General features: G+C 31.9%; 6 protein-coding genes and 1 long non-coding RNA gene across 12 annotated transcripts in view; 3 read left to right on the forward strand and 4 right to left on the reverse strand.

Annotated features, from left to right (window-relative positions):
• Window positions 1–1,871, reverse strand: part of LOC100817981 (heavy metal-associated isoprenylated plant protein 16) — a 2,744-nt gene extending 873 nt beyond the window's left edge. The window contains exons 1-3 of one of the 3 annotated variants that reach the window (XM_014762242.2): window positions 1,655–1,802; window positions 1,442–1,520; window positions 205–492 (exon numbers count right to left, since the gene is read on the reverse strand). In XM_014762242.2, the coding sequence (XP_014617728.1) occupies window positions 205–492; window positions 1,442–1,520; window positions 1,655–1,660 (373 nt within the window). In that variant the 5' untranslated portion in view covers window positions 1,661–1,802. Of the gene's footprint in view, window positions 493–1,441; window positions 1,521–1,654 lie in introns of all 3 variants that reach the window. The other 2 variants (XM_006587423.3, XM_041005009.1) reach the window with 2 other exon arrangements.
• Window positions 1,872–14,630: 12,759 nt separating this feature from the next.
• On the reverse strand, window positions 14,631–15,786 carry LOC112997787 (uncharacterized). Its single transcript, XR_003262869.2, has 2 exons — window positions 15,399–15,786; window positions 14,631–14,836 (listed from the first exon to the last, which is right to left on the reverse strand). It is a non-coding gene; the product is annotated as an uncharacterized lncRNA (long non-coding RNA).
• Window positions 15,787–25,253: 9,467 nt separating this feature from the next.
• Window positions 25,254–28,205, forward strand: LOC100797907 (uncharacterized). Its single transcript, XM_003533305.5, has 2 exons — window positions 25,254–26,747; window positions 27,031–28,205. The coding sequence occupies exons 1-2, from the start codon at window positions 25,615–25,617 to the stop codon at window positions 27,905–27,907; spliced, it is 2,010 nt and encodes a 669-aa protein (XP_003533353.1). The 5' UTR covers window positions 25,254–25,614; the 3' UTR covers window positions 27,908–28,205.
• Window positions 28,206–32,857: 4,652 nt separating this feature from the next.
• LOC100798430 (uncharacterized) lies at window positions 32,858–38,238 on the forward strand. 4 transcript variants are annotated; one of them, XM_041005010.1, is made up of 10 exons: window positions 32,858–33,345; window positions 33,723–33,800; window positions 34,165–34,474; window positions 34,554–34,774; window positions 34,958–35,060; window positions 35,844–35,944; window positions 36,065–36,239; window positions 37,261–37,431; window positions 37,738–37,841; window positions 37,964–38,238. In XM_041005010.1, the coding sequence occupies exons 1-10, from the start codon at window positions 33,076–33,078 to the stop codon at window positions 38,021–38,023; spliced, it is 1,593 nt and encodes a 530-aa protein (XP_040860944.1). In that variant the 5' UTR covers window positions 32,858–33,075; the 3' UTR covers window positions 38,024–38,238. The 4 variants fall into 4 exon arrangements, with proteins under 4 accessions (XP_040860944.1, XP_006587487.1, XP_040860945.1 ...); XM_006587424.4 differs by having other exon boundaries at window positions 32,881–33,345; window positions 35,835–35,944; XM_041005011.1 differs by having other exon boundaries at window positions 32,884–33,345; window positions 37,741–37,841.
• Window positions 38,239–40,051: 1,813 nt separating this feature from the next.
• LOC100818517 (uncharacterized) lies at window positions 40,052–45,458 on the reverse strand. Its single transcript, XM_014762244.3, has 5 exons — window positions 44,687–45,458; window positions 43,234–43,392; window positions 41,211–41,309; window positions 40,949–41,095; window positions 40,052–40,368 (listed from the first exon to the last, which is right to left on the reverse strand). Exons 1-5 carry the CDS (start codon window positions 45,254–45,256, stop codon window positions 40,234–40,236), a joined length of 1,110 nt encoding a protein of 369 aa, XP_014617730.1. The 5' UTR covers window positions 45,257–45,458; the 3' UTR covers window positions 40,052–40,233.
• Window positions 45,459–53,917: 8,459 nt separating this feature from the next.
• Window positions 53,918–55,714, forward strand: LOC100819052 (kinesin-like protein KIF21A). Its single transcript, XM_003534109.5, has 2 exons — window positions 53,918–54,205; window positions 55,201–55,714. The coding sequence occupies exons 1-2, from the start codon at window positions 54,040–54,042 to the stop codon at window positions 55,479–55,481; spliced, it is 447 nt and encodes a 148-aa protein (XP_003534157.1). The 5' UTR covers window positions 53,918–54,039; the 3' UTR covers window positions 55,482–55,714.
• LOC100798961 (pentatricopeptide repeat-containing protein At5g66520) lies at window positions 55,448–58,323 on the reverse strand. The gene has a single exon (XM_003533307.5). The coding sequence runs from the start codon at window positions 58,001–58,003 to the stop codon at window positions 56,381–56,383; it is 1,623 nt and encodes a 540-aa protein (XP_003533355.1). The 5' UTR covers window positions 58,004–58,323; the 3' UTR covers window positions 55,448–56,380.
• Between the last annotated feature and the right edge of the window lie 13,766 nt (window positions 58,324–72,089).

A 72,089-nucleotide genomic window follows, 5' to 3' on the forward strand; every position in this document is an offset into this window, starting at 1 on the left:
TATGACAGTTGCACCATTTAGGGCAGGGTGAAGGAGGCTTAGGGCATGGCTCACACTCACACTCACACTTAGAGCTGAGGCAATTGATACATGGCTTACAGTCACCCTCACACTTGGGGCTATCACAATTAACACAAACGATGAAACAGTCTCCACCACAGTGGATGCTTTCACACTTTGTGCAGCATGCAGTGTCACACTTACCATGGCAACTGGAGCTTTTACACTTTTTGCAAAGAACAGAACGCAGCATCTTCTTCAACCTTTCTTCCTCTTCCTTCCTCTTCTTCTCGGCCTCTTCCTTCTTCTTCTTCTCCTCCTCGTCCTTCTTCTTCTTCGCCTCCTCCTCTTTAACTAGGTCTACCACGGTGAGAATCGTCACGGAGCTGAACTTCTTCTTCAGCTGGTTGGCCAAGCAAACCATGTCCACATTCACACCGCTCACCGCCACGCGATCATTGTCGTCCCCTTCCAGGGACACCGTAGTTACACCTGTAATTAATTTGGTTTGATTTGGTCATGACTCAAATTAACAAAAGTTAATAAGAGATGCATATATTGAATTTGAACCCAGATTTTTGGACAACAACGCACACCCTAAACACTCCCTTGACACTCATAATCAAGGTTTTTAAAAACAGCAACAACAAGTGTTTGGCCGGAACTTAAGGTATTTTTAGTGTTCACAATCAAAATTGTTCGTTTGCAATATAAAGAAACGCAATGAAATTTTGACCGCTACCACAATTTAAAAACCTTGTTCATATCCATATTTCTATTTCACTATTTTTTTAATCATATTGTCACTAATTATTATTATTATTATTATCATTTATATTTTTTTTCATTTTTTTCTAATTTTTCCATTGATTAGAAAATCAGTTTACTGAGATTTTAACATTTTATAATTTATACATATGGGCAAAGCTTAGCTGAAGTTTTTTTAAGGTGTTTTTATTGTTGTTCCTTAATTAGAATTGAAGTTTTATTCCATTAAATCGTGAAAAAAAAAAACCTTTGTATTAAAAGTTATAGTATAGATTGTTGAGATGAAATTTTAATTATAATCAACACCAAAAATACATAACAAACTACTTCTAAGTTTTTTCCTTCGTATACAACCAACTGAAATGCACTTTTCTAATTAAGTACTAGTGTATTTTCTCCGGTTAGAATTTAAATTTTGCATAGGTAAAGCACAAAATAAAAGTTTATATTAAAATTTTGTTAAGTTACCAAATAAAACTCTAATTCTAATTAGACAAAGGTAAAAAAAATTACCTAAAATCATATATATATATATATATATATCAAAGTTTTGTCATTTAATAATATGTGTTTTATCATTTATCCTCTAAGTTAAGCAACTTTTTTGCATTAGAGGAGTTTAAAGTATGTCCAGATACATAAAGCGTGAAAGGGATTGGCGTGTGACGTTCACCTCGTACTTCTGCTGCAATTTTTAGGGCTTTGTTTCTGCATTTGTCGCAGTCCATTTGCAGCTTGATAACTATTTTTTGCTGTATTGTTAGACATGCATGTTAATTATGTATATATAGCATCATGAGAAATGACCAAAAACAAAAGAAGGGACCGAAAAACAAAACTGAAACCATTATTGGTTAATTAGCGTATTTAAGTTAACGGATCATACCTTCATGTTTGCTTAATTGAAGGTAAGGAAAAGGCCACTTCTTGCTCTTGCAATAATTGGAAACAAACTCAAAGGGACCGGTGTGCATGTATTGCTGTTTGTCTTGTGCTTGAGAGATTGGCACCTATTTGTTTATATAATAAAATATGGACTATGGTATGGTGTCTATACTATAAAGTCTTGGTTGACTTGAGTGAGGTGCTGGCTAGCTGAGAATGACATATTAGCTAACTGGGATTAGGATTGGTTTTTGACCACTAAAAGTCTGAGAATGACATATTAACTAACTGGGATTAGGATTAATTAGTTTTTGTCCACTACTAAAAGCTACCTTCAAACAACGAAAGTTCAGAGCATGATTTTATTTTTATGTATAATCACAAGTTGTTTTCGATTTTAATGTATACTCACAAGTTGTTTTCAATTTCTTCCTCCGTAATCAGGCCAATAGAAGCCTGTGCAGGATAGGATTTTCAGAGGCTCCTATTGAAGGACGCCATTGGATTAGATTTTTAAGGCTGTAATTTGGTTTTTTTTTTTTTTAGAAAATGAAAAATTATGGAAAATAGATAGTTGAAAAATCGTTATATAATCATTCGAAGATTGCAAATTAAAGAAAAAATAATCCAAAAAATACAATGAAAAAGAAAGAGAGGTTTGAAATGATTTTTCAATCTTTTATACTAGATAATTTAATATTTTTAAGCATGAAGATAATTAATTTGATAATTTTAGTTTAACTCTAATGGATTTCTAATCAGATTTTTTTATAGGCTCCCTTATCTTTCCTTCTTTGAGGTAAAGCTTGTGGAAGAAGGAAATTAATTAAAGGTTGACGATGTGAGTTTTATTTCTTTTAATAAAGTCTTTTTCTCATAGACGATAAAAAAAATATATCGAATATTTGTCAGTATGCTTAAAGCATATAATTATTAACCAACTATATATGTTAAATTTTATTGATAATTTGAGTTGTTTTTTATTTCACTCCATATATATAAAAAAGTTTGGTTCGCGTATGTGGTCAGAATTGTTTTTCCATTATAACCATTGAAATTCTTTATACATATGTAATGTAAATACTATAAATTATTAGCTTAAATATATATTTAGTTGTTATAAAATAAGTGACGTTTGAGTTTTGATTTTGGTCCCTTTAAAAAATTATTTATTTTTTATCATTTTAAATTTGAAATCACTATTTTTAGTTTTTGTAAAATGAGTGAAGTTTAATTTTAGTTCCTATAAAATAGGAATGAGTGGTTTTCACTTTGGGTGATCTCGTAACCTTTCATCAAACATATATGCAGTTAACAAGTATAAAAGGGACCAATTGCAAAAAGCAATGATTTCATGTTTTTAGGGATTAAAATAAATAAAAATTATAAGAATCAAAATCAAAGTTTGGTCATTTTATATATAAATTAAAAATATATTTGACTCTATTATTATTTTAATTAAAATTCACTTTTAAACCAAAAATTATTAAATAAAAAATTTAATATGCACTTAAGTACAGACTTAGTGGTTTTAGGTTCAGAGGTTCAACAAATGGTACTCCATGGGAAGAAAATGGAAAACCAAATGTTTTTTTTTATTTTAAATAAATCAAATGTTAAATAAACGAAAATTGCATTAGGTAATGCAATTGCTTAAAGTCATGAGGTGCATGTAGCTAGGTAGTAATTAAGTGTAGTAACTTATTACTTTCTATGTGGTAAGCAATAACAAGTAGGTTTGACTTTTGAGTTCTGAATCTTCAATATGCACTTGTATTATGTAGTCAAATAAGAAAGAGTTTATAACCTATAAAAATCTTGGTTGATCTGGTAATTGAAAATTTAATTACGATGTAAGAGCTTAATAAAATTATTTTATGATTTGGAGCTACGAGGTTTGATGATATTTCCTTTTATTTGTGTTTTAAGTTAGAGTAGAATGCATGACGTCATAAATTTAAACGTGATGAGTGCGATCATTATATAACAAAAAAAGTTAGATAACTTGTCCCAAACACCGTCTTTCTGATTTTTGTCAACAAAGCTGAGTTTTTGGTTAGGAAAAAAATTAATAATAATAATAATAATAATATGGTTTCTTATAAAAATAATAATACAGTTAATAATATGCTATATTACAGTGACATTAAATCTCCATTAAGTTTCAGAACACATTCTTTCATTACTTCTTGTTTTTCAAATAATTATAAAAATATTATACTATTTTTTATGTTTAAATATTTATATAGAAAATAATTAATTAATTAATTTAAGAAATTTATTTTCTTTATTTTTTACATAAGTATATTAAAATAAAAATGATAAAAAAAACACGATGATATTTTTGTAGTTATTTATAAAAACAGTTAGAAAATGCAATTACAAGATGGTTTCTCAAAAGTAAGCAAGCAGTAAGTCGCTTGCAAGCTCAATGTTTTTGTTCCAACTGGTTATATTGTGTTTGACTTATTGTTTTGGAAATGCAATAAAAACTTGTCCTGCATTTAACCAGTTGAAAGTATATTAACTTGCACCATCGTCTCTTTGTTTTTGTTTTTTTTTTCTGATAATGACCTTTTTTATTGATGAATATTTATACTAAGAGTACATATTTGTATAAAATCATTAAAAAAGTAAGATTTATTATTTATTATGTAACATATAAAATTAATTTAAAATATACTAACATGAAAGTACCATCAATTAATCAATGCTAGTCAATGACACCAACAAGAGTTGGATTCCTACCACTGATGTACAAATAATTAGAAGACAGATAGAGATGGATTTGTAATCGATTTATTGCTTAATAATGCATGTATTTTCGATGTTAGTCAATGATATATGTATTGACTGCCGTCGAACAATCTCAATTATACAAGATTATTTATTCATATAAACCGAACCGTGCGACCACATTTTTTTTTAACCATAATTGTTTTGGTAATTTTTACAAAGAAAATAATATATGACAGTGTAAAAATTTTTGCATTGACACCCAATTATATATATATGACAGTGTAACTTCATCCTTTATATATATATATATATATATATATATATATATATATATATATCAACTGTAATTTACTACCAACGTACATGATTCATTCTTTTAAGATTAATTAGGGTTTACTGTCACAAATATATTCATAAAAATAATTTTCATGTTCCGTAAATGAAAGAAATTATGTGTAATCAAGTCAATGCTAGCTAATTAAGAATGTTATTAGTAGCTTAATTGGAAGCCTCTTCTCACTCAACAATCTATTAAAATTTGAAAGAAAGAAAGTTCATTAACAAATAAAAACCACATATCCATTCATTAGGAGAAAGTCGTTGTTGACTAACATAAGCAATTTGCGTAAGGTTCTAAATATAAATATTTTTTTATTGTACCAAAGACTAACAACTCTATATATTGATAGATAAAAGTTCTAGTAGTGAAATAAATAAACATAAAAATATTGGTACAATATTGTGATTAATTTAGAAACATTTCTCACATTTTTTTATCAACATGTCTTCAAATTAAACGTTTCTTTTTTATCTTTCTCTATCCCATCACTCATTTGATCTTTCCCGTCATTAGGCTTCACGCGTGCAAACATGATGGTACTCATGTATCGTCACGTTGAGACCCATCTCCTTTTATGATATTGTAACCTGGGTAAAGATGTTGATCAAGCTTCTTTTCCCTAATCAACACCAATCCCTCTTTTTGTGCCAATTTCGTGATATTCCACAAATTGAAAGATTGCATTGTTTTATAGTACGTAATATATGAATTTCCCCATCAGAAGTAAGCACGTGTTAAGCATATTGTTCAGAAAACCTTTCACTAGTCACTTGTGAGACCTGCATTTAATTGTAATATATATAAATATATATATATATATATATATATAGAGAGAGAGAGAGAGAGAGAGAGAGAGATAAACGATCAGAGTTATCTTCATCGTTATTATTCATTTTCTTTAAATTAAATTATTATAATAAATAATTAATTTTAACATTAGATTTTTTTTAAAAAAAAAAACTCAGCAAATTTTGTATTCATCACTTTCGCGACGAATGAAACTAGCAGGAGAAAATTATAAATTATGCGTTCAAAATTCTTTTTTTTTATCAGCAAATAAATACTTCATCAGATAATAATATAATAGGTAAAGTGGTACTTCAACTATCAGCAATTATTACAAGCCATTTAAGACCATCTACCAGTAACATGCCTATATTAATGTGCTGTCCCCTGTATGCATCACAAAATTCGTGAATATGCAGTCCCCTCCCTTTCCCACTGCGGCACATGCAAGTGAACAATTCAATAATTATTTAAATAAAAATTATTTAAATATATCTTTTAATAAAGAAAAAATAGATTAAATTATTTTAATATATTGCATTGTTATAATTTTTGAAAAATATAATATAATAATATATTAGATTTGTTAAAGATAATAATAATAATAGGAGTAAAAAAAAAAGAAATTGGCTTTAGCGAATTCTGAAATGCTTGTACGCGAACAATATATTCACGTAAAACATTATAAAAAAAAAAAAAGCAAAAACGAAAGAGAAACGGTCATCGGTTATATTTTAAATAACAATAAATAAAGATAATAAAAATAAAAGATAAAAAAATATTAATTAAACAAATTTCAAATTACGTATCATATTTATAGGAGAATAGAAATTTTTTTTTCTTTTAAATCACACAAATAAATAATCTCTTGATATTATGGGTTGCTCAAAAAAAAGAAAATTGTAGAACTAAAATTAATTAAGAACTCAAATTATTTAATTTAAGAGGTGATTAAAACAACCTATGCTTTTAAAAGGAACTGTTTTGCATTCTTGATGTAAAGAATTTGGACCAATGAAATTTGGATTATTCTGGTAGACTTCTTCGAGAAATCATTAGGCATGATTTTCAATGACCGAATTATTTTCACTAAACAAAGGGTTGTGGTAGTGATATTTATATTTTTTAGCACTCTAACAAATTATGTTGATGCATTTATTGTTTCTTATTCGTGTATCGGATTGATAAACAGGAAGAGAATTACGAATTAGGAGTGTTTCTAGTTATTTAGAATGATGAAAGAAAATTTACTTGATATCAATTCCATTAAAATTGTTAAAGGAGTTTTCAATTGTAAACTTACGTGAATGGGAGTCATTTTCCTTTAAATCAAGTGTTGCTCATAAAAAACATAAACATATATGCTTTTGGCCTAATATAATAATATACTAGTTAATGTTAATTTATATTGAATATACTCTCAATGTGTTATGTTTTGTATTTGAATGGTTACATTGATATTTGTTTATATTTGTGTGTAGACATGAATAATGATTGTTCATATCATAAATTGATAATTTTAAATTATATGATAGATATATGAGAATGAAATTATTATAGATACATTTATCTTGGATGGAAAAAGATTCTAAATACCTTCATCTATGATGAGAAAGATAGTAAAACGTTATTGTATAAAATATGAACTCATATACTTTTTGAAGAATTTGAGATCCACAATGATTTTGAGAATCAAAGAATTGAGTTTAAGTTTTGTTTGTTATATTTATTTGAATGGGTTGAGGTGTTATTATTTATTTAAATATTGTATTTATTCAGAATGTCATGAATTATGCTTATTTTAATATGATTTTTATTGGAGTATATATATATATATATATACACATAATCTTATTTTCAATTCATTATGAATACTATGACTAATTTTCTAGATTACCACACTGATCAAGAACAATACCATTTATAAACTCTCTAGAATTGTTTTATTCACTAAGATTATCATATCATTAAAAGTATTATTTTCATAGCACGAGAAAAAATTTGCTGAAATTGAGGAGGCTTGAAGATTTAGTTATCTTTAGATACATTTTTAGCTTTGTTAGTACTCAGAATAATATGCTAAATGTGGTTGATTATGTTATATTTTTAACGTTGATTATTTTTATATGCCCTTAATTTAGAATAATATTTTTATTTATGTAAAATCTTATGTATTTGACTTTATTTATTATAACGAGATATTTTTAGAATAATAAATTTTGAGATCATATTTTTTTTAGTTTCTCGGGGTTTTATTTTAATGAAGGGTGTTACAACACACATCAATAACTCATAGTCTGAGAACTCCTCCACTCAAATAAATTCATAATTACATCACATTGGTTATACAATAGCTTGGATTCATATATCACTCATAATAGGAGAATGAGAAATTTTTTACCTTTGCCTTCAACCATGACCAACACCTTAACCAAATTTGCTCAATTATAGTATCAAAATCTAGTTTTCCCCCCTTGAAAACCATTCCATTCCAGTGGCACCAAATAATCCAAACTGTTGAGCAATAAACCACTCTCCAAAGATTATATTTCTTCTTCCCTAACCAAAAACAAGTGTGCATCACGAAATGTGCTTTAGGATCACAGTGTTGTACCTATTGAGTCCCAAGCCAATTGTAACATTTTCGCCACTCTTTATAAGCAAATTTACACATTAAGATCAAATTTGAAGCATCCTCCTCCAAAGCCATACACATTGGGCATGTAGTATCTTGCACGATGATATTCCTGCGACCAAGGTTGTCTCAAGTAGGCAACCTATTTTTGGATAGTCGCCACACAAACACAACTACATGATGGGGAATGTACAAAGCCCAAAGACATCCATGGAAAAAAGCATCAAAAGAGTTGTTGGATACGGTTAAGAAGTTGTATGCTTCCTTAACCGAGTAAAGCCCTATTGATCCATTTTTTCCATAACAAACAATCTTGAGCATCCGCTGTTATGTTAACTCGTTCCAACTCCTCCAAAAAATTATTCACAATAGGAATTTTCCATTGAAACCATTGTCTTCTCCAACTAAGATACCTCCCCAATTAAAGAATTTTGTTGGTGTGAGTTAAGGAACACCCTTTTATACTAAACACTCATCCCCGACCCATGTTTGTTTCCAAAGCCTAATACTCAACCCATTACCCAGCTTCCATTACATATTTTTTTATTAAACCACCCCTCACAAACACCATCCCCATAAACATCCAAATTATCCCTCCACCATACCAAATCCTTTGATGATATAACCTTGAAATGTATCATATCATCCTCGCCATACTTTGAGCAAAAAACTTTATTCAAAAGCTCATTTTGACACCTAGTCCTCCACCTCCATTTGCCCAGACAAGGTTAAAGTTCCTAATATTTTTTATTCCCAAACCACACCTAGTGCTTTGGGCAAACAAAACCTCCTCCCACCCTACCCAAACTATCCCTCTCCTTTCCTCATCCCCTCCCCCCCCCCCCCAAGAAATTTCGTTGAAGCTTTAATATTTTTTTAAAACACAAAATGAAATTTTAAAAAAAGAGGAAGAGAGGAGAAACCTGAATTAATGAGAGTAACTTAACCACCTATAGAAAGTGACTTTTGCTTTCACATGGTCAACTTGCTTCTAAATTTTTCAATGATAAGCTCTCACATAGATTCTTTTTGTGGGATAGCTCTAATTGGGACACCTAGATATTTGAAGGGCACTTCCATCAATCTACAATTAAGATCTCGGCGTATCTACTCAAACATTCCTCCTCCCCCCCAAAGCCTCTCAAGCTACTTTTGAAAAAATTTGCCTTGAACTGAATGTTAGTTCAAAACATCTAAGGATTGATTTTAGGCACATGACATTATGGATAGAATCTCTTGCAAAGAATAAAGTATCATCCACAAATTGTAAGAGAGAAACTCCCACCTCTTCCTTACCCACCAAGTACCCTTGAAAAAGATTGCTTCTACAAGCTTGTCTCATCAATCGACTCAACCCTTTGCCACCATCAAGAACAAAAATGGTGCTATGAGATCCTCTTGCCTAAGTCCCCTTTGAATATTAAATTCTTCACTCAAACTACCATTCACAAGGATGGATATTGATGCGAATTCAACTCCTCATATAATCCACCGAATCTATTTCTCACAAAAACCCAACCTCTTCATCATATAATATAAAAACTCTCAATTAGTCGAGTCATATGCTTTTTCACAATCAACTTTAAATAACAAACAATCTTTTTTCCTCCTCCTTACATCATTCACCACTTCATTTGCAATGAGAACCCCATCAAGCAAATTCCTTCTTCCCACAAAAGCACATTGCCTTTCATCAATAACCTTTCCTAACACTTTTTTTAGCCTTATAGCTAACACTTTTGAGATTACCTTATACAAGCAACCTATCAAGGAAATATCCAAAAGCCTTGAGGATTCACTTTCTTGGGAATTAATTCATTCAAAATTCTTGTTTTTGAGAAGTGGATGTTCAATCAATGTATGGTTGTACTGATGTTGACTGGGGCACAATCATGTAGCCAAGAGCATTCAGTTCAATTGAATTCTTCCTTGATGCATTTTTTATTGTCATCCATCATTAAATCCCCTTCAATAATAGAAGTATTCAAATAGTGAAAGAAAAAAATGAAGTTAACAAATGTATTAATTAGCACTGTTATGTAACTGAGCTAGTCATCTGAATTTGTTACCACTGGAAAATTAATGAATGCAAAGTTGCATCCATCGTATACTATATTGTGTCATTTTCAATAGTTCAAAACATACTTAGAGAATTCGGAGAGGTAGCAACCATGTTCTCGATGTGCCAAACAAAGTGAGAATAAGAAATCTCCCTACCCCACTAGCGAAATCCTATGAGAGCTACGATAGTGCATTATCATTTTCTCTTCCATTGAACACAATGTCGCAACTCAAGTGAACCTTCACTTTTACTTTAATGTAAAAAAGAGAATCTTAAGAAGAAGAAAAATGTATAGAAGAAAATCAATAATGAGAATTAATGAATACATAATAAACACAAATTGGAGTTTGAATAAATTTCCCATAAAAAAATATGCCTAGTCGACATTAAGTAAAAATAAAATTAAACAATCTCATGACCAATATAATTATAACAGCTAATGATATAGCATGCACAGTTGGTTCCATTGAAATTTATTGCACATGATCACACACAACAATGAAATTAAACAACTCTATAACCAATATAATAAAGACGATTATATTCATGATACACAAATGTGTAATTTTTTTTTGGTGAAACATGAACGTGTGATTGATTTCATTGAAATTGTACACTATCATACTCTCATTCAGTTATTTATGCCCATGCGGCACCATCCTTTGCAGTGACAGATATATCGGGGCAAGCATGGGCATGACCACCCCTCTTTCCAATTTCTCATATCATATATAAAAAAAGAGAAAACATAAAATAATACAAAAAAGATAAACTGTGTGACCTATTAGGCTCTTAAGGAGAGCCCATTAGGTCAAGAGGAAGGAACACAACACATAAAATAGAAAGGATGGCATGGATCCCAATGATAGAAATCGGGTCAATCACGTCACGCCATTTGGTAATGTCGTCAAAGAAGAGAGAGGGATCACCAAGTAATCCCTCATTCCCTCATTCTCACGTTTTCCTCTCTTTTCTTCCTTTCCCCATTCTGTCTCCTTTCTTTTCTTTTTTGCAATCTTCTGCTTCATTCCGTTCTATCTCACCAGGTACACCTTGACCATCGACGAGGTTCATGTGGATTGGATTGCGATGTATAGTTTGTTATTGTATTTTGTTTTGGTTATTCGCGTATTCCTCATCACCTTCCTCATGGCATTTTCGTTTTCTTTAGCTCTGTCATCGCGCCACCATCGTGCTGCCATCATCGTCTCACTGGCCTCATGCCGTTGGGCCCGACACTGGTGGCACCATGGAGGCATACCACCCTTCGTGGTAGTGGCCTCCTTTCTCGTGCCGTTTTGGGGTTAGGCAGTTGGGATTTTTCTAATCCTGTTGCTTAATTGCTAGTTGGACCGAGTTACCCTGACCAGGTTCTAACCCTAGCCCAAAAAGAGAAAACGTAAAAAAAAATCTATTCACACCTTTCCTTTTACATTTACACCCCTTGTCGAAAAAAAAAAACTTCTATTTACACCCATTTTTTATATGTGCACACACCATTTTTGCTTTCGGGATCTGACAAGTAATTTATGTATCTTTAATTTGAATTGTTATCATTAATTTACATACTTGTTTGACTACCTACATTGAGAGAAAAATTATTGAAAAATTTGATACATATTCTATCATTAATGAATTTTATGATATGAAAGAATATCATGCATGATTTAAATAAAAGATACAACGTATTTTATTTATTATAATTTAATATTTATTTAACATTTAACATTTGACTTTTTGACCCCTAAGTTTAACCCTAGAACCGTCCCTGCACATGCCCTCCTCAAGTAATAAACTTTCCTAGCTTTTATTTATAAAAATCAAAGATACTTACAAGAAAATTTACAATAACTCATGAACTGTATCAATAGTAAACTTTTCTAACTAATACAACGTTATGATGTCATTTATTTTGTAACTTTTAAAAGCATTATTTTTTTAACCAAATAAAAAAGTTAAATTTCAAAAGAATATATTTTTTACTCGCATGCACAATGCAGTTACAAGACAAAAACACATTTTCAGTGTACTTATGTTTTGTATCTAACCTAGATACACATTGAAAATGTGCTTATTATGTTATGTATCTAACTTAGGTATACAATAAAAACACATTTTGAGTGTGTTTCCGAAGTAGGTACACAACAAAAACGCATTTTTGGTTTGTGCCTTAATTAACCAGATATAGCGGGAGTGCAGTCAAGGTTGGGGCATTGTTATCTGGTAGAAATCTTCATGCGGTGGGAGAATTTGACACTTGGTACATTTATTAATATTGGTTACGTGGAGAGAGTGGACAAGGGTATTGGAAATGGCAATTATGAGGCCATGGGGCTCTACGTATGGACAGAGGGATTTTGGTTGAGCCTCGAGCAAGTTGGAAAGATATATAACAAATAGATTGCAGGATTTATTATGTTAAATTTTTTTCATAGGCCATAAGTGTTTTGGTTATAGCCTATTTATGAAACTTGTATCATAAATATATATTAACCAGGACTGTTATTTGGTAGGGCCCATGTTAAATCTTGTAATTGCTCTTGGTACACCTAGTACCCATTTACATATATATAATGTTAGTTTAAAAAAAGGAAACCAGATATGCAATGTTTTCAGTATGTAACATTAGTTCAATACATAATGGAAACATATTTTTGTTGTACCAATAAAAAAAAAAACATTCAAGGAGAAGCCTACCTAAAAAGCTCCGAGGGAGAAACGTGACTGGTTTGTTCGAAACAATGACAGGAAAGAGCAATAAGTGAGAAGGAGAAGGGAGGTGTGAAGATTGCGGGAGACTGCAACGACAGAAAGAAGTGAGGTTGAGAAAGGGGGAAAGTGAGGATAAATTAGTAATTTCAAAAGTTAAAAAAATGAAGGTGAAAATAACAAGATCCAAATAAAGTATATTCAACCCAAATTTTGGGCCCAAGTTTACCTGACATAAAAAATAAAACAAAAATCAGAATTCATTTTTAACTAACAAATAAATAAAAATTGCCACCTTTTGACTCAAACCACCACAGAAACAGAAGGCAAAGGTGGCAATTCAATAGAAGTCAGCTCTTTCATTTGTGTGATTAATTGATAATTGACTTCTGTGATACGATGTTCTGTCATAAAATATTATTCTTTATAATTTTAATTTTAAAAAATATCAAATTATTCCTTAAAATTATAAATATGGAATAATTTTAATTTATTTTTTTAACTTTAATATGTATGTATTTAGTTTATGTAAAGGTCAAAATATATATATATATATATATATATATATATATATATATATATATATATATATATATATTTCTTAAAAATAATGAAAAACAAAGGTTAATTAACTTTTTAATCTCTCATTTTTTATAGGAGTTTTCACTTTTAGTGTCTTAAATATATTTTGATCAGTTTTGATTTCTCATAAATTTTTTATATCATTTTTAGTCTCTATCGTTAGATTAAACCGTTAAGTAATAATATAATATTTCTAAGCATATAATATGACACGCCATATATGTGTTAAGGATGTGATAATTATATGTCTTATTTTAAGTTTTCCTAGCAATTCCTAAATTGTAAAAAAATTGTATCGGATTTTGGTTTTTAGTTCCTTAAAAAAAAGTTTAGCCATTTTTTGTGTTTTTTTTTCAATCCCTAGCTCGTTAACTTAGACCACTAAACTTAATAATTAATATATTTTTATTTTTACATAAATAATATGTAAGGCTAACATTTATCGTTATCGTGTCACATTCTCGAGTCTCACACTGCATTGCACTTGCTGCACTTACAACAATTCTCTCGAGCGAGGAAAATTTTACTGTTACACGAAGCTTATGATATTATCCTTCTCCTCGTGACCCTCGTGCACAACAAATTGCACACTAGAAGGCTATATGATCGATTATATGAGGGCATAATCAACTATATGACCCCAACAAATTAGGAATATGGAAATTGTCGTATAATCGATTATAGATGTGAAAAAATTTCGAGTCCTAGTGAAGGTCATATAATTGATTATGGCCTATACATAATTGATTTTCTGGTCACTTTAAAAATTCGAAGCTATCTATCAATGACATATAATCAATTATATGGCATGTCCACTGTCGGTTATATGGTCTATTGTTTAGTATCCATGTTTACGAAGTAAAAATCACGTTAAGAAAATAAAACAAAATAACGCACGAATGTTTTAGGTGTACTACTAACGTAATTTTATTTTAAATATAATTTCTTTTTTTACCTATCAAACTACTTTAATTCAAATATTTTATCTTTGTTTTTACTCTATTTTTCTTTTACCAAACAACTTATATTTTCGTCTATTTTTCTTCTTCTTTAATTTTTTTTTGCTCATCTAACTACTTCTTCTTCCTCTGTTTCTTCTCCTCGTACCAAAAACACAGGGATAATGATGAGTCCTTCAGGATGTAATACATACCATTTCTCAACTCTTTCAAGTTCTCATCACTATAATGTACACAGAACACAGAATTTAACGATGGTACACATACACTCATAAATGTCCACCATGACTTTATCGATGCTCCTTCTTGTCTTCAAGCTTGATCTACCAACCAGGAACATGAAAATATTCATATATAGCTAGCTAGTAGCCCTGTCATGTTTATAAGGAAATATTAATCCCAAATTAAAAAATAAAAAAGAGATATTAGCTCAACCAAGAACATGATCTTTCTTTTATTCCATGGTACGTAGATGGTAACACATTTTTTAAACCAAAGAACTAAAAGTTAAGAACTAATCTCTTAAAATATTCACCTCTATTTTGTATACACAACCCCCCCCCCCCCCAAAAAAAAAGAAATAAAGACTGCATAATTTTACATAACATTAATTTATTTCACATAAGTGCTTCCTTAACTTCTTGCATAAGTACTGTTTCAAAGGCTCAAGTTTCATGAAGCTAACAAAAGCTGAACTTCATCATCATGGATCTTCTTGAGAAAGCAAATTTCCCCATTGTTCAAATGCGCAACATGTTCAGCCAAGCCAAGCATACGCTGTACATAAGCATTTCTCAACCTTTTCCAAAGATTTATGGATAACCTAATCTTATTTGTTGGTGGTTGATGATGAGCTTTTGGTATCTCTTCTTCAACCATTTTCACTTTTGGTCTCAACATGCAACCATTCTCAACACTACTGCAATCACTTACCTCTTTGCCTCTCTTAAGCTTATGATATGTTGATCTTTTTCTCCTGTACCTCTTCATGCTTCCACACACAGGAACAAAATCTGCTATCTCCATGTTGTAACACTCGTGTGGTGTGTGCTGTACGCACGAGAAAGAGAGAATTAAAGGCCAAGAGCCTCGTATAGAAAACAAAAGTGATCGATGCTAAATCTGCATGATAATATACCAACAAGACCAAAGGTAGATGTGAGAAAACTATATATAGTCATTTTTTCAATGAAAAATGTTAAACGAATAACACCCAAAATTTGGTGTATAGATAAAAAAAAATTGTCAAAAAATTATACGTTACTATCTTATCCCACTCTTTAACAAAATGTTAATGTCTCTATTACTTTTCTATTTAACAGTCTTGGCCTCGAGTAGAGGAGTGATTTAACTAAATATCAGTTTTAACAAAAAAAAAATATTTTTACTAATTCTATATATATATATATATATAAAACATTTAACGTGATCAACTGTACCACATTAGACCAGACCTAAACTGAGAGCCCTGTGAATCTGTGATGACAATGATCGAGATGATTAGTCAGTTGGACCACATTACTGCTGTCTGGTTCAATCCATGTGTAAGAACCTTCTTTCAAAGGAAAAAGATGTGATTCGCTTTCATTAATTGTCATGCAAGTGATGCAACCTATGCCAAAGGACTCTGCTTCTAGCTGATTCAATTGAAATTTAAAGCCAACTAACATGAGGAGGTGGTGGTTGGATTCAGAAAAATTTACTACACTTAAATATAATTATAATTTTCATCAATTTGTTATGATTAATGTTTCATTTTAGTTTTTAATATTTTTTACACAGCATTAGTCTCTTTTAATTTTTTAAATACTGTAATACTTTTCTATTTAAGTATTTCAAAAACTTAATTGTTACAAAATATTTAGAGAGTTTACAATAAATTTTTGGTAATGAAATGATTTGAAGGTTTAAAAATAAAAATTTAATATATAAGTTTTCAAGATTTTTTTCTCATCTTATTTCGTTATCTTTCATTTATTTATTTGGATTGGCATATATCTTTAAGGTTCCATACTTATATTGCTTATGCAAAAATAAGACTCTTAATTTGTAAAGTTGGTGCTAAATCATATATGATCAATATTTATTTGTAGGAAAAGAAATATATGTGTAGTTCAATGGCTATATATAAACCAGTGCACGACTTAAAACTTTTAGAGTGCATTTTAATTCGCTAAAATAAAGGATTGTTTTGTAAAAAGGAAAAAAATGCTTAATTTATGTTTGATGTTAATAATTGTCTTGGGATAGAACAAATCAAAAGAATTAGTATTAAATGAAAGTCTAAATTTGTCATTCAAAAAATTTTGAAACAATATTTTGTCCAACATATAACGCTGCATCACAGAACTAATAATAGCTGTCAATTTTGGGCAAATATCATCATCACAAATGGAGAACAACAAGCCTCCACCTATAAATTTATGGTATATATATTGTGCATGGATTACTACATTACAGACAAAAAAAAAGTTATATTATAACTTAATTTCTTGCTCAAAGTTCTGCATATATTATCTCTCAATATGCATCAAACATATATACCCTTACAATTTTTTCTTGAAAAAAATGTTTGTGCACTAAGTGTGTATTCATTTCTAGTAACCTGTTGACACTGTTGATTGTTGAGAATTGAATGACATAATTATTAATCCCAGAAACCAACTTCCATTACGTTAGCTTTGGTATTTATTGAGTTTATTAATTTGACGGTGGTTGTCAGTAATATTGTTATTTATTGTCTATATATATTAATGGAGTTTAATTTGCTTTCATGAGCATTAATTCAAGGGAAAAAGTACTATTATTATATATAAAGAAACGTGTTTTTTTTTTTTAGCATAATAGGCTTGAACTTAAAATATTTAGAAAATAAAGGCTTGAACTTAAAATTTTATACAAACTTCTCATTACTAGTTTGGACTAGTCTTTTAAAAGAAAAGTGTTTATTTCAACAAAATGCAACGAATATTTAGTATTTACTTTTTAAGGTATTAATTTGACATTTCTTATATAATACTTAGAGCATTTCTTTAAGGTATTAAACAATAAAAAAATTTCAACTAACTTTACCTTATTTATTATTATTATATATTTCTAAAAAATATCATTAAATCATTTAATCGAAGTATTAGTTTCAATAATTATTTTTTATCCTTGATATCAAATTTTAATAAAAAATAAATTAAAAAATATTTTTTAATTAAAATTAATGTAATTAAATATGATTAACTAACTTAATTAGTGTGATATTTTCTTCTTCTTATATTTGAGACTAAGAGGAAAGTATTGGGCTAGTGGTTGTCCAACTTTGTTAAATTTTGCATTCTAGGAGTGATTATTCAATGAGATATTTCCTCCGTCCTTAATTATACAATCCTTTTAACTAATTTGTGTCCCTTAAAAAAAATAATTATTACATTAAATTTATCAATTATTTATGTTATGATTATAAAATTATTCACTTATTTATTTTTTATTAATATTTAAAGAGATAATAATTAAGTAAATATAAGTAGAAAAAAAATAGTTAATATATCTAAAAATTAGAAAAAGGAAATCATTTTTTTAAAATAAAAATTTTATAATTAGAGACGAAAGAAATATAATTGTTCTCCCTTTGACATTGGGAGCTACGAGTGCATAACATCTGTAGTAGATTATAACAGTATTTGGAGTAGTAAAACCTTTATTGATCAATCTTAGCCTTAAACCATACACTTAACCACACTAGATTCATTCTCTATAATATTCATAAATGTACCATTTCATTTATTTTATTTCTTTTTCTCATTTCCTATTTAGAGCTAAAAGAAGATTTCAAAGCAAGCCAAAGCACACCAGCATTGGTTGCACCGGCCTGTGGGAATTATAAAGCATGCAGCAAAGTCTATATATATACACCAATAGTTTATGAAATGTTTCAAAAGGAACTTTGGTTGACTTGGAATTTGAATATCCAACATGTTGGAGATATAGGAACAACATCCCAATATTATGTGAATACATACGGCAAATCCTATGAGCATTCTTTGACTTTTGATGCATGTAGTGGTGAGCTCAAATGTAGTTGTAAAAAATTTGATTTTGTTGGCATTTTGTGTTGTCATGCATTGAAGGTTCTTGATGCTCGAAACATTAGAAGAATTCCGTCTGAATATGTGATGAAGAGGTGGTGTACAGATTCTAAAGTTTGAGTTATGAAAGATTTTGTTCAAGTTTCTACAAGTCCTTGTAATAATAGTAATAAAGATAATGCTGGAAGTCGTTATAAAGACATGTGTCGAGTGCTTTTTAGGATTGCAACAAGAACAGCAGAATATGAGAAAACCATTTTGATAGTTAAGAAATTTGAGGATAAGATTATGCAAGAGGTGGAAGCATGTTTGAAGAACATAGTACTTGAAGAGCGTAAATCTGAAACTGACTGTGAAACATTGAGCCACAAAATCTAGGTGAGACCAAAATTCAGAATTTGAGAGTGACAATGATGAAACACTGAGTCCTAGAAGTTTGGCTTTGAAAAAAGCAAAGGGAATCAAGATAAAAGAAAATAGAGAGCGAGGTAGACGTCGAATAAGAAGTTGTTAGGTAAAAGAAAAGAAAAAAGAAGCACACTAAATTGGAGCCAAAGTCATTTTCATTTGACTCTTCCACTTCATGCCCACAACCTGTTGTGACTATTGTCCTCTTCCATTTCAAGAACTTACAAAGGTACATTGATATTTTTCTTTGAATTTCCAAATAAAATCTTGTGTTATAAATATTTCCAAAATAGTATTTTCACTTGTAGGGTTCACGTGACTTGGGTAGAAATTTAACAAATTATGGTGTGCATTACCACTCAATTAAAACTCAAGACCATTTTACTCAATTATTGACAGTGCGTATATTTAAAACAAATTGTTTCTATATAATTATGAGTTTGTTTTTCTAGTATATATTGACTGTTATTTATTTATTTCCTTGCAGCAAGATTCGAGTACCTTTTGTTCTCAGTATTTTGTTTCTTAGGATTTTGAAAATGTTTAGGTAAACTCTGTGTTTTCATTAAGTTAATGAAACTAATAGGATATGATGTTTTTCATAACTAACACGTTTATATAAAATGTGCAGGACACGATTGGCGATGCATGTAAGCCTTTTGATACCAATTATGAAAGCTCTTGGACGATGTGCTGACATCGATTTTGATAGTTGGTTCAAGGATTTTTCTGATATATACAACCATTTCTTGTACAAATTGGTAGCCATTATGATATTTTTAAAGTTGTTATGATATGAAGTTACAATTATTTTGTGGTGGTTACAATTGTTTTGGATTTCAGAAGATACATTGTTTACTTAATGATATTTAGTTCTTTTGGTGAAATATTGATATCTAGTTAAGGCTTACAAATCTCAATTGGCATACTGTGTTTAAATTGAAAATGATTGTGGGGTATGAGCGGTGGTGATTTTTTTATTGAAAATGGTTGCGTGTAAATTGATATACTTGTATGATGCCGGTTGCAAAAGAATGAGTGACGGCATAGGTGAAGTGGTGGGGTGAATGCAGAATTTGAATTATTATTTTTTTTGGGAAAAATATAAATTATATTAAACCCAAAATGATACAACAATATACGGGACATACCCCGCAGCTAGAGAAAATCAAAAGTTTCTCTAATACAAGAAGGCCTATATCAAGATGCTAAAACAAATGCAACAGCTGCATTTGTCTATACATAAGAAACTTAATCTTGCTAATAACCTCTATTACAGAAAATTGATAATATTCGAAAATCAGTTTGTTCCTAGACAGACAGATGCAGTAGACTGTAATTGCTATAGCCAAACAACGTAATTTTCCTTGAACACCTGATGTGGATCTGTCCCTAATTAAAGAGTTAGTAATGCGCTGTAAAGAAGTGAAACGCCTGCGGAAAGGAGCCAATATTGGGAAAATACCCAAGTCCCACATCGGCTGCCTCAATCCTTGGAGTGCAACTTATATACCTGTTGGGCAACTTCACTTAATGCCAATTGGTTTTAAGATGAAATCTAACATGGTATCAGAGCAGGCTCTAACCCTGGGACCTCTCATTCGCTTCCGCTGCGACAAGCACCCACCATTTGTGGTTCACGCACCAAGCCCAATAAGTGTTGGGCGTGAAGGGGGTGTATTGGGAAAATACCCAAGTCCCACATCGGCTGCCTCAATCCTTGGAGTGCAGCTTATATACCTGTTGGACAACTTCACTTAATGCCAATTGGTTTTAAGATGAAATCTAACACCTTGGAGTGCAGCTTATATACCTGTTGGACAACTTCACTTAATGCCAATTGGTTTTAAGATGAAATCTAACATGGTATCAGAGCAGGCTCTAACCCTGGGACCTCTCATTCGCTTCCGCTGCGACAAGCACCCACCATTTGTGGTTCACGCACCAAGCCCAATAAGTGCTGGGCGTGAAGGGGGTGTATTGGGAAAATACCCAAGTCCCACATCGGCTGCCTCAATCCTTGGAGTGCAGCTTATTTACCTGTTAGGCAACTTCACTTAATGCCAATTGGTTTTAAGATGAAATCTAATAGCCAAATCACGAATGTGAGCCCAAACTTGGAGAGATTTCCTGCAAGAAAAGAATTAATGAGCATTTGACTCAGTCTCATTGAACAAATGAGCATTTGAACACCAACTAACAGTAGGCTTGACACCTCTAATGTATTCATAGACTTTGCCAACAAGCAATTGTTCATTGGTGCTCCAAGATTGAATCCTCTTTTTTGCCTCTTCCGTACTTAGCTCTTTGGAGATAATAAAGTCCCTTATTTGAATGATTTTCTTTATCAAAACTGATGAAAAAGTATTGTAATTCCACACATCGCTCCCCCCTGAAATAGTAATAGTGAACTCACCGAACCCATAGAGAATCTTTCTTACAATTAATGAAAGTCGCACAGGATACGGAAAAGAAGCGCAAGGTTCCAGTCCTTGAGATTAAAAAGGCCTAAATCCCCTTCTTTTTTCAGAGAACAAACTATTGACCAAGCAACCAAGGACTTGTTTTTGTCAATATGCGCTTTGTCCTACAAAAAATTACGACACGAAACATTGATTCAATTCAGAACAGATTGCGGCAAAGGAAAAATCCCCATCCAGAAATTCACAATTCCTTGAATAATTTTTTTTAATAGAGAATGAATGTGACGTAATTAGGTGTATGATTTAAGAATAAGATTGACCAATCAAAATTTTACTGCTGCAAATATTGCTCTAACCTAGAGTAGAAGATTTGCTCCCGGGAACTTCATTATGTTTAACTCATTTTGTGGTAAACTTATTTCATGTTTAGTTGACTTTAATTTTTTTTAAAAGAAATAGTTACTTATTTTCATTAATTCTTTAATTTTTTTGAAAAAAAAATGTGCAATTAGCTTGAAAAAAGTGGTTAGGAAACATGTTCTTCGTCTAGCTACATCCAACATTCTTTTTATCCTCTAGTCAATTGATCTATAATTCTCCTTTTTATCTATTTTGCAAGTCAAAATTCGTGAGTTGGATCCGTTTGTATTTCGATCTGGTGAACTCAGGATTTTATAAATGTCCATTTCCTTTATAATAAGTGTACTGGTTTCATTCTTTTTTTTTTTTTTTTTTGAAAACAACAACTTATGAATAGAATTCAAATTAAAAAAGTAAAGAAAAAGACTTCAGTCTGAGAGAGAGAAAGGTTCTCCATATTTTAGCCTCTTATAATAGAAAAAAAAAACAAATCATTTTTAAGGGTTATTAAGGAATATTTTAAAGGTATTGATTGAACAATAACAATATAAATTTTATTTAAATTATAGTAAGATATATTAATAACATTAAATATTATAAAAATTTTCAATTTCGATCAGTATTAGGTTTTTAATACAATTATAATTACCAGACCGTCAGGCAAGGCTGATAGGTCCAAAATAATTGCCCCGGCCATATAATTGACAGAATTGAAATTCTATTCTCACCGATTTTTTAGCACCCTATTTTATTCTGAAAATCAATTTTTGAAATGTAAAAATATATTTTGAAAACTGCCTTTAAAATGTAAAGAAAAGTGTAAGGGAATATGAAGAGCAGAAACGTGGTTCAAATAGAATTCCCCCTACTTAATGATTCCTGAAACTGGGCTGATTTGAATTGTGAACTAAACTAAACAGATGCACCTAAGGTGAAATTAAAATTGTCTGTTATTTTTATATTGTCTATTATTTTTATCTTTCTAAAATCATGTAAAATTAAAATTATCCTTGAATCAATACTAGTGTAAAATGTTGAAAAGTCATTCATATGAGGTACCAAACATTATCCTCAACTGGATAACAATTTTAAGTCTTTAAACTTTAAAATGAGATAAATGTGATGCTTGCGTATCATTTTGAAATATTATGTTCAGAGTGTGTTTTTTTATATTATTCTTTAAGTATGACCGAGACTGTTTGTTTTCATTCAAGAGACTAAGGCCATACGTTTTTATTAATGTTTTCCAGATAAGATATCCATGTATTATATTATTATTTTAAGATTTTACATATGTTTGGTATGGTTTGGGCACATCTTGTGTTCAAATTCATGTGTTATTAATAAAATTTCTTCTTTGCCTTTCATTTTTTTAAATTATTAAACTAATGGTTACTATTTATTTATTTTCTTAAATTTTAACTCTTTAGAATATTACAATATTTAATTTCAGGTTATTTTTTATAATAAAAAAATATTTCAATTTATTTTTCCACAAATATCAGTTTTTTTATTTTCTTAAATTATTTTACATCAACAATGGATTTTTCTCTTCCAAAAATTAATTACCCCGCTTCTTTTTATCAAGCCAGAATATATCATCTTTGAAGCAGCTTAATCTCTTGAAACAGTATTGCAAAATTAATTTGGTGTATATATATATATATATATATATATATATATATATATATATATATATATAGAGAGAGAGAGAGAGAGAGAGAGAGAGAGAGAGAGAGAGAGAGAGAGAGAGAGAGAGAGAGAGAGAGTCCATAGCTCCAGAAGAGACAAAGGACAATAATGGCCTTATGAAAATATTCATACAAATTTCAAGCAGTAATCCCTATTGAAATCTAGTCAAGTCTTGCAAATGGATGGTATAGAATGCAAGCTTTGGCTCCTTGCATGTTTTAATAAATTTTCTTTTTGTTTTGTAATCAAGTTAGGAAAAGTAGAATATATAGTAGATGTCAACTGGATATGTATCAAATCAGATATAATATTATACTAGCAGGTTCCAATCTGAGGATGCAGAAACAAACTTTCAAATTCCTAATCATGGGACTCTTGAGAGCATCATTTCAGCCACAAAGTGAAGGGAATGATTTACTCTTAACTTGCCCATTCATTAGGAGCACTGTTACAAATGACATAAATTTGACGAAAACTTTAAACATTTAACAACATGAAAAAAAAAATATTACCAAAATCAAGCACTCTAACCAATGAATGTGATGTGAGAACCAAGAAATGAATGTGACTTTTACCCCACAATAAGAGAACCATCTCTAGTTATGTTAACACAATTCAATAAATAAAAAAATGAGCCACCAAAGCTATCAAATAGCCTTGTTTTGTGTTTTGAACATGTTACTTTCCTATAGTTGCTCCCTTGGGTTGTGGTTTTCTCAAGCAGCCCCCTCGTGCGTGAGGGGATGCCAACTCAAAAGGACAAGTCAAGAAAATGCATAAGCATTGTAGATTGCGTTTATGACCAGCCAATTCAAGCTGTGAATTTGCAAGGTGTGCACAAGTACCAATAGATTCAATGTGTGCATGTGCTTGTTCAATTCCCTCACAACCAAGGGAATATACATAGAAGCAAATAAAGGGTATAACCAGATAAATCTTGTCATGAAAGGAAAAAAAATGCAATTATCACTGTTTTTATTACTATAATTATGACTTTTTTTAATTATTTTTGGTACATGTTGAATTGAGTTGTTCTTTTTAATTTTTGGTTGACATATTGGGGTGTTGGTTTAATTATAAAGTTCACGGGAAAAGAAAGAGATGTTCTAAAATTTAAAAGGATGGGACCAGAAATTAGGAGCATATTCGTGTATTAAATATTAAGGAAAAGACTTGGACCAAAGACATGAATCCAAAATGCAATTGGATAACCACAAAGTGCCTAATCAACTAGCAACGGCTTGATCTAACTTGTAATCTATTTTTGAAAATGCAACTCCATTAAAATCTGGAAAAGAAAACTTTATTGTCTTCAGTGATTTTATTTTATTTGAGCTCAAGTAGTCAAACAAAAAAAATGTAATTGGATATAAAGTTCACACAAATTATTTTTCAATCACACTCAGCTGCACATATCATTATTGCAAGAAATATTAAACATGTGATTATGTGAATACTTTATTTTGAAAATTTATACTAGAGTTGACTTCAGATTTAAATTGTAAAGGTTCTAACAAAGAAGGCTATTGCAAGGGGCTGAGATGTGAAACAAAAAGTGTTCTTTATAGAAGGTGATATACTTGTACAAATATTGTATGAAACTATGAATTATTCTGAGACAAACTTAATCGCTTTAATAATCCTCCACAAGCTTTCATTCGGGGTATTACTCTTTTTATTATTTATTTTGTGTACTACTCATTACATCAACCAACTCTTACTCATCTAATAAAATAAAATAAAGATATAAGAGGAATACCATACCAACTGAAATTTCAGCATTTGAAAATGAAAATGAAAATGAACCACCACACCCCTGAATGTAAGCCAAAAGTTGAATTGAAGCCATCTTGTGTCAATTTAATTCTTTCAATCTTTGGCTGATTTTGATTTGTTTTTTTTTTCTTTTGATCTTTGAAACTACCGATGGAATGAATACATTGGCAAAAGCTGGAAGGTACAAAATTACAGCTCCAAACAAGTTGTAACAGACAAGGGCCCTAATTGCCAATGAGGTATCCTATATTGTTTGCTTTTTACTCATAAAGTTACATTCCAAAGAAAAAGAAGGAATAAATCCCACTTCCACCAACCTATAAGAATATCACTCCCACTAACTCTGTTTCTCCTCTGTTACCACTCTGCCCCAAAACAGAGCAAAACAGAGGATCCACTCCACCACTACTCCTAATGGATCCTCCACCCCTCTCTGCCACCACTCAAAAAAACCATCCTGACTCAGTAGAGTCTTTCTCTCCACGTTCCCGAAACTCGGAAACGTGGAATGATGAGACTCTACCGGCCGTTCCTGGCGCCAAGCTGCGCCTCATGTGCAGCTACGGTGGCCACATCATGCCACGCCCTCACGATAAGTCTCTCTGCTATGTCGGCGGTGACACGAGGATCGTCGTTGTGGACCGCCATTCGTCGTTGAAAGACTTGTGTGCAAGGCTTTCCCGAACCATTCTCAATGGAAGACCCTTCACACTCAAGTACCAGCTTCCCAATGAAGACCTTGATAGCCTAATCACTGTTACCACTGACGAAGACCTTGACAACATGGTGGAAGAGTATGATCGTATAATGGCAAAAGGTTCGGCTTCTTCGCGGCTCAGGTTGTTCTTGTTCTTCACCAAACCTGAGGCCACAGTTTCAATGGGGTCACTCCTTGATGATTCCAAGTCAGAGACATGGTTTGTTGATGCACTTAACAACTCTGGCATGATATCAAGAGTGGTGTCAGATTCTGCTGCAGGGGATTCCTTTGTTAACCTTGATGGTGTTGGTGTTGGTGTTGGTGTTGGTGTTAGTGCTAGTGGTTCAAGCAACAACTTGGAGGCTTTGCCTGATGCTAACAACTGCAAGGTTAAGAATTTGCCTGAAGTGGTGCAAGTGCAATCAACACCTGGTTCACCTATGATGGAGAACAACAGTTCTTCTTCTCCTTCTTTCTCTCCTTCTCTAGCTAATCTACCTCCGATTCGGGTTCGTGTTGATGACAATGGTAGTAGGCTTCATCAAGAGAACAAGGTCGGGATGGTGGTGGAGGAGCAGTTTGCTCAGATGACAATTGCAAGTGGGGTGAAGCCAGATGATGGATTGGTGAATGTTGTTTCTTCTACAGTGCCTGTGCCTGTAATTCCTGCAGCTGTGACCATGGCATCAGTTGGGGTGATTACTACTAGTGATAATGTGATGAATAGAGTTGTTTATGAGGATGAGAGGTCAGATCCTGGGTTTCGGAAGCCCCCTTTGCCAATGCAGCTTGTGCAGCCTAGGACTAGTGGTGGCGTGGGTTTGCCTTCTCCTGATTCAGTAGCAAGGTGTGTAATTTCTATCATATTTTTTTTATCCGTAGGAATCAAAAACAGTGTGAGGAAATTTATAATAACTCACTCACCCTACTCATCCAATTGAGCTAATCCCCCTTGATTAATTTCTGTCATATTAGTAAATTAACCTTTTTTGTTTTTTTTTCCTTTGCTATTGTCAATAATCAATATAGTGGTTTTTAAGGAAAAAACACAAATTTGAAAATTTTGAATTTTTGTGATGAATTGATGATAATGTGTTTTGAAAGTATTGTTTTTTGGTGAATATTTTCAGTGATAGTAGTATTGCATCTGCAAATTCTTTCTCCAAGACTGTTTACTACCAAGATCAAGTCCAAGCCACACTACTAGACAACAAAGTTGTTGCTGCTATGCCAAATGCAAAGAGTGAAATATCTGATCAGATGATTCAGGTCCAAGGACAACTTCAAGATTCTGGCTACACATTACCCCCACAATTGGATCAAACCAAGCAACAATTCCAGCAGCAGCAGCCATTGATCCATGCCAACAATCACTACATCCACCACCCTGCAGCCACAGGTCCAGTGCCAGTTTCATCATACTACCCAGTTTATGCCCCACCACCACAACTACAACAACTTCACCCTCATATAAGTCAACAACAGTACCCAGTTTATGTGATGCCTGTTGGACCTACACAAGTAACACAACCCTACAACATGGCATTGCAGCACAATATTTCTGACCCTAATGTGGTAGCTTCAAGCAGGCCATTAATGCCACAAAGTGTTGTTACCTCAGCAGCATACAAAGATGGTACTCCACCTATTTACTCCACCAAGTCACTTAGCCCAACTATGGCTCCATCAAATCCTGGATATGCTCCAATACCTACCAACCAATTTCAGCCACAGTATGTGGGTTTGTCTCAGTTCCATCATCAACCACAGTCCATTGCTGTGGCTCCCTCTAGTACTACTACTACTACTACTAATTATGGCTATGAATATGGTGGCCATGTGCAAGATCAAGCTTACTACACTCAACAACAAACCACTAATGCTACATTGCTTCCTCAGTACCAATCCATGACCCCAGCTGCAGCTGCTGCAGCACTATCAGATGCTTCAAAACAGTTTCCTGCAGACAACATTCAGCAGCCAAATAGAGCATCACAACCAGTATGAACCAAAAGTGGAAGAAAAATGAATGAATGAATGAATGAGTTTGGTGGAGGCATGTAGGGGAGGGGTGGGGTGGGGTGAGAGGGGTAATTGGACTTTACTTTCATTTTTTAACCATGAACATATGGACCCTACTTTCTACAGAAAAAAAAAAAAAAAATAAGGACTAAAATCATAGGTTATTTCTTTTTGTTATCTATGTGGAAATGAATGACATGTAAGATGATATTTTGCAAACAGCTAATTTCTGGTCATCACAATTTACTCAGTTGAATAAAGCAAGTTGCTGCCATTAGCTTTATTGAGGGACCTTTTTTTTTTTTTTTATTGCTTTTCTATCCAAATGTTATTATATTGTTTTAGACTTGGAATCACTTGACAGTCACGTTTATTTTTGTTTTCTTCTGATTAACAAAACCAACATCAGATTTCGTGAAGTAATTCAGCCATTTGATTATCTCTACATTTTGTCTTGTTTTGAAGTTAACCTTAACTATGCTAAAAAATAATCAGATCAGATGTGACATGCTCAAATAGTGCATGAAAGTGATTCGAGTAATTTAGTAAAGATAGGTCAATAAATCGAATTTGACTAAGCCAAAGAAAATGGCTCGGTGGAATTGTGGATATCCTGACATGCGGTTTATAAGAAAAGGGTTGTCATTGAAATCTTTATTAGCTTAACAGCACTTGTTCTTTAACAGATGGTTAGTGAAAGATTGGTTAGTTATGAAATCTGTGTCGTGAGCCTTAAAACTTTTTAAAGTCGTAATCATTGGAATGACTTCCACCATGCTTGGAAACCCATTGAAGAAAGAAATCACCATTGAAACGTATAAGTTATAACTGTTAGCTTTTCAATAAATGTGAAAAACCAGATGTGAATTAATAAGCCAAATACGCTATTTGTCTCTTACACAAAAATTGTTACAGAATAGACATGATGCAAGTATCACTCTTTTCTGACATTTATTATGGGCATATATAAATACAAGTGAGGGAGAATCTATGAACATGCATGCAACGTGCCCAAGATCTAGCTGTAATTCAAGATCTACAGACTAGAACGCGCAGTTTTCACTTACATCTATGATACCTGAATTAGGACGTGCCTTTGTGTCTCTTAATAATATATTTTATTGCAATCATAGACTTAAATGGAGATACGAGATTAATTGTAGCATATTCCCCCATTTGTTCTTGAAAGTCGAAACATATATAGTGATATGGCATATTTATTAATGTTATGCTGTGACTTTTGGTATATGAAAAAAAAAATAGAGGGGATGAGGGGGTATGTAACTCACATTTCATGACATGAAAACTCATTTTTTTTTACCTTGTTAAACCAAACACTCTGCATGATGCTAGAGGTTCATTCAATTAATTATCGTAGTTCTTTTAGCCTGCTTTTCATGACGTGAGATTAGGCTTTTCTGGATATGACATGCCTCTCTTTGCTTTGCTATTAAGTCATTTGTCCTCCCACATAAAGTTTAATCAACAGACGTAAGAGATAATGCAGACATTATATAATACGTTTTCGTTAGAAAACGATGTCAAAACTAACGACAACCTAAGGAAATTTATCTAAGTTTTGTGATAATTGCTGTGAATTGTGATATAGGTACTTAGCTAGGCTTAGTTGTAAAGCATTTGTTAAATGCTGAGTTCTTAATAAAGTTTTTTAAATTGGCTTAAAAATTAGGGAATATCTACAACTGAAGATGAGTTTTAAGAAAACTCTTTTAAATATGATTCTAAAGTCAACTTTATACTTTCCTAATCATTCAAGGTAGTGTTGAATTTATATACCCTTGTGCATGGGATGATGTGAAAAACCTGCATGGAGTTAATGGAAGGATTTTCACATTTTAGCATAGTTAGTAAAATTTTATGAGTTTAATGGTTATATATTGCTAAAGAGATGGGTCGAAGCGTAAGCAAGTAGAGGTCTTATATCCCCCTTCCTTAGGATCACTTTTATATATAAGAAAAAAAATAGAAAAATTAAAATCAAAAAACATTAATAAAGAAAATATATAAGAAAAATAGTTTTTTAGTTGATATTTGTTTAATTTTTTTCTAGTAGTACATTATATCTCTAATTTTATCCACAAAATTATTAACAAAATATTTTTTAAACTTATTATTCATTAAATAATTATTTATTAAAAGTTAAATATTTAAATAATTATGTAAAAAAAGTTACTCCCCTCCTCTTTTGATAGGGTCCTTGATTCATTATCAATTATTAGTATGATTTTTAAGATAATTATTATAAAATAAAAAATTTAAAATATATCATAATTTATGATTAAATAATAGCATATCACTTTATATTATCAAGGCATCAACAATTTATACAAATTTGATTATCATGTGTTGATGCATATTAAATAACATAATTGCTTAGAAAAGAAAAAAGTACCATAGTAATACCCAAAAGTTGTTCTTAGAATTATTGGCTTTCTAAAAGTCACCTTGAATCATACAATAATTTTATTATAATTTAGGGTTAAATAAGTTTTGGTCTTCAATCATTTTGTATTTTTATTTTAGTTTCTCTTAAAAAAAATTTGCCTAGTCCTTACTAAATTTCAATGAGTAATATTAGTTCCTCTAATTTTTTTTTCCTATTTTTAATTTCTTATTTATTTTTATGGCTCAAAATTAATTTTGTGAAGTTGAATCTTTACCTTTTTTTAGACCCTTTAAGGGACTAATTTTGAACAATAAAAAATAAATGAGAAATTAGAAATGAAACAAACTTTTTAAGAGGGATTAAAAATCAAAATCTGAAATAATTGAAGAAACAAAAACTTATTGAATCCTATAATTTTGATACACACAACTTTAAAATTGTTATCCGTGCTTAATATAATTTCAAAATTCAAAACCAATATTTTATGGAGTATATTATATTCATACGTACAATATAATTGTTAATATTTTTCTAAACCCTTTTACAACTTTTTCTTGTTTATTCAACCTCTATTGTTAATGTTTCGATGTTAGTCGATCATCCTTTTCAGCGGTTCCAAAACATGAGTAACGAACAACACTTTCAGTTTGGATTAGAAAATCAATAATTTCTCACATCCCTCATAATTGCATAATAGACGAAATCAAATGAACTTTGATACATATTAGATTCATCTCTCATTCTCTCTCATACTAGCCTTTAGCCATAAAATCTCCCAATACGAGACAATTTTGAGAACCAGAAAAGCAATCACAAACTACTGACAAGCAATGAGAATATTTGAGGATAGCACTTGATAATTTTTCTTCTTTCCATATTGGTCCACTGGTTCGCGTAATTTATTCATTCATTTTTAACAAAAAAACAAACCAACCACCCTTAACGTCTATTCATAAGTGGATAATTAGTTTTGGGACCCTACTAATTTTTTTTTCCCTGAAGATAAAGAACCCCACCACAGGCACCCTCTAATTTCCAACACACTCCTGTTCATTTTAATTTGTTTTCTTTTATTTTATGTTCAAATAACCTCTTAATTAAGGAAATTAACCCATTAATTTGTCCTCTTTTCTTTCCTACAAATGGATTAAGTTTTTTTTTTAAAGGAAAATTGATTAAGTTTTAATTTTTCTTTTACACTACATGTTGGAGGATATTTGAGTCGAAAAAAAATTACATTATGATGATATTATCAATGAAGTGGTCTTTCGGTGCATAAAATTACTCAAACTGGAAACTTTATTTGAAAAGAATAAAATTAAATATATGTACTATTTAATTCGACCACCTATTGATAAATCAAGTTTTAACTGGGTTAACTTTTAAAGTATGAAAGTTTTTCAATTGATATAAGAATTTTAATATTCTTTAAAAAAAAGTATTTATAAGTTCATAAATGCTAATTGAGAAGTTAAATAACTTTTCTACACTCATCTAATTATAAATTATTATGTATAATAAATATATTAATTTCAATAATAACTACTTTAAGAATCATATCAAAAATAATATCTAATTAGTTGATAATATAACTTTTTTACACGGACTTATCTATTAAACTCATTCATATATTTATAAGAAGTTGATCGAAACTAGTGTTAATTAAGAAACAAAAGTGACAAAAAATTAACATTTTAGACTAAAAGTTCTTGTAATCAGAATAATCGATTTTATAAAAATATGATTTTTTTAGAGTAAATTATACTAATTAACCTTCCTTTAGGTTTCATCAAATTCTCCCCAATACCCCTTCTTTTGTTCCTATACCATCTCTTCTTAGTTATTTGAATAATATTATTCTAACGTTCTTATATATTACATCTAACTCTCTTGATAGCATGAAAAACGTATAAGAAAAATTGTTGTAAATGTTGAAAAAAAAAAAACAACTTCTGTGCAATCTCAAGAAACCTTACAGAGAATTTGTGTAATTTTTCCTTTTTTTTTTCTTCATAAACTTTTAAGTTAGTTCTCAAGATTATATAAGTTGGATATTTTAGTCCTTAACCTCTCTCCTAGCTAATCTCTATCTTTCTTTCTTTTTTGTTAGGAATTTACATGTATCTTTCTTATAAGACAATTCTATTTAAAATTTGATCAAATATTAAATGTGAGAATCTCATAATAGGGATTCAAATTTATGTTCGTCATGTTGTGGGGTATTCTTTTTATAATTTCAAAACAATTTCAAATTTGATAAGATTAAAAATGGAATTACACTCTAAATTACAATTATTCCAATGGCCAAATAAATCCTAAAATTATAATCATTTAAAATTCCATAAAATTAGATTTCAGAATCTTAACTCAGTTTTCGTTTTTTTTTTAAAAAATTCCAACCTTATAATTACAATTTTAAACTCAATTACATGTTTAATTCCGTGAACACCTATGGTTATTAATGTTTTTCTTTACGTACAAGACTTCCAACCCAATTGACCTCCCTTACACGGTTACACTTACAAGTTACACCAGCTTTGGCAAATGGCAACCCATAATAATGGTTCATCTTCCTTCTTATCTTCACGTAGTTCCGTTTACTATAAGAATCCACAAACAAAAAGTGTAAGGCAAACCAACCAAATTACCAAAGTTACAAACTCCCTTAAGAGAAGAAAACAAAAATAAAAATAAAATTAAAAAAAAACACATGTTTTTGTTCACTAAACAATTAAAGAAAAAATAAATGCTTCTTAACCACATTGGCGCCGGATTCTGTTGGGTGGACCCGCCACGACCCGACCCGAATCCCAGAACCCGAATAGGCCCCTCGCGTTTTCATCGACGGGGGGCCTCGACGCCGCGTCCGGCGAGGCATGCGGCGTTCCACGGAGCGCGAATGGAGAAGAAAGGCGGCAAGCGGCGGTCGATATGCACCGCCGACGAGCTTCACCGCGTGGCAGTTTCGAACTCCAATTGGAAGCTCGCTCTGTGGCGCTACCGTCCTTCTCCTGAGGTTACCCTCTTCCCAAGTTCTCTACAACTTTTTTTGTTCTTTGAATACCCTTTTGGCAATGCAATGATATGAAACTTTTGGGTATCTTCGAATTCCCTCGTTTTTATCGAAAAAAATTGAGAGAAAAAAAGGCTGAAAGCTTCACTTTTGACATATTTTTCGTAAGGTTTTAAATTGCGGTCGCGGTTGCGGAAATTTTTTTACCAATGCGGCCGATGCAGCTACAATTGCGATCGCGATAGCTAAAAAATCTTGACGTTGTGGTTGAAATAGCGGTGGCAGACAATTTTTTAAAACATTGTTTTTTAACGTTAGTTTTTCAAAATTCAAAGGTGTTGTTGTTGTTAAAAGCATAAACTTTTGCATGTGTTTTGCAGGCCCTGTCGAGGAATCACCCGCTTTTGTTGTTGTCAGGGGTTGCTACCAATGCAATAGGCTATGATCTTTCTCCTGAGGTGACCTTGCTTCCATTGAAAAGTCATAGAGCTTTGTTTTTGGAATGATTATAATGCTGATTTTGCACCCATTAAACATTACTTGTATAGTTCCATGCAATGTTTTAAATTGCAGTTTTGTGGCAATCCTTGATGTTACAGGAAATTGCAAACAAATACAGACAAATGGAGCAGCAATTATGGTCACAGACCATTTATTAAAACCTTGGTTCCATGCTTTCATTGTGTTAGATTTTGAGAATAATTGTGTGTGCCCTTGAATTAAAATCAAAAAGTTTTGTTATTTGATTTTGTGGCAATAGTCTGTTCTAGTCTAGGATCAATGTTAAAGGATGCGTGATGAGTAAATGTTGTTTGTGTTCAGTCTTCATTTGCTCGGTACATGTCAGCCCAAGGTTTCGATACATGGATTCTTGAGGTTCGAGGTGCTGGGTTGAGCACACTTGGAGATAGCTTGGAGGAAGATGAGGAATGCCTCAAGAATTTTTCTAAGATTGATTCTGTTATTAATGATGATATTGGTGAAAGCAGTGCTTCTTTTGTATCAGAAGTTCCTCATATGAAAACGAGAGGATCAGAGGTAGTAACTAAATATGAGGAAATGCAGCTAATGACGAGGTTCATGGAGATTCTTACAAGGATATCTGAAAGGCTTGCAGGATTTCTCAATGGAGGTTGGTGAAGTGATCTTAGGAACTTTTTAAATATTGTATCATTATATGAACCACTAATATGAAAATTAATATTTTTCAGATTTGTTGGAAGGACAGAACTCTGCAATTGCTGGACAAATCAAGGATTTCAATCGGAGGCTTCGAGCTATTATTGAAGGTCAGCTGTTGTTCCCAGCAAAAATTTTAGAATTGCAAGACCGTTTTGCTGCCAATCTAGAAGAGTTCCAGAAACAGCTTGAGCTGATGGTCAAGTATGATTGGGACTTTGACCATTATTTGGAAGAGGACGTACCTGCTGCTGTGAGATGACTTTCCTTTGGGATACATTACTTTTAATTTAGCAAGATCTGTACTTTTAACTATTTTGTTACTTCTTTTGTGTAATTTTAATATTTGTTTGTTCCACTATATATTGGCCTAAAATTTTTGGATGTTCTCATTAAATTTGTTTTTCAATTGTTGGTTTGATAATTCGTACATTAGATGGAGTACATAAGGGCTCAATGCCAACCAAGAGATGGAAAATTGCTGGCAATTGGTCACTCAATGGGGGGTATCTTGTTGTATGCAATGCTTTCAAGTTGTTGTAAGTCCCACGGATCTGCTATTTTATTTCTTCTGCAACTTCTATAGCGATGGGGCTTTGTTACTTTCATTCAAGATTTATTAGACAGATATATCAAAATTCAATTTTGCTTGGTTTTTGGTGCAAGTTTGTGTACACAATTTATCATGGTTGCTTTGTGTATTTCCCTTTCTATTTTAATTTGATAAATTCCAAACCTTTACCTATAAAAGCATGCTAAAATATTACGTAGCTACAACCTTCAATTTTCTTTGACCTCATTGAAAGAAATAATCACATAATTCTATAATTTTCAATAGTCAAATGCAACTTTTATCTTTAATGTATTGAATAAATCAGTTTATTTTGCAATGATAGTGGAACCAAGTGCTTTTAATGTTTTTGCAATAGCAGCATCTAGTTCATTGCCCGACATTTAAAGGACATTATAAACCATATTGAGCTTTAGCATCTATTATTATGCCCATTTTTTTTTTATTGAGAGCAACATATTTGTAGGTTAATTATTTCACACATCACTATTTTCTAAGAATGAAACAATAAATATTCTTAGTTATTTTTCTGCAACCAAAGTGGGTGACATTTAAAATATAAATGTCTCTTGCCAAGCATGTCATCTCCCTCTTTGATCATGTCAGAAATTTTCCGGACAGGTTGAGATCTTGCGTGGAATATAAACCACATTGTTGTGAATTGTGATTAGTGAAGGACCCTATTTCCAAAATATTTCTGGGAATCAATGTGTTGATTGACATTTCTTCTTTGCTACATAAGTTATGTCAGGTTTTGATGGAAAGGATCCTGGGTTGGCATCTGTTGTTACTTTGGCATCATCACTAGACTATACCCCTTCAAGATCATCTCTCAAGTTGCTTTTACCCCTGGCAAGTATTTAAAGAAACTGATTGTGTGGTGAAAAAAATTATTTGTTTTATTCCATGCTAGTGATATGTCTCTAAGCTAAAGATGACAAAAAACTAAGTACTCTGTGCCTTATTTTGCAGGCAGAACCTACTCGAGTTTTGAACATTCCTGTTATTCCAGTTGGGCCATTGATGGCTACTGTTCATCCCCTTGCTAGCTATCCTCCATATGTTTTATCTTGGCTAAATTCTCAGATTTCAGCTCAAGATATGATGGACCAAAAACTATTTGAGAAACTTGTTTTGAACAACTTCGGTAAGTTCCAATTTTTCCTCAGGCTACATTTTGTACAGACTACAGAGTGTCTTTCAACAAAATATCTATGCACTTTTTTAGCAAAATGAAACTGTACATAGTAGGGCATCAGGGACTTCCATTGAGGAATACATTGTTATATGTTTCATCTAAAATAAATTAAGAGTTGATCCATGCCCTGCAGCTTATTGCAAAGCAGCATTTCAATTCTTCAGTGTGCAATGTGCACTATCAATCTGTGCAACAGTAATCTCTATAAAGCTTTTATCATAAACTCTTGTGGATGCTCCAGTTAAACTAATTTGTGTAGCTGCAGTACTCTTCCTCCTTTTCCTTTGATAATATTTGAGTTTATTGCCAGACTTAGTTGAAGTATGCTACAGTCCCAACTGGATCTTCTATTTATCTAGTTCGAGTTTCAACTCAATCAAGCTAATGCTGGTATAAAGATGTCACACATTGGCTAAGAATATTATCAGAATACTACTGATAAGACTTAGGAAACCCTTATCCTTTGAGTTAACTTTTGGATGTGAGTTTGTCCCAATCTATTTACAATACAGTTTCAGTCTCTCCAGTCTTGATGTTACGCCACCCATAAATGTCTGGTCTTGCAAAATTACACACCAGATATCTAGTCCCAGGCATAAGAATAAGGGATGTGTGTTAAGATGTCCCACATGCCACATTGGCTAGGAATATGACTAAAATACTCCTTATAAGACTTGGACAATTCTCCTTAGGTCTGGTCCATTTCTTATAGCTAGAATGCTAAATTACTTGTTGATTTGGTCCTTTTATTTCAATCTTAGCTTGCCTGATCTAGCAGCCTTATATAAAGGCCAGTCTTTTAATCAAATCCATACATTGAAAAACACTAACTTGTTAGTTTGCGGTCATAGATAAATGTTAGATCTTTCAGGCTTTAATGTGAGTTCTCTGTAACTGCTTACATTGTGTGATCTGTGTAAGCTGTCACAATTTTTCTCTTACAAGTTGACAACCGGACCATAATTTATAGGTACCGTACCTTCCAAGCTTCTCTTGCAGTTATCATCCGTTTTCCAAAAAGGTGGCTTACGAGACAGGAGTGGAACATTCTTCTACAAGGACCATCTCCACAAAAGTAATGTTCCTGTCCTAGCGATTGCTGGTGACCGAGACTTAATCTGCCCTCCTGAAGCTGTATATGGTATTAAAACTGCATAGCCAATCCTTTAAAGAAAAATGCTAGCAATACACTGTCTAACGCTCTTTTTAGATGAAATTCATTTGAGTCTCACTAAATATTTGGGCCACATTTTGCAGTTGATAGGTTCCATTCCCAAACTAGTGAGACTCACATGAAACTCAACCAATACGAAAGATCATGTTGGAAAAAGAGTGTTATAAAGTGTGTTGCTAGTACTCCTCAATTTTTAAATACTTAACTCTCTCTTTCTCTCTCCGAAGCAAAAATAATTTAGCTTTTGTGATGAGTATAATGATAAATGTGAAGCAGAAACGGTGAAGCTTATTCCTGACGAATTGGTTACATACAAAGTCTTTGGGGAGCCTGGTGGTCCACACTATGCCCACTATGACTTAGTGGGTGGTCGTCTGGTATGATTATTCCAATTATTATTTTATTGAAAATGAGTTACTAGCGTACTTATTTGAACCAACTTGACATTTTTCAATATATGTATTTTCATAACTTTGTCACTTTACACTCCATATTGCAGGCAGCAGATCAACTTTATCCATGTATCACTGAATTTCTCATTCATCATGACACGGTTTAGTCCATTGCTCTTTTTCCAATGCCTCATTCTTTTGTACATATAGAACACTAGATCAAAATCCTCAGAGAGGAAACCCCTACACCCTACAAGATCCTGCCACTATTTATTCTATGCATGATCTGCAGTAATACTTAAATTCCTGTATATAGTCAAAGACAATATGTACACGTGTAGTCTTAAATATTGTAAACAAGGTGACAGTACAACTTCTGGAAGGGTTGGACTATATCATTCTGATTTTACCAGGTTCCAGGAAAGCAGGTAATAGGAATCAGGTGGTATTTTTAATCAAATTAACAAGAATTTACAAAGTGGAAGTGAAGTTGCTGTGAACTTTGTTATTTTAACAAAAAAGAAAATCTTCTTTAGACAATGCTATGGAGGTACCACTTTTTCACTTCCCTTGAAGTTTCTAACATTAAAAATGCTTTGGTCAAACTACTCGAACAATTACAAGTTATTTTTCTTAATCTTGAAAGCAAGTTGTATTAATGTCACAGCACAACTACACACATTATATGCTAGGGTATTTTACAAATTGGATAAAATCCATCATATTTAAATATAGACAGAACAAAAAATAGTTTTTACAGGAAGTCACTAATCATTTGTAATTCTATCTTTTAGCCAGAAGAATATTGATGGCATAGCATCTTTCATAGTGGAGAGCAACACAAAAAGTATTGCAGCTTGAAGAGTGTATTACACTTCCTGCTAAAGTACATGTGATACTCTACCCTACAATCAAAAGAAAATCAATCATAAAGTGACTAATAAAAGACAGTCTAAAATAAAGAAAAACCAAAACCCACTTAAGAAGAATAACCAATATAAAAGATAAGCCACTGAGAACCATATCTAAAAGAAAAAAAACTCAAGATTTTGCCGATCTTAGTAATGATTTTTTAAAAGAATACAAAAAAAAAAAAAAACAAAGAAAATGACGTGACGTAAAATTGTTTCTGACTCTGCATCATAGCCATACATATCTATTTAATAATAGATTTTTCTTTTTTAAGAAATATTTGTTTTTCGAAAATTCTCTAAAAAGGTTTATAAAACTCAAAATAGATTACCAAACCAAACAAACACGTAAAATCATATGTGCTAAAAAGCTATTTGGATAATGGAATTTAATAAGACAGCTGCGCTGAAACAAGGGTTTTGAATAATTGACAACAATTTAATGCTACCTACTTTATATTTGCATTTTGTGTTGTTTTGTTGGCAACCTTTTTGAGCATAAATAAATCATAGACATAATGATCCTTTATCGTGTTCACTGTTCAGTGAAAAAATTGAACATCAAGCAAAAAAGATCCTTTTGTTATTTTAGACAAAAACCTCCTTATGAGTTTTATTTCATCAAGAAAACCTTAAACTCATTGACATTATTTATAGTTTTACTCATATTTAAGAAATAAAACAGTTTGATTTTTTTTTAAAGATAATATTTTTATTTATTTTAATACAGAAAAATTGAATTTGATGAACATGAGTGAGTTCTAAATTCATTATTAAATTCAATAGTATAATGGTTGGTATTATGAATGGTAACAATAACTAAGCCTCTAACAAAACAACTGTCAAAAGAGTCATTAACAGATATGAGATAACTAAAAAACTCACAAAAAAAAACAGATAACTAACATAACAGAGAACCAACAAAAAATTAACAAACACTTAGCAGTCAGCTAACTGTAATTATATTCAAGAGTTGTAATTAAATTCTAAGACTTTGCAAACAAGGAGGAAGTGAAATTACCAAGAAAATTGATTTTGTTTTTTTTTTAAGACAAGTTTTGGAAGCGCCAGTTTAAGTTTACCCTTCTTTTCAATCAATTTCTTAACATACAAAATGCTTTTGCACTTTAGTCAAATGTAAGCACCCTGCTTTAAAAATTACCAATGTTTTAATAACTAGAAAACTTGGAATTGCACGGTGCAAAAAGGAATAGAAAGTACGTACTCCGTTATTAAATCGTTGTTTACCAGAGTGACAGCATTCAAATTTCACAATCTTGCGTATAATATGCAAAATCATTGTCCAATAACGAGACCATAATATAAAACTTACAAGTATAATATTGCCGACTCCTCCTTAAGGAAGCCAAAAGTTTAAAAATATGTAAAGTAATGAATATTGCTTATATTGCATAAGAAAAAACTATACACCAATTTAAGGGTAAAAAACATGAGGATAGTGCCACTTAGTGTCGAACCACAACTTCTTGCTTACAAACTGGGCAGAAATTTTTATGCTCAAGCCAATGTTTTATACACTGAAAATGATAGCTGTGGTCACACTTCAATCTCCCCAGCTCATCATCTGATTCATACTCCTCCTGAGCACACAAGCAAAACACATTAACATGATATTCAATTATTTAAACACTTTTTAAAAACTTAAGTTTATAATTATTTTGGCCTTAAAATATCAAAACATTTTATTAGACAAAACCTAAATGTAGTACTATAGATGATTTTGGTGTTTGTTCTTCTATCAGAATTATTGAAATTTCACTTTAGTAATTCTGATGATAAAAATTTCCATTAAATATCAACGGAGATTACTAAGGTAAAATTCCAATTTTAATTAGAAAACAAAACAAATAGCATATATGAATATGATACTGCATCTAAGTTTTGTCCTTTTATATTTCAGTCTCTAAACAAATTTTATTATTCATTTTTAATAGTTAAATTTAAAGAAATGATGTGGTTTTAGTCTCTTACTAGGAATTAAATGTGTAATAAGAGACTAAAACTACATTTTATTAAATATAGAAACTAAAAATAAACAAAATTTCCATAAGAACTAAAATAAAAACTTGTGATACTTTTAAGAATCAAAAACATATTTAACTCAACTTCCTGCAATGCATATAAAGCTAGTGAAGGTAAAGTGTAATTTTACAAACTCACCTGACAAACACTGCACTTTTTGTCTAGTTGATGCTTTGATGTATCATTTGAACTTGAAGGCTTAACTTTCCTTATGTTGAGTCCCATCTCATCTTCTTTGAGCCCAGTGTTGACATAACCGATTCTCTCACCCAGTTCAAGCAATTGCTGTTAGACAAACCAGAAATTTTGATGAACAATGGAGAAAAATGTAATTAAACACACATAAAATGCATTACAAACTAAAAATAATGGAAAATTTAACAGGAGAAAGAACCCTCACCTCGTATGACATGTTATCAACATCAAGTCTCCAGTCTCTAAATTGGTCGTGTGAATTAAATCGTCCCCCCATCATTATTCTTCCTCGAATTATCATTATCTTGAACGTGCAAACAACAATCAAGATATTCAATATTACCTCTTGAATGCAATAATAGCTAATCAAAGGTTTGATGCGTTAAGTGTTATATTTGTAACACTGATGCTTTTATACAAAAGTTTGTTCTTGTTAATAAATCAAAACTTTCACTAACAAGCCTTAGTTATTCAGTTAATCATTTACCTGTGTAACCCAAACAAAGAAGGAAATAAAATGATAATATGTAGAAGTTTAGAACGATAAAACAAAGAAGCATACAAATCTAACTATAAATATTCTATTTTGGGGTAAACATTATACCATCTAACATTTTCCTAAAACGGCAAAGCCAAAATTGTGAGAAAGTACATAGCACTCAAATTAAAATGACATCATCGAAAAATTTGATGGCTCACATACTACATAAATGCCAAATTAAAAAAGTAAACAAGAGTTGTTGTTGTTGTTTACAATTTCGTTACAATTTGTAAGATCCAAATATGCAGAGGTGAAGCTACCTTGATGCTAAAGGGGTCCATCCCAAATTTTTAAATCCTTCCTTTTATATGTGAATTTTTCTATATGTAGGGTAATAAATCTTACTTAACATTGTCATTGAGTTCCTAACACCACCAATAAAAATCAACAAATTATAACAAGTATCACCGCACTAAACATTGTCTTTGAGTTCCTAACACCACCAATAATAATCAACAATTTATAAAAAAAATATCACCACAACGGTGGAAACCAATATAATAAAATAAATCAAAATACTAAAAATTTACCCAAAAAGAAATACATTTACGCTTCCAACTCATCTGCTTCTAACTCTTCACTTAAGTTAAGAACCCTTTTTTCTGAATTGCAGCATCGAGCCCTTTTTCCATTCAGTGCCTTTTCAGTTTTCACTGCACCTATTTCTTTTCCAATTAATTAGGCATTAAAAATCCCTTAAAACATGTAATGGGCTTCCGCCCTTTTCGTTTTTTTGTTTCTTTTATTTAAAGGTTAGTGCGGGCCCACTTAAGGAGGGACTCACGTAACAGATTTGATTAACCCAAAATCAAAATGGTTTGAAATACCCATAGAGTGGGTTTCGACCATTTTAAAAATTTTAAATATTTCAAAAATTTTATCAAGAACGGAATTTTAATTTTTTATCTTTTAGATGGAAATTAAAAATTTCACATTTCAAATATTTCATAAATTACTTTCTTCACTTGCACCTCACTCTTTCCCTTCCATTTCAATTATATATGTCATCATGATCTTTCCAAATTCCAATCAAGTCTCGAATACAAGTGTACATAGGGATGTTTGATGTAAAAAGGAGTACAAAAGACCCTTTATTTTTCTATTTTGGCATCATAATACTCTATGGTAAAGGATTTATGCAAGAACTATGGCGTGTAGGAAGACTTAGCAAAATAATTTTTTTTAAAGGCCAATTCACCTAGTCCTTATTTCTAATTTTTTATTATTTGAATATATTCTTACTCCTTTATCTCTTAACAACTATTCAATTATTTACCTACACATTATCTATCTGTAAGGTATAATTATCTACCAATAATTATCTCTCTAAATTACACATCTACACATTATCTGTAACATTATTTATAAGTTACTTTTATATATTGGTCATTATCCATTTAAGTCAGCCTATCATCAATTGAAGAGTAAATAATCATCTTTAGTCATATCAAATTCAATGACAAAGTGAACTTCGCTTCTTATAATGAAAATGATCTACACACTGAGAGTGCGAAGAGTTTTTTTAATCGTCATCCAATCAAAAATCAAAATAATATATAATAAGTTTATTAATTTTTACAAAAACTTAAAAAATTAATCCTTGCTATGATTTATGATAGATTAAGTAAAATCTTTTATACTTAGTGTATGAAAATTACACTCTAAGGGTATCGAATAAAGAACAAACCTCAGCAAGACCATCAGGGGAAGGATGTGGAACATGGCGATAGAATCTAGCAGTGCCAAAAGGCTCTAATCCAGGGCGTGCTGCAAAAATGTCAGGTTCATCATCCAGAAAGGAGAAGCTTTCTGGCTTCACAGTGCGCCTTCCAAAATAAGATGAACGCTGCCATCATATATTTATGAAGCAGAGTTGGATCATGTCAAAGCAAGGAGAGGCTAAAACAATGACGAAACTTATCTAACACAAAATATAACTAAAACCGCAACTAATCATGCACATGTGTGTGTTTTGTACAGTACTAATAAAACAAACAACTCTAGAATGTTTGTGATAATTATAATTAGTGTCCTCCTTCATTTCTTCAATCACTGGACTCCTCTTACTCAAGGGGTCCACAATAAACCAATCAAGAACTCTCCCATGCGTCTGTGACTAGGAAATGGAATGCGAATACGTGCACGCATTGGAGAAGGTGATAGCTATTTTTACATAAAATTCTGAATCTTATGGACCATCTTTTAATAATTGTCCTAGTTACTAAGCTTGGACCTAGAAAGTATTGAGATGTGCTTTCTTTTCCTTTTATGCTTTTTAGATTATTGAGATCATTATTATAGAAAAATGTCATGTCATTATAAGGATTTGTGTGCAGATCCTTGTCAAGAGTACCCAATTTGCGAAATTGAAAGAACATTTCTTTGAAGTCGAACTTCTCTCTCTATCACACACACAAATGTATGTAAAAAAAAGCAAACTTTTTATACACTATCTTTTAACTATAAATTATCATATATTTTTTGACTGATTGATATACTATCTTTACATGACCTGTATATTTATTAAACTTACAAGTATTTTGGAGAAGAAATAAACAACATAAAAGTGAAAATATTAATTCAATACTTAAAAGCATGTTTAATCAAATAGATTAAATACTTAATAATTATTAGATGTTACTAGCATACTCTTATAAAAGCAATTTTTTATTTTTTGTTAAGAATTAATTTAGTCAAATAATATAAACCTTACATGGTATCTTTATTTTTCACTTAATTTTTATTTCTTTAATATACATGTGTTAAAAATACCCCAAAATCGAAAAAACAAGAAAAACTACCCTGTTTTAGTTAGAAAAGAAAGAAAAACCGTGAACACAACACCATAAATCAATCAATCAATTAAAACCAAAAAGATTGGTGGTCTTAACTCGCACGAAAGATCAATTTTTCCCAAGTTATGAACATGACAAACACATCCAACCACAAAAAAATGTATACATTATACTAGTGCAGCACACCATACATATATCATCCACACGGAATAAAGTTTTCTGGCTCTACAAAATTAGACACAGAAGAACATTTACAACAAGAAAAGAAAAAAACAATTCATAACAGATTCAATTCAATCACCAAGTCATTGAATTGTGCAAAAATGAGAATATATAGTATAGTACCTCCCTGTGTGTTACCCTCTCTTCCACCACATCAAGTTTTCCTCTTGAAGACACATTCTTCCTAGCCACAGCACATTCCACAGATGCAGCATCAGTTGAGAATCCAATTCCAGGGCCACACGAAACATCCTGAAAATCCACAAATGTTCCACCAGAAACATCATCATCATCATCATCACATGTGTTGTTGCCACTGTTACCGTTACTGTTACTTTTCCTTCTGTGATTCTTCTTTCTGTTCCTCTTCCCTTCCCAATCTGCTGAGGAGCGAATCACCGCCGGCACCGACACCTTCTGCGATGAACCGGCAGTGCAGCCGAAGCCCCTGAAGGTTGCTGCAGAGAATTTTCTGTTGCTTTTGTTGTTGTTGTTGGTTCTGTTTTGGTCTCTGGCATGTGTGGTTTCACCGGAGGTGGAGAAAGAAGACAAGAGAGAGGAGATGGTGGATTTGCTGTGAGAGGATTGGATTATGGAAGGGATTTGAGTGATTGGATCATCGGTTTCTGAAATGGGGTTCCTAAATTGGTTTCTTGGTCTTCTCCATTTCATGTGTTCTGTCACAACAGGCATGGTTTAGACTTGAGAGAGAGAATATGTGTAGAGAAATTAACAAGAGAATGAGATGAGTGAACAATAATCCGAAACTGGTCTTGGAAGCAAAGGAACTAACAAGTTATGTGGAATGCAGAGAATCTGGATTTTTCTTTTGAGAAGACAATTGTTTGATGGGGTAAAGATAGGATTACTACTTTTCTCCAAATGCTACTACTTTAATACAATTGTAAGAAAAAATAAAACTTTATATACAATGCTGAAATTTAAAATTATTAGTTAAACTTAACTAATCTCATGCTATATAATAAATAAATTTTTAATTTCATACTAAAGATTATCCTCTCTTGTACATAGTTATTAAGATGAAAAATTGGATAAATAGTTATTTTTATTCCTAAATGTGTAAAGTACTAACAAATTCGTTTTAGAAGATAGAAATTCAAATTTTAATTTTCAAAAGTGAAAAAAAATGTAATAAATTCATTTATCCGTTAACTACAGTTAATGAAAGAGCCTATATAATACACATGGATGAAAATGTCACAAAAATGATTGTCAACATGACTGCTGAATAAATTAGATCAAAATGTAAGTTACCATTGGACCAAAATGTCAATAAGTTACCATTAGACCAAAATGTTAGTAAGTTATCATTGGATCAAAATGTTAATACATTTTCATTGGACTAATTTGTTAGGCCACAATTTTTTTTCATTTAAGAGTAAAATATAATTTAATCTTCATCTTTTCTCCTTTTTTATCGTTGTAAACATAATATTACAATAACGACTTAAAAAAATAGAAAAACGAGCATAAGTTAGAACAAACATAATAATAAGCATAATATTGATTAATAAGCATAATCTGTCTGTTGCTATGAAATTTTTAGTTTGACAGTACTTTATCCAAACTGAGACCCAAACAAAAATGAACAACCATTAAGTTAATCCTTACAAAAAATGAGACCCAACTTGATTTTGATTACCTAATGTTGTCACAAAAGAAATTTTCCAAAATAAACATTCTACCAACGTACAAAAATAAACATTGTAATAATGTACCAATCATTATAAATTTATTCAAATTATAATAATTAGTTAGAATCTACTATAAATAAAAGACAAACATATCTCATATTTCACTTCTTTGAATCTTGGCCGCAGGGCAGCCCTGGTGTGGGTATGAAACTCATATAATTCGGTTGGTTCATCCTATGAGATGATACATTTGAAAATATAATTTGAATTGGCGTTGAAGGCCTAATTAGAGGTGATCTAAACACAATTGATAGTGGTAGAAGTATGAAGCTTGTTTCCTACAACAATTATAAATAGTGACTAATTATACATAACATAATCTAACAATAACTAATCAATTATATGTAAAAGTCACTCAAAAGACTAGGAGTTGGAGCACTTTAAGTGGTAGTTGGAGTTGGAGCTTAAGCACTTTCAACATTAGGAGTTAGAATACTTTCAAAATTAGCTTAAGGTTGTTCAACTTATGGAGCAGATTGAGAGTAGTTAATCTCATCTTACAAATATGTAATATCTAACATAAATAACTTGTAAGGAATAATAAAAATAATTAATCAAATTTTAAAAAATATGTTACTAGTATTGTTGTGGTTGCATTTGAGTTACAATGTTTGTTAAAGTAATTATGTTTATTATTATGTTTGTTTTAACTTATACTTGCTTCCTATTTTTTAGGTGCTTATTGTAATGTTATGCTTGCAACGATAAAAACAGAGGGAGAGAGAGAAGATGAATATTAAATTATATTTTACCCTTAAATGAAACAAAATTTGGGATCTGACAAATTAGTCCAATAAAAAATGTACTGACATTTTTGTCCAAAAAAAATTACTAACATTTTGGTCCAAAAAAATTCCTGACATTTTGGTCAAATGGTAACTTACTGACATTTTGGTCAAATGATAATTTATTGACATTTTGGTACAATCTATTCAACAATCATGTTGACAATTATTTTTATGACATTTTTATCCTTCTGTGTCACATAGATTTTTTCGTTAACAGTGACATACAAAAGTTAATAGATAGATGCATTTGTCACACTTTTTTCACTATCGAAGACTAAATTTTAAATTTTTATATTTTAAGGATGAATTTGTCAACACTTTATACATTCAGAAACGAAAGTAATTATTTATCCTAAAAAATTTATGTCAACAATCATAAGAAATTTGAATCTATAATATATAATTATCATAAGGAGAATAATTTATTTGGTGTCATCTTTTTTTTTTGAATTCTTTTAAATTATTATAAAATCATTATAATATTTTATTTTAACTTCTAATAATAATTATATTTTGTAAAATAATTTATATCCGATTATATATATATAAGTAACTTCTAAGTTAAGAACGACGTATTTTTTTCACTAGTATTAATAAAATTTATGAACTTCGATACCTAATGGATGATTATTTAATTAATATTTAAAAACTTATAGTATAATTTTATTATTTTAAGAAAATTCTTGCTATATTCCAAATTAATCCATGCATTCGGTGGGGGTGACTGGATGGGATGTGGATTGATTAGTTATGAAATAATGTTGTTTATAATATATGTATTTAATTGTGGGGGTTACTTTCCTTACGTGGTTGTTTGTTAAGCGGGGTCTGGTTTGTCTTCTTGTTGGAATTGTGGGCATATGCTATTATTCAATCGGTGTCTGATGCCCCTGGAATCTGTGACTACTTTTGCTTCTTTTTGTGCATTTTAAGCCAAACTGATGCTACACTTCAGAGCAAAAGTTGAAAATCCCTTCCTCTCTCATTGTTCTTGGAGTGTAGTGGTTTGGCTTCAGGCTTGAATTGGAATGGAGAGAAGCTACCAAGGGGCAGGGATCATACCATATACGATAAAAATAAATAATAATATTTAAAACACTACAGAAAGTTAGAATTCAGAGGTTAGAATGGACCGCATTGGAAATGGTCCCCACACTGAAATCACTGGGTCAAAAACATCAATGTTTTTTGGGATGTAGTGAGTGTGTCACACCCATCATTTACTTACTCAAATTCAGAAAATGGTTTGTTATCATGTAGGGTTGGTTGCCTTAAATTTTGACCCTAGAAAAATAAAATTGATGTCTTCCATGTAAAGCAACCCTTGTTGTAAGTTCCATGCAATTCATTATTCATTGTGTTTTTCACTGGGGAAATTATTTATGCAGAGACCTACCTACCTATGTATATTCCACTAAAAATTCATTTGTGGATGGTGAGAGGAAAGGGGCAACAAAGAAAAAGAGAAAAAAGTAATTAAAGACATTGGACAATATGTGAAATTTACGTATAAAAATATTCTCCCTAAGTAACAGAACTCTTTTTACTATATGTGATCTCAGGGTCCTGGACAAATACATTCCTTCTAGCAATGAATGATTAAATTACGCTTTATTTTTAATTAAAAAAATGTATTTTAGTCCCTCTCTACCTAAACGGTATTAAAGATTTTGCTTATGTAACTAAGGAATTACAAGTTACTTAAATGAAAATCACCTTGATTTTGCATTCTTTTTATTAAATATCCCATCACATGTTTGTTTTCATTTTAAAGTATTCATTCTGACAAATTTTGAAAGGACTAATACAAATATTTTTCAAATTACAGAAACAACAAAAAATGTAAATTTAGAAGATAAAAAAATATTTTAAATTTAAAGGACTAAAAATATATTTAACCCTTATAACAAATTATGGATTTTCCAACATTTTTTCATTTTTTTAATTTATTAGAATTTAATTTTGAATACTTTATTATAAATGTTAAAAAAATAAAATAAAAATTCAAAACGTCTTTTGTTGACTTCACAAATTTACTTCAAATTTTAATTTCTTTCATCTTTTAAAATTTTAAAGGTGATAATAGGAATTCTAATCTAATTGTTGATGTTATAAGATAAATCAAAAAAGAGAAAAATTATTTGTAAAAAAAATCATTTTTATAAGTCGAATTAAAATATACAATATATTAATCTCTTAAAATATTAATTTTAAATTTTATTTGGAATGGTTTTAGTATATTTAAGAAGGAAAGTGTAATTTATGCTAAATTGTATATTCTCAACTTTTACATTATTAATATAATTAAGTTAGAATCTTTCACCTTTTTTAGAATACAAATGTTACAAATTTGCGGCCAAATTAAATTCTTTCCTGCTTTTAAAAATGGGGAAGGACACAAACCCATTATTTTTTGTATATATGAGATCTGAGCTTTACCTTTGAGTGTATTGGTAATGAGAATATCATATAAAACTCCTTATTCTTGGAAAATGACCCTTGATGGTTCTATTGAAGACCCCTTGATTCATATGAAAGGTGTGTGCATGTGCTCCTTCTCTAAACTTAGGTTATTGCCGAAATATAAGTTCATGATCATCCTGTACGTGTGAGCGGTATGAAATGTAGTGCGGCTTATAAATAACATAGAAATGTGCAGAAAAAGATATAATAATGAGACTGCCAAGAAGTAAAGAACAAAGGCAAAAGAACAAACAAAATGTTCCAGTATATTGTTTTTTTGACTGGTGTTGACAATAATTAATTGAAGTTGGGACTTGGGAGCCATATATGTGAGACAAAAGAACAATTTATCAAAATATCATGAGTAATCTGTCGTATATCATTTCTCTTTTAAGCTAATGCATATTAATCATATAAATTATTGTGAAAAAATATTATTTTTTCCTTGATAAAAATATATTTATTAAAAAATTATAATGTAGTATTATAAATCATTTAAGTATTTAATTAATATATATTTATTCCGTTTCACTTTATAACGCTTTAGCAACAAAAAAAATGTTTCAAATTAATTATCATATAATTAATTAAAAAGATAAAAAATATATTAAAAAGTCACATGATATATTTGATCAAATTCAAAATATTAATTAGGATAAATAGTCACTTTTGTCCCTCAATGTGTAATTAACTGACAAATGCATTTCTCAAAGATGAAAATACAAAATTTAGTTCCTGAAAGTGTAAAAAGTGCAACAAATAGATCCGACCGTTAACTTCCGTCCGTCACCATTAATAAAATAGCCTACATGGCACAGAGGGACAAAGTTGTCATTGAAATGATTGTTAACATGGATTGTCAGCATAAAGGTATATTTGTCATAATATTTTTTTTGACTTTTCGTTTTCCTACTTCACTGACAAATGCGACTCTGAAAGATGAAAATACAAAATTTACTACTCCTATTCGTTTGACAATGAAACCAACATTAAAACCATCAGAAAGCTGTTCAGATAAATGCAAAAATAAAACCCTAAAGCCATAACTCAAAAGAATTCATCCTTCACACTACTACTCCTGATCTAACCATCCATAGCAAGGACTGTGAGCTGAACTCCTTAGAGTAAAAGTAGGTACTACAAGCGACAATCTGGGGTGTGTCAGAACCATTCTCAAGACGAGTGAGTACTTCCACCTTGTACCTAGGATCTCTCATAATTATATGAAAAGTGATAACAACAACTATTGTTACTTAGTTGATAATGAACTTTTTGTTGTTGTATTTATATAAATCTTGTGGGTGGTGGTGGGGGAGGGGGGGTTAAGTTGGTTACATCCTGTGTAAATCTCTAGTACGTATATTTGTATTAATTGTCTTTATGATCATTCCTTGTAGCCTAATCAATTTTTTGGCAACTTGTTTAATTAGTATTGAACATGTTAGAGATAAGGGAGCAATATGAAGACTTAGTCTTGAAAGTTGATCAAGAAGAGTTTGAAGAAGTTTTGTCTTTTATATGTCCAACTTTCTTAAGTAACATTTGTATTGATTGTTGTATTGTGTGTTGCATCTTAGTCTTTATCATTTGATATATGCATCATGCATCATCATGTAAGAGTAAGAATAAAAGTTTCTAAAGTTAGAAAATTTCTTCTGAAGTTAAAACTCTCTATTTTAATTGATTATAGATTGATCGTAATCGATTACACAAGTGTTTATAACATGCAGAGAAGTCTCTTGTATCGGTTTAATTGATTATAAGCTTATTGTAATCGATTACACAATTCTTTTTTAGACAATGATTGATTTTTCAGGAGTTTCTAGTTTAATCGATTATAAGGAGATATAATCAATTACTTCTCTTTTAAAAATGTTTTAGAAGTGATCAAGAGTACTTCAATCGATTACATTGAGAATCTAATTAATTACATTGTTCTTGAAAGTTTTCTAGTTTTTGGGAAAAACACTTTAATCGATTGAAATGATAATATAATCAATTACTTTTTTGAAATAATCAATTGCATTGTATATTTTGATTATAGGCGGTTATAACTATTTTTTCTATAGATCCCCACATTGTGTTCTCACTTCTAATAACTTCTAACAACTTCTGAACGGGTTAGAATTACGAGCTGATATTAGTAAAACAACGAAGAAAAGAAAAAGTGCTTAAATAAGTGTGACTCACACCTTCTAATCTTTGATTATGAAAATCATTTTGTAAAGAGTGAGTTGTAATATTTTCTTGAGTTCAAGAAGACACTCCTTCATTCAAGCAAGGTTTTTACATAGGATTGATCATGTTGTGTCTATCTTTGACTCTACTTTTTGTGTAGTTTACACATTGTTCTAAAGGCATGCTAGAATAGATTTTTTTAGTTTGGACTATGGGTAGGTTTCTCTTAGGCTTTTATTCACAAAAGACCTTAGGGTTGGGTACCTTAGTCTCTTTTTCTGGGATATGAATTATGATTGCTTGTAAGAATTCTATATGCATAATAAAAAAATTTAATTCGATTTTGGATTAGATAACTGAATTGGTTCCTCTAAAAATAGTGAGTGACCCCGTATAAAAATTGATGTACTTCTTTTCTTGATCTTATCTTTCTCTTGATCAATTTACTGAAGGTTAAAAAAAATATCATTTTGAAAGAAAGAATCTAACAAGAATTTTGTGTAAATGGTGATTGATTAAATATTGCGCAAAAGATTTTTTTTAATTCTAATTTTAAAAGTCTGTTTTGATCTAGAAACAAATTCATCCCCTTTTGGTTACTGAGTTCCATCATCTTTTTTAGAGCATTTATATTGATAATAAAAGAAAGAGTGCTTTAAATCTGGTTCGAATTGAATCGGATTATAACTGAACCTAAATAGAATTGTTTCTTTTCCTCGAACTAGTTCAAGAAGAAATGAGTGTACTATTTTATAAAACTAATTCGGTTAACCAAATTGTTTCTACAAACCGAATTGATTTTTATTTAAATATTTTTTTATTTAAAAAAATAGTTTAAAAACTAGTTCAAAAATCGGTTCAAAACTGATTCATATCTTAAAACTAATTTAAAATTGATTAAAAATTAATTCACTTTAAATTTTTTTTTAACTGACACACCCCTACTTACCGTATATATTTGTTAAATGAATCAATCATTTTAGCATTCCTTTTATATACACGTGTCAATTTTTTACGGCTAGTATTGAACATTTATATTGATAATAAAAGAAAGATGGGTAATATTTTGTTTGACTTACCGTGAATATTTGCTATATGAATAACTAAATTCGGATGGCTTTAAGACTGTAAAAAGAGTCGATTTTTCAATTAATACATTCGTATATGTTCCTTAGATTGGTTATATAAACATTAATAAAAAAAAATATTGTTAATAAAAGTAAAATTAATCATTGCAACATTTGAGAAAGTAGATGTTGGAAACTGGCAGCAAGTTTGAGAGATTTGTATGAGGCTCAAGAACACACGTCTCTAGGTTTGTGAATTTTCCATCTTATTTTTGTAACTATTACCTTGAAAATGGTATCAATCACTTTTATTAGGCCGAAGACCAACATGTTTGTTGGGCTATTGTTATATCCACACCAATGTTTTTGCAAAGCATACTCCCATTTATTTTTTATTTATTCTAATTTTTATCATCTTATATACATTTTATACCCATAACAAGCATAATCACTATTTTGGAATGTACTTTGTGGAACAATGTTTTGTTTTTAACATTCCAAAAAATACATGCCAGATTGAAGGAGCCTATCAATTATCTAATTTCTCCACTTCTATTGCTTCAATATTGTATATTTGTCCTTTATATGAGCTTTCAATGCCCTAAAAAATTATTTTCCTGGAATCTAATGCTTATTGGGTACGTCAGAAACTGCATCTATTGTTGCTTTTGCTTTAATGAATGTTTCAGACCTATCTCCAACTAGTGAAAGATTACCAGGGTTATCTTTCTTTGCAATATTTAAGATTAATAACATAAATAAAATTTTGTAGTGGGGGGTTTCTTTTTCACTTTCTTTTTAGCATTTTATATGGTGAATGAATCAAATGCATGCAATTAATCAGTGTATCAAACATTTGTTACGCGGATGGAGCGGCGACGATCAACTGGGGCTAGAGCTTTCCCAGCCACTTTTTCAATTATTTTATGGAGGTTAATTTGTCATTTTACAATTTCTTTAACCAAAATAGATAAAATAATAATCATCTTCAGTAGTCACTTTTTGACTGGTTCACCATGGAAAGTTAAATTTTGATTATTTAATTTTTAAAAGGAAAAAACACATTTGATTTTCTTTCTTTTTTTCTTTTAAAAATCATATTGAAGATATTTTCTTAAAATTAAACTCTACACTTTTTTTCTCTCTTTCTTTTCAACGTATCTCTTTTTTTCTTGCAGCCACCCCCCAAATTATTATTCCTTTTAAAACATCATCAACTTTGTGGTGGATTTCGTGACTTGGCAACGTAGGAGGAACAAACAAGGATGAACGCAAACCTTCTCAGAAACTTGTCCTTCCACGCGCGCCGTCTTCGTTTCTCTCCCACTCCTTCCATCTTCTCTCCTACAGCTACAGCACCCACCTCCTTCTCTTCTCGCTCCCATGTCCCCGACAAACCCCACTCCCTCCTTGAAGACATTAGCAACGAAGGTAACACTTATTGCCTTTTCTTTTCTCTCAATTACTTGGGTGTCCTTCACATGTTTGATAAAATGCTTCTTTCAACACTTACAAGTTACAACTTTTCTCGTACAGGAATAAACCATCAATTTGTTCTCTGAACTCTCTCTCTCTCTAAATTATATAAGTAGTCCTTAAAGTATTAGAAATTATGCAATATTGTCCTCAATTTGATTTTATTTTCAAATAAGTTTCTCAAAGGTTAGAATATATAAACTACCCAGGGACTAAATTGATGGATATTTAATACTTTAAAAATTACTTATATAATTTTATTAGATTAAGGTCTATGTAGAAGAGGGGATGATACTTCAAGGACTAAATTGATGGTTTATTATTATGAGAGGTTTTTTTTTTTTTTTTTGCAATACCAAGGTAAAAGTCAACTAATCATAAATCATGCTAAATGTGACTTTCAAAATAGTTATTATAAAATAATAAATTTATCATATATTATAATTTCTAATAAGTTGAGGCCATAAAGATCCTTTTACATTATCAATGCAGACATTGTTTTCTCTTGTTGGAGATTGGTTCCTATGCAATATCCGTAAAATATTTTATATCATCAAAAATCATACCATGACCTCTAAAATAGTTATTATAAAAGTCAATAAATTATCACTCTAATTAGTTGACCCTGTAAAAACTCTTCACAGTGTCAAAGTGAATACTAATTTCTCTTTATTATTTTGTAAAATTCACGAGAGTTTGACTAAATAAATTATGAGGGCCATAAAAGTTTCTCAATACAAATGTGTTAAAAGAATTTGCTAGAAAGCGAGGTGGTAACATTTTTGGTGTTATGAAATAAGGTGTAATTGAGTTGGAGACATAACTGGATCGTAATCCAACTGATTGAATGAGCCAGTTAGGATTTTAATACATTGGTTTCAAATATAGATCTTTTGAGTCTATGCTAAAAGAATTTTATTGTGTGTGTCTACTGTGTTTGGGTTATAAAGAGTTGAAGAGGCGTGTGGCAAAGCTTCAAGAGGGGGATGCTGAGGCAATTCCTTCTGTGTTTGAGGCTATATTGCAGAGGTATTTAGCAGGGAAGCCTATAGAAGCTGATGAGGAGTTGATGAGGGAAATTCTAGGGAAGCGGGCATTGTCGGAAGATGAAGAGGACGAGTCTGATTCTGATTGGGAGGAAATAGATGACACTGATAATGATGATGAAGAAGATTTTGATCCTGGTTTTAATGGAAGGAATGGAGTTGATGAAGGAAAATATAAGAGATGATTGAACTCTGCAGTGGGTGTCAAGATTTCAAATCAGCCTTGGATTGACTGTGTTGTAAAACATATAACAGGAGGTGGCTATGGTTACTGCTGTTAAACTATATGGAGCTTGCTTTTTATTCTTTAGTTTGTAGCGTTTTTATGAGCTGCTAACATTTTCTCATGGTTAGAAATTTTGTGGTCAATCTCAACCATGAAATTACATCATACATACTATAATACTGCTCTTGCTAATTAATGCTGTACATCTTATGGTAGTGGCATTTCATTTACTTCGAAGTGGGCAATGCTACTTATAATTAGCATGAATATATGTGAAAAAAATAAATCAGTAGTTTTATTTGTAATTAACACTCATCATAGGAAAATCATATACTGTTTACTAATGAGAGACTTTGCTGCTTGGGAGTTCAAATTGGAAATAAACTAATATGAATTCGCAAGGGAAAAAGGTTTTCGATTCAATTTTGCTTTTTAACGAAAGTTTTGAAGAAAGGAATATGATCGTTGGGGGTATTAGTACACTTATATAAGGAAATTGGTTTTAGTGTTACAAGTCCTTGATTTTGTTTGATGTAATATTCCAGTATTCCATATCTTTTAATGACTCTTTACATGTGTCCTAGTATTACATATCCAGTACACAGCTCTGCATCACCATAAATTTATGCGTAATAATTCAGATAACACTTGAACAAGCCATGTTACTGTATTTCCTGTAATTTGCCGCAAGATTTCAATGCCTACTTTTCATTGAAAAAGTTAGTAATATTAAGCCATGAAGAGAAATTACAACACATGCTACCAGCGATTGATTGTTGGACTACTGTTTAACAAAGTAATACGCAAATTTCACCATACAACCATTGAAATTATGCTTTTGCTGATAATTCAATGTATTCATATCTTCATTTCGTTACTTAATCCATTTAAGACCAATACTAGTTCTTTCATGGGAAGTTCAGATGATCCTCCAGCTGAGAATTCTTGAACCTCTCCATTGATTTCAATCATGCTACAGCCTGGGATTTTCTTTTCTATTCTTTTTTCTTTCATTATATTCCTAATTCTTTTGGCAGCATCAAACATGCCAGCTTTGGCATATATATCACACCAGTTCACATAGAAAGCATGATTATGAGGTTCCAAGTCTATCAAATGATGAACTACCTTTTCTCCTAATTCCACATTCCCATGCATCTGACAACCTCCAAGTAATGCACCCCAAACATAAACATCCGGCTTCATCGGCATGCTTCTTATGAGAATCTCTGACTCATCAAACAGCCTTGCTCGACTAAGAATGTCAACCATGCAAGCATAGTGATAAACTTGTGGTTCAATCGAGTAAACACGTTTCATTACATCAAAGCACCAGCGACCTTGTTCTACCAAACCAGAATGAGCGCACGCTGACAATAATCCAACAAATGTCACATGGTTTGGCTTGACTCCAGCTTTTTCCATCTCTAAAAAGCAATTGAAAGCCTTCCAACCTAATCCATGAAGAGCAAACACCGAAATCATTACGGTCCATGCAGAGGCATCCTTCTCAGGCATTTCTTCGAAGATTTCAAATGCTTTCTGCACATCCCCACACTTGCCATACATATTGACAAGTGCTGTTCCAATTACCACATCACACTCTATGCCGTTTCTTCTCAGATAACCATGCACCCATTTCCCATGGTCTATAGCACCAAGTTGCGCACAAGCTGAAAGGACACTAGCTATTGTAATCTTATCCGGTTTAACCATATCATCACTCAAAATCTGCATTTCATGGAAAAGTTCCAGTGACTCCTTTGCGCTCCCCCCTTGAGCCAACCCTGTAATAATGGAATTCCAAGTTATGATATTCCTCCCATTCATCTTTCTAAACAAATCCATTGCCATGTCAAGTCCTCCATTTCTCAAACACCCAATCACCATTGAGTTCCAAGTGACAACATCTGTTACCAGCATTTCATCAAACACCTTCCTGGCATTACTCAACAACCCACCAGCCATGTACAAGCTGATCAAAGAATTGGCAACATAAACATCCTTTAAGAATCCAAACTTAATCACTTGGGTATGAATAGCTTGGCCAGTAGCACCATCCAGCCACTGAGTGCAACCCTTTAAAAGGAAGGGGAAAGTGAGACAATTGGGCACAATGTCCTTGCAAAACATTTGCTTATACAACATCAAAGCCTTGCAAAAATGGGTGTCATCACCACTCTCCATGCTTATATATGCTCTGATCATGATGTTGTAGGCACGAAGATCTGGGTTCTTGATCATGTGAAAGACATTGGTGGCATAACTGAAAGAACCATAATAGGAAAAGGAACAAACATATAGGAGACGGGTAATGAGATAATATTGATCACCAGTGTGTAAAGTTGGGGACTTTAGAATCTGGGTATGAGTTTTTTTGAGCTCTCTCAGGTTCTTGCATTGTTCAATCAATCTAGAGAGTGTGTTCCTAAGGGTTAGGCTTAAGGATTCTACAGTTTTGAACTCAAGATGAGTAACCATTATAATCAACTCAAAACAGTGAAGCACACAACTAAAAGTGAACCAAACTCTTTAATATTATGGGTTCAATATTGTAGGCAAAAGGACTAATCAAAGTTATGGGATTTAGCTCAAAATGTATGCTAAGAATCTCACCTTCTCATTATTTTTATTCCATGTATGTTAAATTTCTTTTTTTCTTTTACTGCTTCTTTTTTATTTTTGATAAATAATTTATATCCCAATTGGGAGTGTTACCATATCAATTTGTTTTTTGTAACATTTACTTTCTTCCACACCATGCACTTACGTGAAGTAACTAAAAGACATTCTACTTGGACTACTGCGTTTAGTAATCTTTGGAGTAATATTCGAATTACTATATGAGATACAAAAGAAGGTGGAAGAAAAATTTAATGATCTGGGGACGTGTGAAAGAGAGGAGTATGAATCTAGGGAGGCTTATGAACAACTAAAGAAGTTTGAGTCCTTGATGGTTAGGAAGAGATGACTCAGATGAACTAATAATAACTAATGGGAAGTAAAGTGTTACATATTTTTTAAGAAATTGACTTATTTAAAGTGAATAAAAATAAAATAAGTAATTCTCGTTGTTGAGGAGAAAATCAACTAATAATATTTCAATAAATTCACAACTTATTATGTTTGTGTATGTAATATTGATTATTGAATTTTTCAAACTGAGTAGGGATACTTTGAGTATATTGAAATTTGAATCTTCTTTTCAATGCTTTGAAGTTTTGAATATGGAGAAGTTAACAAAAAGGACTGTTCAGGAACCCTTATTTCTCTCAATGACGATTCAAGCCTTTATAAAGATGATGCATACCAAGTCCATAAAAAGTGCCAGAGTCTAACCTTGTTTAAATTTCCGGGTTTGTTTTATGAACTTTTGAACATTCCCCTGCTTTATTCGGTTACTGTTAAAAAGGAGCTTAAAAGCTGATAAAAAGTAAGAGCTTAAAAAAGTGTATATTTGATCTTTGAAAGATCGGTTAAACCGCATTCAAATATGGTTTTTGGTATAAATTTGATTACAATGTCATAATTATTTGAAAAAAAAAAAGAGTGAACTCATTGATTCTTTGAAATAAATAAATCACTGTGCCGAAAGAAGGAACATTTCAAAAGATCGGTTTTTGATGTCAGAAGATCTTATATACTTGTGGGGAGTTTCAAATCAGTGGGTTGGGCAAAGGTACATTTCAGACCATTGCTATGTTATGTTGAAAAATGAAATTAAAAACTGGGGTCCTAAACCATTTCGTTTTTTCAATTACTAGTTTGAACACCTTGATTTCAGAAATATGGTTGCAATGTGTTGGAATCAAATGAATGTGCAGGGTTGGAAACTTTACGCAGTCAAAGAGAAAATGAAGGCATTAAAGATCAAGATTAAAAGCTGGAGTAGGGAGACTTTTGGTGGCTTGGATGCGAAAATTGAAGAGTTGGTTAGTGAAATGGACGTGCTTGATACAAACATGATTGAGGGGCAGATCCAATGCTCTGATCAAAGAAGATTACTCTCTGAAGAATCTGGAGATGAATTAGACAGAAAGAAAGCATGTTATTTCAGAAATCCAGGGTCAGATGAATTAAACTGGGAGACTCTAATAGCAGGTATTTTCATTCTTATATGAGATTTAGACAGCGAAGGAACCAATTGACAACAATACAATCGCAAATTGGGTGGATAGACAATGTTGGTGGTGTGAAAGATGCAGTGAGGAATTATTTTGAGGAGGTTTATCAGGAGCCAGAACTTGACAGACCAAATTTGGATGGAATAGAATTCAAATGTCTCAGTTCTATGGAGTCTGAATCCTCAGTTGCTGATTTTGCAGATGAGGAAATTAAAGCGACAGTGTGGAGCTGTGGCAATAGGAAAAGTCTTGGACCAATAGATTCAACTAAGAATTTTTTAAAGAGTGCTGGAGTATAGTTGGGAAGGATATATGTGATGGAGTGTGTGAGTTCTTTCGTAATGTTGAACTACCAAAGGCTATTATAGCCTCCTTTATAACTTTGATAGTGAAGCAGGATCATCCTTTAGGCTTGGCTGATTTTGTCATATATGGCTGATAAGCAACATTCATTAGATCATATCAAAGCTGATGGCGAAAAGGATTAAAAAGGTACTTCCTTCAGTTATATCTGACTGTCAGTGTGCCTTTATCCCGGGTCAACAAATACTTGACGGGGGTGCTAGTTGCCAATGAATTAATTGACTGGGCTAAGAGAAATGGGCAAAAATTACTCATGTTTAAGGTGGATTTCCAAAAAGCTTACGATTCTGTAAGCTGGTCCTTTTTTTATTACATGATGAGAAGGCTTGGCTTTGATGAAAAATGAAGGTCTTGGATAAAAGCCACAATGTTTTTAAGCAACATTCCAGTTCTTGTGAATGGAAGTCCCACTACACAATTTGAAGCTAGAAGAGGTCTAAAATAAGGGAATCCCTTAGCCCCTTTCCTGTTTCTTATTGCAGCTGAAGGACTTTCAAGATTAATGAGAAGTACGGTGGAGAAGGATGTTTTCAAAGGCTTTCAAATGGATGATGAGACAAATTTCTCTATCTTGCAGTATACGGAGGATTCGATAATTGTTGGCAAAGAAACTCAAGATAACCTGTGGGCATTAAAAGCAATCTTCAGAAGTTATGAATTGGTCTCGGGTCTTAGAATCAACTTTCATAAAAGTAGTATATATGGGATTAATATTGATGGTCTATTTTTACAAGCAGCGGAGAACTTTCTGCATTGCAACATTGGTATTTTGCCTCTTAAGTTCCTAGGGATTCCGATTGGGGCTAATCCACGTAAATGCCATACATGGGCACCAATCATAGTTATTTTCTAAAAGAGACTTGTGGGTTGGAGAGGGAAACACTTATCTATGGGAGGGAGAGTGGTCATAATAAATTCTGTTTTAAACAGCTTACCCCTTTATTTCTTTTCTTTTTACAGGGCCCAAAGGAAGGTTATCCAATCATTAGTTACAATACAACGCAAATTTCTGTGGCAGGGATGGTCTGAAAACCAGAAGATCAATTGGGTATCATGGGAGAAGATATGTCTCTTGAAGCAAGATGGTGGTTTGGGCAACAAGAATTTGGAGAAATTCAACATTTGCCTACTAGATAAATGGTGGTGGCAGTTTCTAACAGACAGATCAATGATTTGGTACAAGTTGTTATCATATAGATATGGTAATTTGCAACAGCCTCACCAGATGAAAATTACAAATACTTAAATATGGTGGTGTGATATTTGTGGATTAGATTCTAATGAGGCAAGTCCTGCAAGGTGATTCTTAGATCTAGTGCAGAGAAAGGTAGGAAATGGAAAACAAATTATTTTCTGGTCAGATAGATGGTTGGGAGAGAATTGTCTTAAAGATTCTTTTGCAAGGTTGTTTCAAATAGCGACAACCAAAGAAGCCTACCTAGCTGAGCTAGTACCAACACCAACAATAGGATTAGAGTGGAGATGGGTATGGAGACACAATCTGTTCATCTGGGAGGAGGAGCTTCTTTAATAGCTCAAGAATGGGCTTCAAGGAGTATATGAGGAAGGAAATTCTGAGGACTCGTGGGAGTGGAAAGGAGATGATTCAAAAAGGTTTTATGTGGCCTCAGCATATAAAATCATAATTCAACACCAATCCAATGAGCCAGATACATTACAACAATATTCGATCTTAAAACATTTGTGGGCAAGTGATGTGCCTTCAAAGGTTCTTGTATTTTCTTGCAAATTGATTCAGGACAGGGTACCAACATGTTAGTAGCTGCAACGAAGAGGTATTCAGATTTCACAAATATCTCGCACCTTTCGTCACTCAAACATAGAGGATAGAGATCACTTATTAATGGCATGCCCATTTTCTGTTGGAATATGGAATGCTGTCTTTGATTGGTTGGATATTTCAATGGTAATTCCTACGGATATTGTTCAATTATATGAACAGATGGGATTCTTTATTAGGGCAACTAAAATAAAACGATGGAAGTTTTTATTTTGGCATGTTACTTGTTGGTGCTTATGGAATGTTAAGAATGAAATCATCATCAAGGGTGGGATAGCAGATGCAGGAAATACGTTTTCAAAGAAAAAGATGCTATCTTGGCAATGATTTGTGTACAAGAAAGACATCAAACCGGGATTGTTTTACTCCTCTTGGTGCATGAACCCATTGGGATGCTTTTAATTATGATCTTGGAAGGCTATAGTCGGGACTCATACTTGAGAAGGATTTTTATTTTGTGATGTTTGTATAGTATCTTACTGTACAGCCTTCTCCAACTTTTTGTAATACTTTTTGGTGTATATATATATATATATATATATATATATATATATATATATATATATATATATATATATATATATATATATATAAATTATCAATTCGCCTTTCAAAAAAATATGCTGAAAGAAGGTGTAGGATAAAAGAAAATAAGGCTGATGATCAGAATCCAATTTAATTGTGCCAAAAGAAAGAAAATTGAATTGGACAGCTGAATTTGTGGTTATGCTATACAATGAAGGTAGCGATGATATTCAAGATGCCTTGCTTCGATTTCAGGCCTCCTCTTTCTGCTACCTTTCTTGTGTGATCTACATTGTCCCACGTTAAGTAAAGTGGTGTCAAGAATAAAACGAATAAGTTCCACACCAGATAACGATGCAGAAGAAATTTAACTGGCCCTTGGCATTAGAATAACGTTTTGAACTTCAAAGTGTGTCAAGTAGTGATTTAGATCATTAAGTTCCAAGCTTACAAACAATTCATCCTCCTCTAATTTCTTTAATGTTTGGCTTTAACATCACACAGATGTCTATCGTCTAACATGTTTAAGCTTATGATTCAAGTTTTTATGAATACAAATGATTCAAGTTTGTGTGAATATCTGGAGTCTGGACCAAAAACACAACAGTTTTAAAGTGTGCCTGGTAATGCATTACAAAAGCTTTGGACCTAAGGAATTAATTCTGGTCCCGGCTTATATAGAAAGGAAGGAAAAACATTGGATACTTAATGATATTGGATTTATAACACTCAAAAAGCATTGTTGCGTTTTGTGCCCAAAATTAAAAAGAGAAAGGAGAAAGTCTCTCCAATAACTAAATTAATTATCTTAGCCATTAGAGAATCTTGAATGTGAAGAAGCATCCTTGGCAACCAAGATTCTTAGATGACAAAAAGCAGAAAACCAAAGAAAGAAGGAACAGAAGAAAAATATAATATATCATAAAAAAAATAACTGCAGCAAGTTCCAAATTCTTTCCTAGGAAGATTTCCATGCAAATGTTCACACAACTCTTCACAAGGATTGCAAGGGCTTCATCTCATCAACTACAGCATTCAGCATATATTTGATGGCATATGGGTCCCACATACAATGATATGGGGTGCAGACTAGCCCTTGAAGACAAAGAAAGAGTCACATTTAGGAGGAGGCAGAGGCATGAACATGTTGATGCAACAAGGCATGTCAAACCTTGCAATTGTTCAAGTTTGGTATCTCCTCAGAAACAACAACAAGGCCACAAAACCAAAGAGAAGTTGATTGAATTCCTTTGTAGTAGTTGCTTGCTTTTTGTCTGTTGCCCTTTAGCCTGTGTTTGTTGTTTCATCAAGCTACCATGCAGAATCTGTCATCAAGCAATAAGGTGTGCTTGGCAATGGGCATGTTTTGGATCAAAGAATAATAGGGAATGTGCAGATTATTCTTCATTTTCTGACATCAATTCTGATGTCACATCTGGTAAGGTTATGCCTAGTAGTGTCTCTGAAGACAGAAGAAGACAACACAGATTTCATCAATTGTTATGTAAATAGGTGGTTGCTGCATCAAAGAACAATTTGAAGCCTAAGAGAAGAAAATGTGTCTTGGTCCATATATCCTTGGGTTACAAGCCATGACTACTTACATGATTTTTGCTTCTGATAGTTTAGTTTTAAGAAGAAATCTTAGGTATGGAGGTTATGCACTGATCCTCCACACATATTGTATCAGAAAATAAAAAAATGGATTCAACTTATACAAATTATTCTCGGTTAGTCTTTAGTATTCTGGCCTTTGTTTTGTTGAAATAAAATGATATTTTTTCAGTCCTATTTTAAATAGGTGTGTAAGTTGTCAACAATGGTATTCGAATCCATGCCCTTTCGGACCTGTACCTGAAACTGGCGCCTTAGACCAAATCGGCCATCTTAATTTTGGTGTTCTGAAATAAAAAATTCATGTAGGAACGTTACAGAAGTTAGAAGGATTACTGTTGTTATTGTCTTTTCTTTTGTTCAAGAAACTTACAGTTCATAAATATACATAGACCTGTAAAATAGGTTGAGTTTGAATTCAAATTAAATGATGAAATGCATTGGAGAAATCACTATGGGAGTTTGGAATAGTATGCATCATGAGATTCTAAATTTAATACTCGGCGTGATCATTGTATATATAAAAAAATGATGAAATATATTGGAGATTTTAATAGCATATTTGGCCAAACTTAAGTTTGGAGAAATGGGGAGGTTAATTTACAGCTGACATTACATTAAACTCAATTAATATAAATATGAATTTAATTTAGGTTACAGTACACATTAATCCACCTTAAAAAAAAAAGTACACAGTAATCCTTATTTTCCTTGAATTAAAGTAGTTCAATCCAAATATATTATAGACCAATGCATTGTTTACAATATACTAGGAATTTCCTTTGAACCCTCAAATCACTATTGTTTACTAAGAACAAATAATTGTTTGAAAAGTATCAACATATGATTTATGATCTAAATTTTTAACTAAACTACTCAAATAATTGTTCTAATAAAAACTGTTTTTGGTCTTTAAGCAGAACTTAAAATGTATTGAGTAAGAACAAAGAAATTTCATTATGGAAAAACTTAACATGTCCGGGTTTGGAATTCATTTAACTTCACCATTAATCATCAATGGCAATGAATATAGCAACATATTTCAAGCAATCAATCCTCAACCATAATTGTTATCGAGCCCTAATTTCTTAACAATTTGATCGTAAATATTGCTAATAATTTATAATTTCTTAGCCAATCAATAACAATATTTGCATTGAACTCATGGTTACAAGAGAACTCAATGTTTATCCACCATTTCTAGTGATTAAACCCTTAGTTATCTTACCTTAGGCCTAGGTTCAACAACACTTTTCAATGTAGAAAAACCCACATAACATGGTTGATGAAGCCATAAATCACATTAAAGAATGAAGATAAAATAAAAAACTGAGAAATATTAGCTGCTATTAAAGATCAAAGAAGATATAGAAAAGACTGAGAAATATAAGCTGCTATTAAAGATAAAAGAAGATATAGAAGGTTTAGCATCATTACATTCCAACCCCAAACATTGTTGGGAGCTTAGCTACTCATAGCAAGTACAAGCATGAAAAGTGAAGAAGAATTGAAGACTTTTCAAAAAATCCATAAAAGTAGGACCCCAAGGTCTTCACAAAATCCCAAATGCTTTTGTCACCTCTGAAAAATTAGATATGACGCGCTCCCCCTTTTCTTAAATATGAGTCCCAAAAGTCTTTAAAATGTTGCCACCTGTTTGTTACTCAAACTCATGCATAAGCGAGCTAAAAGCCACACTTAAGCGTGGTTTGTAGATCTTAGTCATATTTCAGGAAATAAGGTAGTTAAGCGTAAGCTCCATCACGCTTAAGCGAGAGCAAAGTTGAGCTTTAGCTGTTTCTTGGATTTGAAGCTTAAGCGTAAAAGAAGCTATGCCTAAGCGTGGCTGAAGTTGGTTTCCAAGGATTGTAGCTTCAGCGTAAAAGGATGACACTTAAGCCAGGACCACTTTCCAAAACTGGGGCATACTGGTGTTGGCGCTTAAGCATGTCTGCACCTACGCTTAAGCGCCCTTACTTCATCAAATCTTTTCTTTTCTTTCAGCACTACAAGCCCATATCTTTGCAAATATTCTTTTTAAATCCAAATGGAGCAACCAAAAATAAGAAGAAAAACAATTGAATTGAAACTAACTGAACCTATTCTACTTTCTTTACAAAGATAACTCAAAAAGGCCAATACAAGCCCTCAAAAGAGATCAAATGCACAAATAATTGCCCTATAAATACCCTAAGGCTAATCCTAAAAGGGAAACTATCATTCTCCATGCAAGTTATATAAGAAGTACAAAAAGATGAAGTAAATCTTGCATCTCCATTAATAGTGTATGAGAAATTTGGTGGGAGAGAAATTGTGGGAAGGAGAGAAAGTGAGCAGAGGAATTTTTTTTCTAGCAAGTTATAAAAGAAGTACAATAAGATGAAGTACATTTTTTTAAAAAAATTTGCTTCAAAAAGAAAAAGATGAAGTAAATTTTACATTTCCATTAGCAATTTGTTGGTTGAAGAGAAGATGGAAAGGGAAAGTGAGAAGAAGGATTTTTTTATTTTAATTTTTTTTCTCTTTGGCTCAAAAGTTTGAAGAGGAAAGGGAGAATGAAGGAATTAAAAATTCTGAACACCTCCTATTTTTGTCTTTTTTCCCCAATATTAGGAGGATTTTGGAAGGAAAATAAGTGATTTATAACTTTTGAATCATGTAGACTAAATTAATTTTCTTAAATTTTTATTATTTATTATATCCTCCACTGCTATTTATAAATGTAATTTTTTCTTATTTATCTCCCTTTAGAAACTAAACAAGGTAAAATTGAATATTCAAACACAATCTAAAATGGAAAGGTAAAGGAAAAAAAATAAAACATCTAAAATTATTTGTCACATCACCAAGGAGTATTACAAGAACAACTACATCATATTTTAATAAATTATGTTTCTGACCCCTCATTTATTGAAACCATTAGTTAATGACATCAAATTGATTTATAAGAAATTAAAAATATAATTTATAGGACAAAAATTATAAGTGATATATTGTCAAATCCATTGCTAATACAACAGTTCATTGGACCGTCAACGAGGCTTATATGTTATTAATTATTTAACATTGTTACTTAATAACAAAGATTGAAATTATTAACAAAAAAAAATATAAAAACCAAAAATGTTAAAAACTTAATGTATAGAATAAAAGTAAAATTTACAAAAAGTTTAGGAAAAAAATATAATTAACTTTGTTTTAAGTTAAATTAGATCTAATAATCTATCTTTTTTAGTCTGATTAATATGTGTGCACGGAAACATCACAATAAATCTGAATACATGAGTAATTAAAATTAAATTAAGTTAGTGATCAATGACCATTTTAAAAAGTTAAATGGTTTAATCTTTAAATAACTTGGATAAATCCAATAATCAATATTCATTATTTTCATTTGACAAAATTGCAAGTTTAGTCTTAGTTGTCTTCAATTTTGATTTTGGTCTTCATTTAAAATTATTCACGCATTTAGTCTTCATTTTATATCCAATCACGCAATTTTAATCCTACTGTTCAGATTTGGACATTAATCGTTACAAACTTATGTTGACTTACACGTGTCAACAGTTGATTCGTCCATTAATGGGTCGCCATTTTTAACTGAGTGTGGTAAATTGTTTTTACACTAACCCTAAAACCTTATTAGAAAACCACAAACCCTTATATCGCGAAATCCCTAAAACCTTCCGGGCCCAATCGCAACCCCGTAAGCTTCTGGATTCTTCATTGCCGCAGTTTTTTTCTTCGAGGTAACCTCCAAGTTGTCGATCTTCCAACCCCTTAATCTTCTTGCTTGTTCGTCGTCGCCTAGTTCATTTCTTCGAGGCAGTGTAAGCACTCCCTGCATTCTCCACCACGGAGGGGCACTTCCCTGTTAGCAGCTCCAGCAGGAGCACACCAAAAGAGTACAGGTCAAATTTCTACGTCTGTTTTCGACCCTCTAATGCCTCCGGCGTGAGGTAGCCTTTGGATCTGCCACTCACAGGCCTGGGCCCGTGAACATTGAGAACCCAAAATTAGACACGCGTGCATTCCCTTGCTTGTTGAGTAGGACATTGGTAGATTTGATGTAACCGTGGGTGAGCCTAAGGGACTTGCACGAGTTATGAATGAAAGCCACGTCTTGTGCCGCTCCCACTACTATCTTGAGCCTCGTGGTCCAGTCTAGTGGGGTTCGTCTGGGTCCTTGGTTCCCTGTCCACCACCAATTCAACCATCAACTTCCATTTTAATTACACATTTTTCATTAACATTTTCCTAATGCCAAACTTGTTAACTCATTGACAAGTACACCAAATTAGTTCAGCAGTAAAGTACTTGAAAGTTCGAGTGTCGAATCCACGAAAAATTTATTCATACTTGAGTTGACGTATATCCCAATCTTTAAGTATGAAAAGAGTAAAAGAGATAAGAAATTATAGATGTAAAATTTAAATAAAGTAAAAGATAAGAAGGATGAGAAATCTAAAATGAAAGATAAAGAGAAATAGGAGATAAGATAAAAATTTAAAGAGATAAGAGATTGAAAGATAAAAAAGATAGAAGATAAAATAGATAAGACATTTTAAAGTAAAAAATAAGAAATGTATTAGATAAAGGTAATGATGCTTAAAGATAAATTCAGAATTTAAATATATTGGGACCTAACATGTCAAAACTATTTGTAATGTAATGTTAATGATTTTTTGTACTTAACTATATCCTTGTTTCCACCCACATTTATATTTTATCTTTGGTTTCCGTATGAAGAGCCTACTTTATCTATTCTTTTCTCCCAAATTTCTTTACAAAGATAAAAATAATAAATCGCATTAAAACTAGAGATGCGTGAAATAGACTAAACAAATATCAATCTATTTTTAACAATGATTTCATTTAGATATCTTTTTCTAGTTCTTTAAAAAATAACCATTTTTTGATGCATTATCTTCTAAACACTATATAGGTCTAAGATAGCTTATTTTTCATACTCACTTCGCATTGAGTGCGCACTCTTGGACTTAACGAGAATGACGGTTTGATCAAATTAACTCAAATTTCACAGTTATCAAAACCCTAGCTTTCACTTTGAGATTTTGAGGGAGAATTAGCAGTTGAAGGGCTTTTTATCCTCCCATGATTACCATTGAAGGGTTGTGGTAATTATTTTACTGAGTTAAAAATGGTGCACCCATTAACGGAGAATCAATCGTTGACACATGTCAGTCAATGTAAGTTTTTAATTGTCAATATCCAAATCTGGATTGGAGAACTAAAATTATATATTTAGATATAAAAAGAGAACTAAATACGTAAATAATTTTTAAAGAAAACCAAAATCAAAATAAAAAATAAATAAGTGAACTAAATTTATAATTTTACCTTTTCATCCTCATAAGTGCCTTTTCATTCTCATAAGTGCCTCTTATCGGTCTACTTATCTTATATGTCTCTTTCATTCTTTTAGTAGCTATACTCTGCAACTACGTACGATCTTATCAGGCCTGCTTATCTTATGTCTCTTTCATTAATTCTCCTACTAGACGGTGCAACTACTCTACAATTTAGATTGACAGATATTAGTCTACCATTTCCATATGTTTCAACATTAATTCAAGTACAAAAATAAAAAATAAAAAATAAAAAAGAAAAGTTTGACAAAACTTTCTTTGTGGTACGGGTGGACCACTTTAGAACTGATGCATGCTACAACAATATACTATCCTACTAGATGAAGCCAATAGTTCACGAAGAAGGTCCATGGCCTAGCTAGGGCAGTAACCACACTGCTTTTGAGACGCGTATCACCACTCTGCGGTAAGGGTGGACCATTTTAGAAGATGCATGCTATAACTAAAAGCCACTAATTAAATAGGGATCTACATGATAGTATGCCAATAAACTCTTTAGATTTTTTGTTGTACGGAAGTGAGGTTTAAATTTAGAATCTCATTAATCTTATATCCACAATCTTCACACTATATAGGCCGATTATAGTGTGATAATATTAGACTCTTCAGATGGCAACACGTAGTCTAAGAAAACTGGGTACCTAATTGATGAAAATTTTAAATTTCAGAAATTACATTCAGTTGTGTCTGTGCATTAGACTAATTGATGGCAATATATAGTTAATATACATGTTTTGGCAAACCAAATGCTGCCTTGATATCTCAATTTGAAACTCAAACTTAACCGCACAAAACTGATGTGTTGCACCTTGTGAGTTCCCAAAACATTTTCTTAAAATTTTGATGCATGATTAATTAAACATCTCTTAAATAGAATAAAAAACTTGATGTGATAGTTAAGCTATGAGCTTCTCTCCCATCTCCCACATGACGAACTAGTATTTTCAGTTAGCTATAGATTCTTCTCTTATACTTAAGTAATAACCATTGTTACTTTTATTAAAAGTCGGATTATAAAAAAAGCCACCTGTAGGTTGGATAGGTGAGTGATGTCATCATATGGTCTCCTCTGGTATTTTTTTTTTTTAATAATCGTCTCCTCTTGTGCTTAAGTCATAACATTCTACATGTGTGATGTGTCACTCACAAACAAGAAATTTCCATTACCAAACCAGCATTTTCTGCATGACATACAGTTTGCTTAAACAGACAAGGTTGAGAACAATATATAGATTGGTCGATCAAAAAGGAATGTGAGCAAAGGGAAAGTTACACTTTGAGGGTATCGGATCAAAATTTTATAATTCAAAACAACCATTGCAGGTGTTCTCTGCTTACAGTGGCAATTAAGAAGTAAAATTAGCATATTAATAATCATAGGCATTAACAACAAAGCTGCACTACGAAATATAAAAAAAAACTAACATACAATAGTCACTAAAATTCCACTTCTACTTGAACTGTGTACGTGTTATATCCCTCTTCATACCCGTCTTCTAGATCTATGCATGAAATTGATAGTAACAAGAAAGATCTCATGCACCACATCCAGCACCACATCCGGCACCACATCCAGCACCACATCCAGCTCCATAAGGCTCTTGATCTGCAGCAGAATTTTTCTCTTTAGATACACCATCCGCGCAAGAAAAGATGATTGCTGGTATAATGCAAAAGGTAACAAAAACTACCAACAATATTGCATAGGCATTACCAAAGAAACCAAGATTTGCTGCATCCACAATTTTCACTTCTCTCAATTCTCTCACCATTTGTCCCTCCCGGCCCTTTTGCTTAGGACAAGCCTTGTTGTTTAAGGAGTGAACATGGCACATGTTCATATGCTTGATATGTTAGTGTAAGGGTGTTTCCTCTTCTCATTCATGTTAGGCAAAGTGCCTTATATAGACATTACAAAGATAAACCAGTTACTTGGTACAAGTAAGCCCATATATACAAGAGAACTAAGCCCAAGCTTCTCTTATCCTAACAAATCCTCCCTTACACTGAATTTTACAAACATACAAAGGAATTCAGTGTAACAAACAATCAAAACAACAAAAAAACAAGCTATACATCTTTAACATCACACATGCTCAACTCCTCCCTTAGTTTGCAAAAACTGTCAAGTTTCAAGGCTTTGGTCATTATGTCAGCCAGTTGCTCTTGAGTGCTGCAATGCTTCAGTTTTACAACTCCTTCTTTTGCAAGATCTCTTAAGAAGTGAAACCTTACATCGATATGCTTGCATCTCCCATGCATGACTGGGTTTTTAGACAACTTGACTGAAGAACTATTATCACACCAGATCACAACTCCACTGTCTTGAGGTTTGCCAAGTTGATCAAGGATTCTTTTGAGCCAAACAGCTTGACAAGCACACGATGCTGCTGCTACAAATTCTGCCTCAGTGGTGGATAAGGTCACAATGGCCTGCTTCTTAGATGACCAAGAGATTGGTCCAGATCCAAAGGTGAAAACATATCCAGAAGTGGATTTTCTGTCATCTAAATCACCTGCATAATCCGAGTCAGTCCACCCTTGCAAATTTACTCTTCCATTCTGTTTCTTGTACCACACTCCAAACTCCATAGTGCCCTTCAAATACCTCAAAACTCTTTTTGCTGCAGCTAAGTGAAGTTCAGTGGGTCTATCCATGTATCTTGCAATGAGACAAACAGAAAAAGTAAGATCAGGTCTTGTGGCCAAAAGATACATGAGGCTTCCAATCATTTGTCTATATTTAGTAG

Source organism: Glycine max, chromosome 9, assembly GCF_000004515.6.
Source record: "Glycine max cultivar Williams 82 chromosome 9, Glycine_max_v4.0, whole genome shotgun sequence".
NCBI lineage: Eukaryota > Viridiplantae > Streptophyta > Magnoliopsida > Fabales > Fabaceae > Glycine > Glycine max.

Bases quoted from the DNA above. Each gene is read 5' to 3' on its own strand.
- LOC100797907 (XM_003533305.5), top strand. From the start codon at position 25,615: ATGGATCCTCCACCCCTCTCTGCCACCACTCAAAAAAACCATCCTGAC. The intron at 26,748-27,030 runs GTGTGTAATTTC...GAATATTTTCAG, and splicing joins TCTCCTGATTCAGTAGCAAG to TGATAGTAGTATTGCATCTG.
- LOC100798430 (XM_006587424.4), top strand. From the start codon at position 33,076: ATGCTTCTTAACCACATTGGCGCCGGATTCTGTTGGGTGGACCCGCCA. The intron at 34,775-34,957 runs GTGAGATGACTT...TTCGTACATTAG, and splicing joins AAGAGGACGTACCTGCTGCT to ATGGAGTACATAAGGGCTCA. The intron at 35,061-35,834 runs GTAAGTCCCACG...TTGCTACATAAG, and splicing joins TGCAATGCTTTCAAGTTGTT to TTATGTCAGGTTTTGATGGA.
- LOC100818517 (XM_014762244.3), bottom strand. From the start codon at position 45,256: ATGCCTGTTGTGACAGAACACATGAAATGGAGAAGACCAAGAAACCAA. The intron at 41,310-43,233 runs GTTTGTTCTTTA...TGCACGTTCAAG, and splicing joins CCCCTGATGGTCTTGCTGAG to ATAATGATAATTCGAGGAAG. The intron at 40,369-40,948 runs GTGAGTTTGTAA...TTGTGTGCTCAG, and splicing joins AAAAGTGCAGTGTTTGTCAG to GAGGAGTATGAATCAGATGA.
- LOC100819052 (XM_003534109.5), top strand. From the start codon at position 54,040: ATGAACGCAAACCTTCTCAGAAACTTGTCCTTCCACGCGCGCCGTCTT. The intron at 54,206-55,200 runs GTAACACTTATT...TGGGTTATAAAG, and splicing joins TGAAGACATTAGCAACGAAG to AGTTGAAGAGGCGTGTGGCA.
- LOC100798961 (XM_003533307.5), bottom strand. From the start codon at position 58,003: ATGGTTACTCATCTTGAGTTCAAAACTGTAGAATCCTTAAGCCTAACC.